Consider the following 71,783-nt stretch of genomic DNA (forward strand, 5'->3'; position numbering starts at 1 on the left):
AAGACAACAGCATTATACTTCAATATCTCGCAAAAGCTCAATTGTAAAGTCATTTCATTTTCAAACAGGATGGTATGAAGAATAGGCCCCCAAAATTGTTTTGGCTAGGCTGACAGCGGGGAAACTTAATTGCTTTCTCCACGGAGGCGGGGCATCAGCAAAACGTGAGGCCACAAGCCCAAGTGGAGGACACAAGGTCACATATTGGAATGCACAAAGAGACTACAAAACAGCTAATATACCTGAGAAGAAGACCATGAGAGTATGGCCAGGAGTACACAGAGTGCCTAGGGCACCAACCTGTGCTTGAGGCATCAGCTACTTTGCCCCCAAAACTGGAGCCTCTTAAATTGAGATTGACCAAAAACATCATGAATATTTGTTTAATTACATAACAAAACATATATTTATTGTTAGTTAGTAGATTAGTGTTAGTGGTATTATATAATTATTATGAGGGCCTCCTGACCAGTTATACTTAGGGCCTCCAAAACCTTTGCAACAGCCCTGATGCTGTGGTAAGGCCTGACACTTAGAGTTATGGTCAGGTAAAACCAGGCTAGTGGTACCTTTCTTTATAGTGGTGTTAGATCCACGTTCTTTGTCCATGGTGCCTATTATATAATAGGGTTTCCCAAACTTGACCACAACAAGGCAGCACGTATACCGGTAGATTCCAGTCAAGGCCCCCCTTACATGGGTCGTGATATACTATTTTTTCTGCGCACCCCCTTTCATCACCATATTCTGTGTGTGTGTGTGTGTGTGTGTGTGTGTGTGTGTGTGTGTGTGTGTGTGTGTGTGTGTGTGTGTGTGTGTGTGTGTGTGTGTGTGTGTCAGTCAAGGACGTGTCAGTGTATCATTGGGATGGAATCATGTTCATAGATGCAGTTAACTAATGGGAATATTGTTTAGCTGATTCTGGTTTGTTTTGGTGCACATTAATTAATCAATTATTTATTTTCATATTTGCGGACCCCTTTGCATCACTTCGCGGCCCCCAGGGGTCCCCGGCCCCCACTTTGAAAACAACTGGCCTAGGAACCTTGCGATCTTGTTCCTGTTCCTGTACGGACGTAACAACAACAGGACAGCCGAAAAGATGGCGTTCAATTTTGGCGGCGCTGCCGCAACAAATCCTGCTAGTAAGATATTTAATTCAAATACTTAAGACATTTTTCTACATGTGAACGTGAGAGAGTTGTATGTTTCTTATTCGCGGTATTTAAACAAATATTTGAAGTTGTCGACTGGATCGGGTCCACCTGCTCCAATATGGGATAGCTAGCATGGGTAGCAGCTACTGTATTCAGAAAGACTGGATAAGACCACAGAGGGGCTGTGATAAGACTCCTAGAATCTCTGGTAGCCTACAGACGCTAGCACATTAGAAGCACCAGACCTGTCTAAGCATAAACATAACCGTTTTGTTGTGTAGGGTACTGCTTTTCTCTAGATTATGATGCTCTATACTTTCTCCAGTGGGCACCATTTCCTGGAACATCGTGTCGGTGGATTCACCATAGCCTGTGACTTTTCAGACGTGATGTTGACTATTCTAAACGGCTAACGTGATTGTCTGCAGTAGCCTAGTTCTTATAATGACATGCCATGCGATACATGTTCTTTGTAAATTAAAGGCAATTATTTCAAGAATTACTCGGGTTACAACAACCGGTAGATATTTACATTATTGGGGTTGCTGTGGGGTTGGCATTATGTGAGTGTAGTTTCAAATTCAAAGAACTCGTGACCAATTCCTGTCAAACTGTGGGAATTGTTGTTTACCCCTTCCACGCACGCTTTTGGCCTTCCATTTGCATCCCATGGTGTTCGTTCATGACTTTAACATTTCACATTTAATTTTATCATCATTCAAGGCACCTCAGGATTTTCATTTGGTTCATTCGCTGCCAAAACAACAGCTCCCACCGCATTTGGTTTCGGTGCTCCCACAACAACCACAGCTTCCACTGGATTTGGTAGTAAGTGCATGTCTCTTTCCATCCCCATCCACGTACAAGAGCTCAATTCCATTTCATTTGCAAGTTTGTTCTCATTCCGTTATTAGATGCGAAACGGTTGCACGTTTATGGTTCGAACCGAGGCAACATGTCAGGCTTGTGTTTACATCATCAAGTCACAATCCAATTACATTTTTAAGATATTGTACCAGCCTTATACACATAGTGTATCTTTCATCTGCCTGCTTAGATAGGCTACATTTTTAGATACTCCAGTGGAGTCACTTTTACCAAATGACTTTAATGACATTTCATCACTTTGACAGAACTGCCTTCCACCCCTTAAAGATCCAATCTTAGACATAAAGTGGCTTGCACTCTGCATGTAGAATTTAAAGTTATTACAGTGCATTACATTTAGCAGACACCTTTGACCAAAGCGATTTACAAGGAGGAAATTCAAGCAAGTACAGAGTAAGGCATCACCGCAGCAGAGTACAGCAGTATACAAGTAATTAGTAGCAAAATGTAGATAATAAACAAAGACATCTAGGCGCAGTGTACAGTCGCAACACTGACAGCATTGTCCAACACCTGGTGATGGACATCATGATTGGTAAACTGGATTTAAAAAAAAACAGATTGCTTTTGGTTCTAGCTGATAGAATGCCTGGTTGAATAGGTTAATTCACGCTCTAACTATATGAATGTATTCGATTATTAATCAGTGGGTACTTTCTGAATTGCAGATTTTGGGACAGGCGGTGGCTTTGGTGGCTTTGGTGGAGCTGCTGCTACTACCACTACTGCGTCATCGGGATTCAGCTTTGGTGCCCCCACCACAGGTGAGGCTCTTTTTCTATTGCATTATGCCTCTAGCCCCACAGTATACCACTTAGATTGCAATAAAGAGATTATATGCAGCACATCACAAAACATCATGATGTCTTTTTAACACCCAATGTGTGTAAACCCATGTTGCCGTTGATGTGAAAGAGTCATTTTTAGGTGTGACACCTTTTTGGATTATCTAGTCTGAAAAGCAGTTAGCAATCTACTATACTAATACTAAATTGTAGCATTGGATTTTGGGAATAACCTTCACGTGTTGCTTGAAGTTCGTGTTTGTTTATTAATTGTTTGCTGGCCCCTTTGCCTTCTGGTTTGCCATATGCTGTTTTTGAACATGTATACAAGGAGAAGCTTGTTCCTTGTAGCCAACTGGTTATGTGTACCATAGAATTTTTGTGAAAGAGATTAGGTGGTTTAAAGTCTGTACTTTTGTCAGCTAGTAATCAATGGCAAATTGGAGCGGGTCAACTATCTACAACATGCAAAAGGAAAAAGCCATCAACACATCCACTGTTTTAGCTCATACAATGTTCCCAAATCTATTTGTTGATATATTGCCCTAAATATTAAAAAAAAAAAATACAATTTCTTCATCATGCACTATAAAAGGTCAAAGACAAACGTGTGAATGCATGTATTTTGGGAACCATAATTGTTAATGTGCTGACAACTTTTTCTCTTTTTAAAACGGTTTAACTTCTTTGATACAGCACCCATTTCAGAAAGGCTTTTCATTTATTAATAATGGTCACTCACGCATCCGGCATGGGGTAGTTTTCGTTGGCTATAATAACATTACACTACACTAACTTTGCTTTTTCTTTGTCTCTCTTTCTGTCTTCCTTTTCTCTCTTTTTTCCGTGCTGGCCTGCGGGGCAGGATTTGGGGGGCTGGGTCCAGTCAGCACCACGGCTGGGGGGTTTAGTTTTGGGGGGTTCGGGATTAATCCCAACCCAGCAGCCATCAACTTTAACGTGGGGGGCTTTGGGGCCCCCGCCACCTCTGCCACCGTTTTCAATTTTGGCAATAGCATTGCTAGTGCAGGTAGAAATTTATATTTCAGATTTTGTCTCTCCCACCAGTCAGTCCACCTGTTCAAATCATTCTGCCTTCATTTGTGTCCTGCACGCAACTGGACTTTTTTTTTTTACTGATTTTTTTTCCCGTAGTGGTGGTCGTCGTGGGCTCATTCCATCCCAATAGTTATATTATCCACAAATCATCGAAGTTACAGTATAATCCAAATCCATCTTGCATCTATTCAATTCCTTGTGTCATTGTGATGCACGATCATTGGCATGTACACTAAAGACTTAGACTTATGCTTTGGGCTTGAGCGCAGATAAAGAATAGGCTACTCTTTTTTCCACGCAGCAGGATATTTTTATGTGTGGATATTTTTTTCTCTTGTTTTTCTCTTGTTTTTAAAGCGTGCTGTTTGATATGTGGGTTTTAAAAATCTGCTTACGTGGAAACTACAGAGGGCCAAAACCAATGTTAGTAGGAGAAAAAAATATCCTCATTTAAAAATGCCCTGCTACGTGGAAACAGCTCCTTAGACTCTTGAAGCAAAAACTTCTCATTGGACCAACTGTAGGATATATTATAGTCAGCCTTATTGATTTATCTTGGTTAGTTAACCCTGAGAAAATGGCAAGCCTAATCGCTACAAGCCCTCTGTGGTTTTCTTTTACGTAGCATTCATGGCCCAAAGACTTAAGATTTAAAAAAAAAAAGTTTGCTTACCTGGTTTGTTATTTAGGTATTTTGTGTGGGTGTGACTGTGAGTGTGTAATGTATTAAATGCTTGCGCGTGATTGTTTTTTGAATCACTATTTTCACAACCCTCCATCTCCATAGTGTTGATACATATAAACACTGCATCCTACCCTTCCAACCACCCACCCACACCGGCCTTCACTGCTTACCGTAGCCCACCCAGCATCACTTACGAATGTATGTTGCGACAGGCACTTTCGGAGCATTCGGGACCACCAACACATCTGCCGCACCTGAGTCAACATTTAGCTTTGCCACACCCTCAAACACTGGAGGTGGGGGTTGCGTGTGTGTGTATGTGTGTGTGTGTGTGTGTGTGTATTTGTGTGTGTGTCTGCATGCAAGACTGTTTGCGAACCTTTCTAATGAAAAAAAAAAAACACATTTAGATGGTACAGTCAGCTGAACATTCCACGAATCCCTGTTGGAAATGATTTAATTCCAACTGTATGATCCTTTTCATATCCCATTTCCTCTGTATTTCTGAGCTGGTGTTGAGTCTCCGCTCAGAACTGATTTTATTTTTGTTTCTCTTGCACTCTCAGCATCTACCACCAGGGGGTGCTATATATATATATGTTTGTATGTTTTAAAATAAGCACTGTTTTTTGCTGTGGTGCTAGGCGGGCTGTTTGGGAATACCCAGAACAAGGGCTTTGGGTTCTCCTCGGGGCTTGGAACTGCGGCTCCCGGCGCCACAGGCTTTGGCACCGGCCTGACAGGAGCTGGAGGGCTGGGCTTTGGAGGCTTCAACCTCCAACCGGCACAGCAGCAACAGCAAGGTGAGAAGTAGTTATAGAAATAACGATACAAGTTCAAACGCGCTTTACTGGGGTCCGTTTCTCGATTCTTGTCGTTGCTAACCATCTTAAGACCGTCTTAAGACCGTCTTACTGTTACCTTAGATTTAGTGGTGAGCGTCGCTGTCGAGAGAGAGAGTTGAGTCGCTCTTACGAAGGACGTTGCCACCGTCGTTAGCGAAGACGCTTTCGAGATACGGACCCCTGGTCAAGTGTACACTCATCTGATTGTTTTGTCTCAGTGAACAATCAAGAACGAGAACGTGAAATGTTAAAAACTATGGATTGATCGATATGCATAAACCTCTAGTGTGTGCGTTTTTTTGTTGTTGTTGTTGTTGTTGTTGTTGTTGTTGTTTAGCTTTTACACCTTTATTTAGAAACTTTTGCGATGGAGTGTGAAATGAGAGTGAAAGCAATATGGAGCAAGAGATGGGGAAGGATTGGTAAATGACCCTGGGTCTTTCGAAATTCGGACTTGCATCCCCGGATATACGGTATGGCGTTAGCCCATGTCGTCCCCTGGTAAACAAACTTCTTTCTGATTGTGTGTGTGTGTGCGCGCGTTTCCTAGGAGGTCTGTTTGGGCAGCCGGCGGCGCAGGCCCAGGCTTCGGCTCAGTCCAGCCAGCTGATCCACACGGCCAGTGCCCTGTCGGCGCCCACCCTGCTGGGGGACGAGCGCGATGCCATCCTGGCCAAGTGGAACCAGCTGCAGGCCTTCTGGGGCACGGGAAAAGGATTCTTCAACAACAACATACCGCCCGTCGACTTCACCCAGGAGAACCCCTTCTGCAGGTTCAAGGTAGAGCTCGATAACTCCTCAAACACACACACACACACACACACCTGTGCTCATGCTCCTGTGACTCCATAGCTCTCTCGCTCTCTCTCCCTCTCTCTCTCTTCCTTATTCTCTCTCTTCTTCATTCTCTCTCTCTCTCTCTCTCTGTCTGTCTGTCTGTCTGTCTGTCTGTCTGTCTCTCTCTCTCTCTCGCTCCTTCTCTCTCTCTCGCTCCTTCTCTCTCTCTCTCTCTCGCTCCTTCTCTCTCGCTCCTCCTCTCATTCTCTCTCTCTTTGGTGTGACTATCAGTCACCAGGGTTGTGTTGGGTGCTCTATGGTTCATGCCAACAAGCGGGGCTCCTTTAGAGTGGCAGTCAAAGCCCTATTGTGGTACCCCAGAGGGCCTGAGTTCAAGCTGTGGTGGGAGCATCTCCACTCCCTTCTTTTGCTAAATCTTATCTTGTCTGCCACACAAACACACAATTTCTGTTTTCCTTATCGTTCTTTTTTTTCCTTTTTCTATCTTTCAGTCGTTTTTTTCTCTCATGTGAGTACACAATTCCAAGCAGTGTTTGTCTCTTACTCACTCCCTCAACCCCTCAAATCTTTCTGTCTCTCACTGGCTGTCTCTCTCCCCCTCTCTCCCTTTCTCCCCCCTGCTCATTTTGAGAGAGTGTCTGGGCTGAGGTGTTTTTTCTGGCATTCACAAGGCTCAGTTGACCCTGAGAAGTCGCATGAGGAGTCTGGAAAGTTTCAAAAATGGCGATGCTAAACTAGGCACGAAATATCTTGGCATTTATGAGAATATTTGTAACTGCCTTTTTATGTGTTGAGGATTGGTTACTGTGGTCCAAGTGAAATAGGCCATCTAAGTGTGTATTGTATACACACAGACATTCTGCAGTGAAGGCTGTGGTCACTTGTAATATAATGATATAATGAACATGGTTTAATGAGCTTGCTGTGGCTTGTCCTTCAGTTTAATTAGTCTTGAACCTGCAGATGGATACGTCATCGTCACGGTTCATTTACTGTAGGAAATAAATAAGTATTTATTAGTATTTGTAATGGCTAACATTACATTATCTTCATCAGTCCTTTTTCACGGACCCCCTTTCAAGGGATCAAGGATCCTCAGGAGGTCCCTGGAGCCCAGTTTGAGAATCGTGTCTGTGTGTGTCTGTGTCTGTGTGTGTCTGTGTGTCTATGTGTGTGTGTGGCTGTGTAATATGTGCGGTGTGTGTGTGTCCTCAGGCCGTGGGCTACAGCTGTACCCCGGGCAGTAAGGACGAGGACGGGCTGCTGGTGCTGGTGGTGAATAAGAAGGAGGCTGATGTCCGGGCGCAGCAGCAGCAGCTGGTGGAGTCGCTGCACAAGGTGCTGGGAGGCAACCAGAACCTCAGTGTCAACGTGGAGGGAGTCAAGACACTGCCGGACGACCAGTGAGTGGCACGCCCCTCTGTCTCTGCTACTGTTTTCAGGACAGCACACCTGCATACCCCACCCACTCTGTCTGTATCTCAAGTGTTTTACAAAATGTAGTAAATGTAGTTCTTTAATTCTTTCTTTCTTCTTTCTGTCTTTCTTTCTTTCCTTCCTCCCTTCCTTCAGGACGGAGGTGATCATCTATCTGCTGGAGCGTTACCCTAACGGCACGTCTAAGCGGGTGCCGGCGAGCACGCTGTTCAGCTTCGTGGAGCAGGCCAATATCAAGCCTCAGCTCCAGCAGCTGGGAATCCTCATGTCCCTCACGCGCACCGCACTCTCCCCCGCACAGCTAAAACAGCTGCTACAGAACCCGCCCGCAGGTCAGACAACGCCACTGCAGTTTTTCCCCCCACAATATCATTTTTCCAGAGTCGATAAAGTTTTTGTAGACTTTTCAAGAGTCTAAGTAGAGTGACTGCATTGGTCATGAAAGGAATGCGTGTAATTTAGTGACATAAGAGAGCGTACAGAATGGCAGCAGAAATCCGGCTTGTAGCCCACTTTATACTTGAAAAAAACGAGTACTTGCAGATCAATTATGTTAAGACTAAACTCTACTGTCTGAATTAACATTACACTGCTCTGCAATAATCATGCGTTTCTATGTTGTAGGTGTGGATCCAATCATATGGGAGCAAGCCAAAGTGGACAATCCTGAGCCAGAGAAGTAAGTGAATGAGATAAACATGCTTTGAAAAACTGTCTTTTACCAGTCCAGTGTAGTTGAGAACAGAGTGAATATTTAGCAACTTCATTAGAGTGTGAAACGGTAAGGTTTAAAATGCTTAGCAGGCCAGAGTTAGGACGGGCCCACACACCAGCACTGTAACAGGTATGAAAAAAACTTTGAAAGTGTATGTAGGCTTGTATGTCAATCACATCAGAAGCCAAAGGGTGCTCACATCGTCTACGCATCACTACGCCGCCATTATGAGTCAATGCATAGCAAAACACATCCTCTCAATTTTTGATACTTGACATCAAAAACACGTTTTCATTGAGTACTTGTGATACTTGTGCTGCTGTGGAGATGCAGTTTTGTTCTTAAAATAAATGCACATTAACGCATGTCAGCTGGTGGTGCTCATGTTGCCTATTTAAGTTCGTAATCGTGCCTCTGTTGGGCCTTTCAGGCCGACCAGAACGGAGCCGGTGCCGGTGCCCGCACCAGTTTCGTTTGGCACTTAAGTGCTTACAGTATCTGCGAACCGCCCTTGTTCATACCGGGCTCTGAACTTTTTCCACGTGTGACTGTGGCATTGCCGCCTAAAGGTCAGATTAGACTTCAGCAACTGCGAGCGTGAAAAGTCGCGTGGGAGTGGCCACGAACCAATTTTGTATTCATGCATCTGCGAGCTCTGCGAGGTCCGAGGTCTCGTTGCCAGCCACATTTGAAATTGCGCGATTAGGCTACTTTCACTACATTGTAAGCACTGCGGTCATTATTAAGCAATGTTGCTTTCTATCCCGGTTAGCTAGGTATTTTCACACAAATTGCAAAGGCAATGCAGTGGTATCATTATTTGACATACCCAGTCTGTTTTCACGAGCAGAAAATGCAAGCATGTAAAGACAGTTGGTTCTGCCGATGTGTGTTTACATTCGGTGGAGGAACGGTAGTAAAACCGCAGGCATTGTGCCACGAGTGTTCAACTGATGCATTGTTTGTTACTTAGCTTAGCTTCGTGTATTTACACACATTTACACACAAGGCATTAATAAAGTTTTTAACAGAATACAGCTCTGCTCTCGCAAATTACTGGCATTGCGCTGCCACAAGAACAGAACAAGGAAGTAGCGAGACGACCAATCATAGTGCCTTTTTGTCTGCGTACTCCGCGTCCGTCCGACGGATAGTTAGAATTTTTTCGAGGCGCTAGACGACGGGCGCAGAGCCTCTGAGAGGGGGGCGTGGACTCGCATAGACAGAAAACGGACGGACGCAGATTCTATGCGAGCGAAGCATAAATCTAGCTTAAGGCACCTGCAAAAAAGGGTGCTGAATGCCTGAACCCCTTTTAAGAAAAGCTGCCCTCAGCCTATAAAATCCTAAATATCTCAGCTTCTGAAGCACATAAAAATATGCACTAAGTTGCATTTAAACGCTAAGACCCTCATCTTTCATTAGAATGTGTTCATTCATCTCAAACAAGCAGAGATTTTTAATGAAGTTGTCTCTAATCTCATGAGCCTGAATGTTGCATAATGCAGCTCCAGGCGCCAGGGCCAATGTTGCGCAACGCAGCATCAGGTATCAATGGGTTAACCGGATCAACCTGCCAACGGCCACGCGGTTCGTATTGTGAACCAACTGTCCGGTTCGCGAACGCTAAAATCTGTGGCGTGAACACGACGGCCGATTCGCGATTAGGTGCGGGAACGGGCAACGGCACGGTTCTCAGTCGCCCTGAATGCGTTATGTGTGTATGTGCAGGTTGATCCCTGTGCCCATGGTGGGCTTCAAGGAGCTGCTCCGACGCCTGAAGATCCAAGATCAGATGACCAAACAGCACCAGACCAGAGTGGACGTAAGTCTACACACCTACAACTTACTCTCAACCTACTCTCTCTCTCTCTCTCTCTCTCTCTCTCTCTCTCTCTCTCTCTCTCTCTCTCTCTCTCTCTCTCTCTCTCTCTCTCTCTCTCTCTCTCTCTCTCTCTCTCTCTCTCTCTCTCTCTCATATCATGAACACTCACACACAGCATGCCCAGAACACAATCCCTTGCTCTTACTGTAGAGCCTGTAACAAAACTATATTGTGTATTAAATCTGTCTGAAAGGATATGAACTATCATGATACCTATGTCATACTTGCTTTGTTTACCAGATAATTGCCAGTGACGTGAGTGAGCTGCAGAAGAACCAAGCTACTACGGTGGCCAAGATCGCTCAGTACAAGAGGAAACTGATGGATTTGTCCCACAGAGTATTACAGGTAAGATGCTTATTTCATTGCCCCCTGCATACGCATGACGAGACCCCCTCCGTCTGTTTGTTGTGTTGTAGCCATTAGGAGTGCATTATGTACTGACTTCCCAGACCTCCTGGCCTCACATGCTTTTAAGTTTGACCATAGATATTGAACACCACATCTCACGGTCAGCATTTTGGCGTGGCCAGCGATGGGTGCCGCCATCTTGGTATGGGGTTACTATGGTTTTCACACCATCAGCTACGATGATGTTCTACCACCACCTGTAGGATGATTTGTGAATCGCTTTATCACCAATTGATGTTCGTGCAAGCAGTGTTACCACTTAACATAGTTCTAGATGGCTGTGATCAACTTGAGACCTTCATGCCAGTAAGACAGGGAATGTGACATCTAGTTTTCTATATCGATGAAATGCGACAGGCATTCGTTGCATTAGCTGATCATAATTGACACGACTCGCACGCACACACACACACACACCTCATATCTGTGTGCATGTGTGGCTAGTTCCATGCAGCACTTCTCACATAGGGCTTTCAGGCCGACCAGATCGGAGCCGGTGCCGGTGCCCACACCAGTTGTGTTCACTAAAGTGCTTATCTGCGAACCGCCCGTGTTCATACCGGGCACTGAACTTTTTCCGTTCGTGACTGTGTTACCCAGCCGGATGAACTTGCTGACGGCCACGCTGTCGTCACGGTTCGCAGAGAAAAACCTAGTATTTTCCGGTTCCCGAACGCTAAAATATGTGGCGTGAACACGACAGCTGGTTCGCGATTAGGTGCGGGAACGGGCACCGGCACTGTTCTCAGTCGGCCTGAATGCGCTAACAGTGAATCCCCAAAGGTTTATTGTGCACGCTCACTCACTCACACTCACACACACTCTGACGTCCGCCTGCCTGCATGTGTGTGTGTCTGATTTCCAGGTGCTGATAAAGCAGGAGATCCAGAGGAAGAGTGGCTATGCCATCCAGGTGGATGAGGAACACCTCCGCGTGCAGCTGGACACCATCCAGTCAGAGCTCAACGCCCCCACGCAGTTCAAGGTCAGTAATGCTCTCTACCCCTTTCTCATGCACCATGGATCCTCATGGCTGAGGCGCGTGTCTCATGTATGGTTCGTTCATAGGGAGATTAACCTGCCTCACCTCACACCTCTAAGGGCGCGATCAGACCGCGATGCGCGTCCAGCTGATTTTTATCAATAGTGATCATACCGAGCGCGGATCCACTGCCCCTTTGAATGCGGTGACCAGGCAACGTAACGGCTGAACTGTCACTCGCAACGTAGCCTAATCGATGGTGTTTGTGTCATTAAATGTTGTGAAAATGTACACAAAATGCTTTGTCCATTCATCTATGTAAAATGGATAGAAGACAAGCTCTTCTCTTGCTCTCCTAACGTTGGATAGTGAATCTGATATGAATGTTGATAACGGTCTCCTATCGAACATCTGGAAATCCGCCGCGGATTTTCCGCCTTGAGTTGAACTTTTTTCAACTCGATCCGCTCAGCGCGCAGAGGCGGAGAATCCGCAATCCGTGTTGCACTGATCTTAGGCGCGGAATCCGCTCATTTTCATTGACAAACAATAGAACACATCTGCGTCCGCAGATTTTACAGTATAAAGCCATTTTTTTTGTTCTATTCTTCTGGCTGATCATCTGTACAAGGTGGAATGTGGATTTTCCACCTGTCCGTCCCAGGCAGATTGACTAGAAAAAAGTTCAACTCAAGGCGGAAAATCCGCTTCACGCCACGGATGAATTTCCAGCTGTTCCGTAATCAATATTGACAACGTTTGAATTTTTGGCTGACTTCTGTTGGGTGAAATCGCAGCCTAAAGCAGGGACCACCCTACCCAGCAGGCCCCCTGCCCTGCCCTGCCCTGCCGTGTGTGTGTTTATGCGTGCATGTGTGTTTGTGCGTGCATGTGTGTGTGTGTGTGTGCGTGCATGTTTGTTTGTGCGTGTGACGTGTGACGTGTGTGTGTGTGTGTGTGCGCATGGACGTCTGTCTGTCTGTCTGTCTGTCTGTTTGTGTCCTCCCTTCTGCACTTCATTAGCCTCCCCCTCCTCCTTCCCATTCCTTTATGCTGCCCTACAAAGTCAAGGTGCAGTAACTACATATATTTGGTCAAAATTGAGTTTAATTGAGTCTTCATTACTCTACATTACTTACTTTATCTTGTGACAAAGCCTTATGGTCCAAATGTGTCCCGTTTAAGAGATGTTGCTATGTCAAATTTGCAGTAACTACAATATACACCCTAATACCAAGACTTTGAAGCAATTTTTCTCATTTTTGGTGTTGGCATAGCTCCTGCACTTTTCTTTTGTAGGGCAGAATCCATCTCTTCCCTCTCTTCCCCTCCCATCTATCTACACCTCCTATCCAAATCAGTCATCAAAACATCCTTGCCAGAGGATGGTCACGGAACCTCACATTATGACCCGGTTATCCCATCTATCTACACCTCCTATCTTCCCCAGCTCCCCATCTCCTCTTGTGCCCTTCCACTCCCCCTCCAGTCCTCCTCTTTCACTGCTGAGCACTGGCACTCTACCCCCAGTAACCCACACACACTTCAAAGTCATCCTTCCAGAGTCAATTCCTGATTCCCATTCCAACAAAGTGACCCATCCAGGGGTGCACTGCATTCCTCTACAGTTCTGTTGCTAATGACTTAGTTAATTAAATTACATGAGGTGTTTTCAATGTTGCTAACTGGTTAGCGAGGATGCTTTTGCGAAATGAGGTCCAGAGTTAGCACTATGATGACCAGTAAATTTGTTCTTTCTTTAAGCTGCCTCTTGGCAGTCCTGGAGTTTGTGGCAAAGAAAAGCTAAAATAAGGCAAAAAATTATTAAATTGTATAGATTTGTTAATAAGTTAGTGTTATTTTGTCTCCAGGGTCGACTGAACGAGCTGATGTCCCAGATCCGAATGCAGAACCACTTTGGTGCGGTGCGATCAGAGGAGCGCTACAGCGTGGACTCGGACCTGCTTCGGGAAATCAAACAGGTACGAGTAGTACGGGAAAGGGGGTACATTTTTTGTGTTTTTGGGGGGCTTTTCAAGCCGGCAAAGGACCCAGGCCAGAGATTGAATCCGAGTCGACCGCATAGCAGACGAGTGCCCTACCAGTAGGGCTGGAATGGGGGTAAATTGGACTCCAACTCTAGCACCTCCCGTCCTCCCCTTCTGCTTGTGGCCTTGTGATGTGAGGCAAGACATTACTGACTATAGACGTTTTTTGTTTAGTGTTTCACAAAAGCACAACTCAAATGTCATTCTCTCATTTGCAATCGGGATGTTGAATGGGTGAAAGCCGGAATGGGGGAAAGCCCCCCTACCCCCCCCCCCCCCCCCCAAAAAAAAAAATTGTCTGCTTAGGCTGACAGTGGGGAGAATTTGTTTTCTTCATGGCGGTGGGTAGCCAGGCAGTGCCCTCCCTCCCTAGTGATGCAACACCCTCAGTGTTGCTTCTAGTCAGGCCAGGAGCAGTACAAATATCGTTTCTGAGCTCCTGGAAATTCGGGAACTCCTCCCACTTTGTCGGGACGCATACAACCTCAACAATGCCGTTTGTTAATTCCCAATGTTAATTGTTATGCTCTTGGTCAGACGGAGTCTCAAAGAAGGTTGATAATCAGGCTAGGCGGTGGGTGCCAGCAAAGCACAGGGCTGGAAACAAAAGGAGAGGACGATAGGTACTATATTGACTTGGAGCCCAAGCAAAAATACTGAATCAAACAAAGATATCGCAAACCACGCCCAGACCACGAGCATGTGCTCAAGTTGGGTCTCCTAAGGGGGCGTTGTCCCCTACTTCTTCTTCTCTTTTTGAGGTGTTTGCGCAAGACGTGCGCTACCGCCATCTACAGCGCTAAGGGGACTTCATTGATTCTCAACCTCAGGACTCCGAAGGTCTCCTAACCGAAGGTCTCCTAAAGGGGCGTTCACCCGACATAAAGTGGATACCGGAAAAGAAACAAAATGACGCTTCTTGTTAGATCCAGCTTCTTTGGCCCAAGTGTGGGAGCAGCAGAGGAAGGGCTAATAAGGACACTGGGGAGAGTCAAGGACACTCTGTGGATGGGAGAACTTAAGGACACATGGGGTGAGGGGAGAAATAGGGAGACACCCAGGGATTAGCTGCCCTCACATGACCTTTGGCCTCTTTCTATGACCTGCTTCAATTTAAGCTCTTCTCTTCACGTCACTCGCGTCACTAATATGCAACAGCGTGTTAACCAGGGCTTGACACTGGCACCAGTCAACTGGCCAAAGGCTGATAAAACTTGGCTGTGGCTAGTAATAATTTCAGTCTCACTAGCCAATTTGGCAGGTAACTTATTCTCTGGTATGACATATGGTATGACTTTATTGTGCATTTTGCCCCTTGTGTATCAATGTTATGGTTAGTATTTACGAAGAAAAAGCACAGTTACTCAGTTTCTATTCTTGTCTTGTTACTTTAGCACCTCATTTTCTGAGGTTAGAAAAAAAAAAAACAATATAAAATATGTGGCTAGTAGAATAGCTGAATGGCTAGTAACTCGGGAAATCCACTAGCCACTGTGGCCGGTAAGTAAAAAAGTAAATGTCAAGCCCTGGAGTAAACTGGTGTGGTGTCAACTTGTGACACGCTGGAAGAGGCATGAAGACGTAGCCTGACTGATTTGAACAGTTCACAGAGATGAATGAATGTAAGTTCCTGTGGAGGATGATGAGGCTTGAAATGAGACTTGGTATAGCAAGGAACATTCAACATCAGCTTCCAGTCATAATAGTCAGAAATGCGGCATGGAAAGCAGTGCATGAACCTTTTGCTTACACGCTGTATGATTTTTGCTTATGAGTCCATTCTACGGAGCACCAAAAGGGATATGAAGAGCGAGAAAAGAAAACACAAGGGTCAAAGACGTCCAAAATGGCATTGTCATTCAGTGTAACGGATACCTTCTGCTCACTGTAAATGTAATAAACATGACTCTTTTTATTTATTTATTTTCTCAGTGAATTCATGAAAGCCTCGGCTGTCATCCACTCACTTGAAACAATTTAAAAATCATGTTTTTTTACAGTTACAGTCAGCAAAAGGTATCCGTTGCACTGAATGTCAGTTCCTTTTTGGACATCTTTGACCCCCAAGCATTTTATGTACACTACAAAACCTTCATCTGCGCATGAGAAACATTTTGTGTGCCCAAGTTTGCCCCATGTCCCCCATTTTTACCAATCTTGCTGGTGTCATGGTAAAATGATTGAGCCTATCCAAGCACAGAAAACTACCTCCTCAGACTTTCAGCAAATTGTTCAACAAGGTTGCAACATTACTTTTTTTTTAGTCGAAAAAAAACACAAGGCCCCGTCAGCCCAAAACCTGCCCGTTTGTGAGAGAGATGAAACAAATCTGTTTGTGTTTGTCTTCTTCGCAGCATCTGAAACAGCAGCAGGATGGTCTGAGTCACCTGATCGGCGTTATCAAAGACGACCTGGAGGACATCAAGCTCATCGAGCATGGCCTCCACGATAGTATGCACATCAGAGGGGGCAAGCTGAGCTGACCGAAACACACACACACACACACACACACACACACACACACACACACACACACACACACACACACACACACACACACACACACTTCTCTCTCTCACTTTCTCCCTCACATACATTCACACATGGACACACAAAATCTTTCTTGCGCGCGCGCGCACACACACACACACACACACACACACACACACACACACACACACACACACACAAGCAGTCATTTCTCTCTCTCATTCATTCTATCTTACTCTCTCTCTCTCTCTCTCTCTCTCCCTCACCCACACACACAGCCTCTCTCTGTGTCTTCTTCTCATTCTGTCTTTTATCTCTCTCTCTCTCTCTCTCTCTCTCTCTCTCTCTCTCTCTCTCTCTCTCTCTCTCTCTCTCTCGTTCACACACACTCCCCTACACCTTGAATATTCAGCTCTTCCACAATCTAATAGAATAAAAACTTTTGCTACTGTCACAAAATGCAGCCGTGTTGGTCAAGTGCCTTTGTGAAGTGTTTAGGTTGGAGCAGTGCTGCTGTCCAAGGATTACATAGCTATCAGATGTCATGTTTGGTCAGGATCAGATCAGTGTGAAGACGATGCATTTATTCTGAAATGGATTCGCCATGTATTGTATTGCATTCCAAAAAAACCCCTCTCTGACTATGAATGCAGCTCCATTTGTATATTAACGGAGGTTTATTTGGCATATACTTTCATACAGAGTTTTTTTTCTTCTTTTTTAAAATAAAGTCACAAGAAAATGCTTATTATGAGGCAGTGGTAACCCAGAGATGAAACATCATAGTTTCGCTATGATTATGCTGTATATACAATGTATTGCATTGGATTGTGTGTTTTTAGATAATGTCATTTTGGTAATGATGTCAATCTTGTTCAATAAAGATCAAAGAAAGCTTAAGATTTTTTTTCTGTTGTAATTATCATTTCATATCATTTATAACATCTCTCAGTAATTCATACAGCCTGGCAAGCCAGACTATACCATGAAAAATATATAGTCGGGCACATCCCGGTTTATAAAGCTGAGGGCCTGTGGGGGTCAGTGGCGGCTCAGTAGGGAAGCCTCTTAGGCAACCAGAAAGTTGCAGGTTCAAGCCCCGCTCTGTCCGACCCTCATCCATGTGTCTTTGAGCTAGATACTTAACCACAAATTGCTCCTGGTGGCAGGGTGGTACCCTGTGTGGAAGCCACAGCCACCAGTGTGTGAGTGTGAGTGTGAATGGGTGAATGTGAGACATGCATGTAAAGCGCTGTGTGTTCGAAGGAGTGGGAAATTGCTTTATAAATGCTTTCCATTCACTAACTGTTGTTCTTCTGCCTCTGCGTGCTATGATCAACCAGAGCAACTGTTACTACCCCACTCCAACGATGGAAGACATCATTTGCCATCCTCTTGTGTCTGACCTCCAACAGTGCAGCACTTCGTGTTCATTCGGCTATAATTGAAGAGTTTATTTGCGAAACGGTGTATCCTCCACCATTTTTGACTTTTGCATTTTATTATTTGAAACGACTGTTCAGAGGTCCCATCACCTATGTGTGATATCTTGCCATTCAAATATTTTGAGAACATTCTTTTTAAACCTATCTAAAATGCTTTTTGCAATCCAATCCAATGGAATGGCCACTACAAACATGTCAATTTCCCAGCATTCTACAAAATGAAGATGCATCGTTTTGCAAATAAACTCTTCAATTCATTTCCATTTATAAATCATTTCCAGTTTTTTCCATGAGAGGCAGTAGTAGTGTTGTGTCTATACACATCTGGAGATGCAGTATGTGTTAATCATTGGCGGCGAGTGTCCTCTGTCCAGACAAGTCCATTGTAGGACTTCTAGTTTCCAGGTCAATAGCTTAAATAACTTATATGTTGTAGAAAAATATAACAAAAAAGTCTAAATGAACATTGTTAGCCTTCTCGGGCCAAGCTTTACGTCTGAATGATGCCACAGTTTTTAGTGTTCCATGGTCCATAAGTCAGCAAAAATATATATACAAAGGTCGTCCTCAAGGGCACTCCAGAGAGTACCCTAGGTTTAGGAGGTTCCTTCGGTCTGTAAACCATGTAATGGAAAAGCCCCACATGGGCTATGGCTTTTTGGTTTTCTAAATGAATAAAGCCACACCATTTCTATTAGTAGCAGATTTAACAATTATGTAACTAAACAAGCTGAACTATTCACAAAACCATCCTCTTGGAATGTGGCGGGTGGTCCACCCAGTTGTCATTTGCGACCAAGTAAGTTGCGAACTTAGTAAGCAACGACGCTGTGGAGAGACGCACTCCTGGTCCGGTCCGGTCAGGGTGGAGCCGTGTCCTGGTGGCTGTTCATGTCGCTGTGTGTGCTGTCCACCAGGCGGAAGGCCTCCATGAACTCGTTGATGTCAATGCTGCCGTCCTTGTTGAAGTCGATGCTGTGGGCCAGGTCCTCTATGGCCGCGTCGCTGATGTCCATCTTCAGGTGGGAGCTCAGCAGCCGCCACGTCTGACGGAACTCGTCCAGGGAGATCAGACCTGTGGAAGCATTGATGGCGTTATATGCAATATAACAATATATAATAAATAGTAGCCTATGTATCAGCGTCCAGGGAGATCAGACCTGTGGAAGCATTGATGGCGTTATATATAATATAATAATATATAATAAATAGTAGCCTATGTATCAGCGTCCAGGGAGATCAGACCTGTGGAAGCATTGATGGCGTTATATGCAATATAGCAATATATAATAAATAGTAGCCTATGTATCAGCGTCCAGGGAGATCAGACCTGTGGAAGCATTGGAGACATTATTTTTGGGAAATTGAAGAAATAAAAAGAGGAAGCTGGATATCTGCTCCCTAGAAAATACCTCCATTATTGGGTGTAGGGCTCTGATTGTTCTGCAGCAAGTATGAGCCCTTGTTTTGTGTACTGTACTGTACTATGTGTCTGTGGGGTCAGACAGCAAGCATATTCCAGCTGTTAGCACATTCAGAAGAGCCTGTAGATATGCACGTAATGTGTAGTGCTTTGATAGACATTCAGTTAGGCTCATAAATATTTGGATATCAGTACAGTCCTCATCATTTTGGGCTCTATACTGCACCACAATTGGTTTGAATAAAACAAAGAAGATGTGCTTTAACTGTAGACTCTCAGCGTTAATTTGAGGATGTTTACACCCAGTCACATTAACAGTAAGAAAATACCCCAAGAATAAGCAGAAACTGAGACTGTTGAAGTAGAGGGTCTACCATAGCATCACCAGAGATAAAACCCAGCGCACAGAACATATAGCACATAAAGAAACTGTTGTAATTCCTGCACAGTTCACCTTAATTTGATGTACAGTATATACCCTCATATTAAAACTGAGAGTCTGCAGTTACTGTACCGTATAATACATACTGTTTGCTTCATTTCAAATCCATTGAGATGGTGTATAGAACCAAAAATGTGCATATGTCCTTATTTATTGGTACATGTCTACTTTTGTACACTTTTACAAGTTGATGAACCAATAAAATGATTCAGACATCCTTTGATTATTTCAAGGTTACTTAGTGTTCCTTTAAAATAATGGCTTTTATTTGTGTTGCATCTTATTTGGCATGGTCAAAGATGCCTTATTCTAGATTTGTTTTTTTTTTAAATATCGGTTTAATTGGAGGTAGCCTATCTATGTGACCGCTCACCCGAGTTGTCTGTGTCTATGATGCGGAAGATGGTCTCCAGGTTGGAATGATGTTTGTACAATGTCTCCAGCACGTTTGTATCTGCAACCTGTTGAATGGAGGCAACCACAGTTAACCACGGCCTCTCGTCACATATTAATTCAGGGTTTATACATAAAAATTCAGACACCCCATTTTCTGAAAATGGCCCATTTTAATTCAGTAACATAATATAGTTGGTATAAATGTCTGGACACTAGTTTATAAACTAGAGGGTATCATGTTGTAAAAAAATATCACCAAAATGCCTGGTACTAAGCAGGGTTGTGTTTCTCAAAAGCGTACTTGTTAACAACTTAACAACTTGGTGTGTGTGGGTGTGGGTGTGGGTGCGCGCATGCGTTTACCTCTTTGTTGGGCTTGGAGACAGCGAGTTCCCGGAACCATTCGTTGTAGTCCAGCATTCCATTCTTGGTGCTGCTGACCAGCTGAGAGCGCAGGACACGCCATGGCAACGCAAGGTGCAGCTTGTTCTCTAAGACCACGGCCCAGTCCTTCAGCGAGATGCAACCTACAATACAATAGAGGTGATTAGACACACCATTGACCCATTTAACCCAAGGCACCTGCAAAAAAGGTTGCTGAACCTTTTTAAGAGCCCTTTTTAAGAAAAGCTGCCCTCAGCCTAGAAAAACCTAACTATCTCAGCTTCTGAAGCACATAAAAATATGCACCAAGTTGCATTTAAAAGCTAAGACCCTGATCTTTCATTAGCATATGAAACAGATTATATAAAAACAGATTTTTAATAAAGTTGTCTCAAATCTTATGAGCCTGAATGTTGCGTAAAGCAGCTCCAGGCGCCAGGGCCAATGTTGCGCAACGCAACATCAGGCATCAATGGGTTAATGAAGGAAAAGAAAATGCACATCTGTCTCAAAAAAGTTTTGGATGCAGGATTAGCCAAGTCAAATGAAAAATGGAAATAAAGTCCCCGTAAAGCTCCCGTTTCTCTTATTTTAATGTGACGTTCGTGTCAAGGGCATGATGCCGAGATGCTACCAGTGGCGTGCGCGGACATTTTGGGGGGCATGAGAAACCTCACCTGCTCTACTAGGCTATAGATGCTATATATTATATCGGGCATTATTGTCACATGCTTTTGATCATTTGTGGATCATGTCAACATGGACCACAGTACATTGTGATAAAACACAAGTTTTTTTAACTTTCAAAAATGGCATTTTTTTTGTCTGGCGGGGCAAAGGGGCAAGTGCTTTAGCACTACCTCATCCCTATCTGTGCACGCCTATGGATATTACCATAACGTGCAACATTCCACCGATGGGATGGAACACCTCTCTATTCGGTGAAAAACATTTGCTACCATACACCTAGAATACTACTGCAACACACAGACACACATACACAGACTTTATTAAGACATAATGACTTTTGGTCATTACCATTCTGGTAACAAACTTATTATAGGGGCCTTGTCAAGGAGGGGATACACTGTTTCTTTATGTGTGTACAGTATATCTATGCATACTTGCCGTTCCTATCAAATACACCACAAACAAATAAATGGCTACGGTTAAACTAAACACTTACAAAACGTTTCACATTCACCGTCATATTTCCTTCACTTCAGTGGTGTAGTCTACGTACAATGCGGGTATACGGAGTATACCCACTTCTAAATTTCAGGGATTTCAGTATACCCACTTAAAATTGATTGATCCATTGTTTTGGATAGCACAAATATATACAGTATACCCACGTCAAAAAATGCTCAAATATACAGTATACCCACCATAGAAAAGTAGACTACAGCACTGCTTCACTTCACATACATTAAATTGCATCCGGCCACAAGGTGGCATGATGCCCTCTTAGCTAAGCATAATAGACCTAATAGACGGCAGGAGCGCGCACTGCCAGACAGAAGAATTGCAGACATTTTGTGTGCCTGATTTATTGTGGCATTTCTACAAGAGGCATGTAGCGTGTGTGTCTGAGTAATGTGGTTATTAAATCTTTAAGTCGGTGCTTCGGATCTACTCTCCACAGCACAGGTACGGTAGCAGCCAGGGCAGTAGGATATGTTGAGGTTACCAGCAGGGGCAATGTTACCTTTGCCCCCCAGGGCCCAGGACAAATCATCTGAAACAACCCCCCCCCACACACACACCAATACATACAATGTCATGAGAACCCAATTCTGCCCCCCCCCCAGCTTCCTTGGTTACCTGTGTTGTCTGGGTCGTGCTCCTGAAAGGCACTGATGAGGTCGGACTTATGGGCGAAGAGCTGCTGCCTCAGGGCACGCATTGCTGAACGCTCCGTCCTTCCCACACTGCACACACACAGACAGACACACACACACACACACACACACACACACACACACACACACACACACACACACACACACACACACACACACACACACACACGCACACACACGCACACAGAAATACAACACAAGAGTGTGCAAATCTATCTGGGCCTTTTTGTCACAAAAAGGAGACAATATTATGTAAGGGTTAACGTTCGGCGAGAAGGTCGCTACCGTGGAATAGCAGCACGACAGAGAGAATCTTTAGACCCCGACGCGGAGCGGAGGGGTCTTGTTCTCTCTGAAGTGCTGCTATTCCACAAAGCGACCGACTCGCCGAAAGTTAACCCGCTTATTATATGGATATACTTAAATGATTCACACATGGCGGGGGACATTTCTTTAGACCTATTTAATGTTAAGATTGTTGCTGCGCAAAACAAAACAGTGCCGTTGTGGAACACCGCTAGGCAACAGCTAGGTAGCCAGGACAACAGGTGTTGTCTATCACAGCAGCTGATTAGAGTGACAAAAGACCGGACCCCCTGCGGAGTGATATGAAACATTCGCTTTAGCCACTGACTTGTATACAAGCCAGTGGCTTTAGCAGTGAACGTCTTGTTTCCATTGACAGCGGTAGCCAGGACAACGGGTGCTGTCTATCACAGCAGCTGATTAGAGTCTTGTTGAAAAGTCGCTTTAGCAGTGAAAAGTCTTGTTGCCATTGACAGCGGTCTGTTATAGACCAACCCGTCCGTTATCGAAAAATAACAGACGTCCGAACGTTGGGGAGCCCCGTTGAAATGAATGGAGCATTCGACAGATGACGTCACAACCATATAATAAAATATTATAATACAATTCTGATATTATAAATGATATAGAGATGAACGTGTATGTAAAAACAATTACTATCAAATGATATATACAGTATACGAATAAATAAATATTGATCTGTAAGAAGAAAATGTTTATGAAAAGTTACCAATTCTAAAATAAATGCATATTAAAAGGTATTTGTTTCGCCCTAAAATATGACTCAAATCTTCACCCTCTGGCAACACCGTCTGGACCCACCATGTGCCCAAGAGAGCTCCACTGCTATGAGCCCGTTACCAGAGAGAGTAGAGAGAGAGAGGTTCCGTTGACCCATTGTTTCCGGGTTCTATTATTGCAAGGGGGAGGGTGGGGAATCCCCCTTTAGGCAGACCTAGGCATACCTAAGGACTGTTCTATTCAATGCTAGGAGTATTATGATACGCCCCTTTAGGCAGACCGGAACCTGGTCATGTTAGGTGCCCATAGCAACCTATTACATTGGCATATCTCTATATACTTAAAGCATCTCTGCCGTTACTGTACCTCTGCCTGAGTGTGAGGTCCAGAGTGGTGCGCGTGGCCTGGTACTGGACCATATGGGGCACCAGGTCGGGCCCCAGTCTGATGTAGGCCCCCCTGTTGCTGCCCTCCTCATAGTAGTTGGAGGCCGAGAAGATGGTCAGGACCTGGAGAAGTCAACAGGTGGAGGAGGAGGGGTGAGATATTAGTTGGGCATGTTACTCTAAAAAATGTAATGCATTGCTGATTACATTTACATTACTGTCTTTTCAATGAAATTCCCAGTGGTGCAGTCTACATAGAACGCAGGTATACGCGGTATACCCACAAAATTTCAGGAATTTCAGTATACCCACTTATAATTGATTGATGCATTATTTACAATAGCACAAATATATACAGTATACCCACCACGAAAAAAGTAGACTACACCACTGGTAATTCCTTACACTACAGTATTAGTATGTTTAAAATGAAAGGCATTGCATTACTTTTGCATCACTTAACTCTCACCAAAATGACTAAACATGGATCTGGCAGTTTACATGACTCGTTCACCTCCCATTCAAGAGGTGTTTCGGCAGCATGCAGACTAAATACAGTTTGTAGTAGCCGGTTCAGGAATAGCTTCTTTCTGACCCACCACACTTACAGTAAAATGTGTGGCAACTTAAGTTACTAGCATTGTAACTAGTACGTAGGCCTATACATTACGGTTTCCCCCCCTGTAATGACTTTCATTACTTAGTTACAACAAAAAGTAATGCAATGCAGTGATTTATTACTTTTGCAATGTGTTACCCCCAACACTGTCTCCCAGTGTTACTCTATGATAGTTTTACATAAAGAGGAGGCAGTAGAAGAGGGTAGAAAAGAAATGCTTTCTTGCGCAGAAAAATTAAGGCCGCACACTCCTGTCTTGCCGATGCAGATATTTTATGTATTGAAAAAACGTTCAGCCATCCAGGTCTGCTGGCTGAAACGTTTCAGTAAAAAAAAACTACAGCAGCAACAGAAGTGTGCGCGGCCTTCATTTTTTTGTACAAAATCAGCACCTCAAAACCCCTCAAAAATGTGATGCATTTGCTACCCTCTTCTACTACTTCCCTCGGCAGTTGTGTGAGATCTCACATGTTTTTCTCTTCTTTATTATCAAGTATGTTTTGTGTATAATTTGGTACTTGAGAGAACACATACCCTTCCTGCACCTTATATTATCTACAAACAGGCTTGTACGAAATTCCGAATGGACAGAATTTCAATTCAAAGTAATCCCATAATACGAACACTAGGTGGTGGTGTTGTATGTACTTTCAATGGGTGGTGTAGATTAAATTCAAAGAAATTCAAGGTAATGACGCCACCTAGTGTTCGTATTATGTCATTACTTTGAATTGAAATTCACTCAATTCGGAATTTCGTACAAGCCTGTCTACAAGGTACCCTAACCCTAACTGTGAAACTAAAAACTTAAACCGGTGCACTCACTCTGTGGTTGTGGCAGAAGTTATCGGAGTGTTTTGATATATAATTTGGTGCTTTTATTATTATCACTTGGCTTTGGAGAAAAAAAAACATCACAAGCAACTACAGCATGCAAAAACTGTTCCAACTGTACTACAGCATGCAAAAAATGACTATTGTTTCAGGTGACTAAAGCTGGTGCACTGTCCAGGCCCAGCACTTCACAATGAAGGTGGCCACTTTGACAACAAACACCTCTCATCTTGAATAGATCCCGTTAGTTTTTTTCAATGTAATATTTATGGTTACTTTATGTACAATTGTTTAAAAGCTATTTACATTGCACTCACTTTTGCGGCACATGTGAAAATGTCTCAATACTCAATATACCAAGTGAAAACCAGGGGTGGTCCTAGGGAAGGGCTGATCGGGCAATTGCCCAGGGTGGCACCCAGGAAGGGAGAGCACCATCACCAAACCTGCCCCCGAAGACATCGCGGAAATGGAAAATTAGTGCTACAGTATTAATGTTATTTCTGTGCTGTTACCACACTATTTATGTGCTATTTCACATTTTTTCACATTATTAATGATACTTATTGTTATCCTTTTTTGTTGTTGTTGTTGTTTTATTTTTGCCTTTCCTTCTGTGATTAAAACTGCTGTTAAAACTATTGCTGAGCTGATAGTCTCTTGGGGGGTTGTGGCAGAATGCGTACTCCTCCTGCTAGCACTCGTGGTGGGAGAGGTTGGATGAGTGTTGATGAGAGATGAGAGGTTGGCAGACTAAGTGTGTTTTATTTTGTAATTTGGTACTTCTAGTATTACTGTTGCTTTGGAGAATAGCGGCATAAACCACACAACAAATGCAAATGCAAATGCGAGACAAAACAAAAGTGGTGCTGAGTTGAGTAGCCCACTCACTCACTCACTCACTCACTCACCCGTCGGTTGTGGCAGAAGGCGTAGCCCTCCTGCTTGCACTCGTGGGAGCGTATGAGCAGCTGCAGCTGGTGCTTGGTGAGCACCGCCTCCGTCACGTCCGGCCCCCAGTAGCAGCCGCCCCCACGCACCTCGTTAGGCATGCAGCCCGCCATGCTCATCGGGTCGCTCCACAGCAGGTCCACGATCTGGAGGAGAGGAGAGCAGAGCAGAGGAGAGCAGGGGATGGATGGATGGAGGATGAGCTTCAGTCCAAATTAATAGAATGTGCATTCACACATAAGAGTACTTCTACTTCTACACCTCTGATGAGGTTCAGTCCAAAATGAAATGTTCATTCACACTGTAAAAAAAAAAACATTTGTTACTGTATCTCAACTTGATGAGTCAAGCTGACTCAAGTCATTTTGTGGATTTGACTGAGATCAATTATTCAATTTCAGGTCCATGATCTGGCAGGTATTTATCAGTATTCTGGGGATGAATGAGGCAGTGTCCAAAATTAAATGTTCACTCATACTATAAAAAAAAATGTTGACTCAACTCAATGAAGTCATCTTGTTGCTTTGACTGAGTTAAGTTGAGTGAACTCAGAAAAGACGTTGAAACTCTTGTACACACCTAAGGCCCGGGCCGAACAGGTGCCAGGAACTGAAGGATTACATGCAATTCATGTGCATTGCCATTGTGACACATATTTCAAATTAAATGATCTGTCAGGTATATCAGCATGTGGAGATGAATGAGTTTGTGAGACTGGAACAAGATGACTTAATTGAGTAAAGCTGTCAACAATTTTTTACCATGGTGTGAACAACTAGGTTAAGTTGAGTCAACTTATAGTATGTATAGTTTATTTTAAATTAATTTAAAGGATCACCTAGTGTTCTTGAAATATTTTTCAAGTGGATGTTGATGTACATTGACTCTGCCCAAATCGATATATCACACATTCACCCACATACATTATATGTAGCCTACGGTACATATACATTAATTCTAACCACATGGTTCTGCATGCTTTCCATTCCCCTTCATTTGCTTCAAGATAAATAGATGTATCTCTAGTAGCTAGCATTATCCATACTCTTCCTCTTCCACCTCTGCTTCTCAGTCACCTGTTTCCACTCCTCCGCATCGGCCTCCACTGCCTCTGTGACGGTGTCCGCATCAATGTCCCCGTCTGCGTCCAAGGATAAAGACTGGTGGCTGGTGCTGTCACCATGGGAGGCCATGGCTATGCTGCGCTGCGGACTGTGATGTCACGTCAGAGTTTATTTAGTCAGGGATAATACAGGGCACATTATATTAAGATTTAGCAGAGGCTTTCATCCAAAGTGACTTACAAAGCGGATACTGCATACAGTACATAGTGAGGGAGCACAGCTAGCTAGGCCACCACATTCTATTGCCTCCTCTTACTATGCCAACTAGATCAGTGTTTCTCAGCCTTTTTTAAGGCGAGGCACCCTTTCAATTCATGAAAAATTTCAAGGCACCCCAAATCAACAAGCCATAACATGGCATCGCATTCGACACCACACAAGCTTAGAAAAGTAACACATTTGGAAACGTCACTCGACCTACATTTTAAGTTGCAGCTGACTGGGGCGACCTATATTTACTTTATTGTGCGTAAATGGCAGATGAAAGATTCCACTGACTAGCATTAACTTATCAATTTAGACAAATATGTATTATATTACATAATTTTATTTATCAGCCACTTTTCCGCGGCACCCCTGTTGAGAAACACTGAACTAGATAATATGGCCGAATGGAAAAAACATGACATTGCATTTGGCAGACGCTTTATAACCAAAGCCACTTACAAACGAGGACATAATCATAGCCAACATCACTAGCAGATACAAAGTGCACATGAAATATGATGACAGAAAAATCACTGGTTTTTGGGGGTCCATATAAGTTCTGGGGGTTCTGGGTTCTGTGGTCCAGTAAGAATACACAAGACTGGGGGTCCAGTAAGACACCACCAGAATACGTTTGTAAATTATTTATTTAATGCAGGGGTCCCCAAACTTTTTTCTCTGGGGGCCACATTATCGTTCCTGACTGTGATGATGAGGGTCCGGGATCAATCATGTGGGCTGTATACTAGGCCACTGCCTGTTATATTACAGTGAGATGAGAAACTATCAAGACAAGAAACTTCTGGTGATTCACGCTAAGTTAGTGAAAATTAAACTGTAGGAAGGCCTGTTGATAAACAAAATAAAATATTTTAAAATATATTTTATCATATATTGTTTTCTATGAGGATTGCTTCTTTGGGCCAGTTTAAATGGTGAGGTGCAGAGAGGTGGAGGGGTGGTCAAAGGGGCCTGGCGGGCTGTCTACGGCCCCCGGGCCTTAGTTTTGGGACCCATGATTGAATGGATCTCACGGCAGTGCAGTACCTGAGACCGGCCTGCCGCCGCCTCTCCTGCAGCTCGTCCTCCACGTTGGTGTGTGACTGCAGGGAGCGGCGCTGCAGCAGGGCCCGGTGGGCGCCCGCCGTAGGGCTGCTGTGGGTGAGGGAGCGCACCCTCCTCCTCTCCGCACCTCCGGGACTCATCAGCACGTTGAGAACGTTGTCCTCACCGGTCAACTCGATGTCCACCTCCTGGGGGTCCCCCACAGCGCGACTTGGGCTCTTGTGCAGAATTCGCCTCTGCTTGGGAGGCTTAAGCGACGACACATACTGAGAGAGAGAGAGAGAGAGAGAGAGAGAGAGAGAGAGAGACATTTATTTCTCCAATATTTGGGGACTACCATTTCATTTTACATTTACAGTCATCAGATTAATAGGTTTTTAACCCCCAAATGTACTATGGTATTTGTGTTTTGGTGGGTCCCAGGTCTTACTTAGGAAGTGCCTTTACCCTTACGCTGTAATTTGAACTACGAAATAACATCACATTTCAACACAATAAGACTAAGTGATGATAAATCTCCATCAAAGCAAATCTATTTGCAGGTATTATAACATGAGGGTATGAAAAAAAGCGTATGAGAAAACGTGTTGCCTTACTCTGTGCCTATCCATTTTGGCAATGATATTGAGGTCGGTTGTGTCTGAGATCCCTCCGTGTACGATGAGGACCTTGTGGTCGATGACGGTAGCGAGAGGCATCCAACTGAAGATCTTCTGGAGCAGTTTGAGGATCTTCTTACCATGGAGCTGGAAGAACCAGAGAACCAATCATTGAACAGCCTCATGTAAAAAAACCCATAATGTTTCATATGAAAAGCAAGCATACAGTTGTTTTTGATCATACACATCACCAACATCCACAAAAGGTCTCCGAAAACTCTGTGCCCTCTCTGTTGCCCCTAGGGATGCAAACGATGAATCGATTAATCGATTAAAAAACATTAATTGCAATTAATCGACAATTCAACTGACAAGAGACCCAGGTGAAATGGGCATGTGAAGAGTGTGTGTGAAGAGGGGTGTGAATAGTGGGAATATTTAAATCACCTTTGGATTAAAGCATTGAAATAGAATAAATTTAAATGTGGTATTTTATCTCAATTTTTAATACAATTTTTAAGATTTAGTAGTTCTTTCCGAGAAACATTGAGATTTCGGGGAGAAAAGATCGCTTATCAATTAATCGTAAGTCGATCGATAAGACTACCAACTAATGATTAATGAATTAATCGATAATTTGCATCCCTAGTTGCCCCTCACCTCCTGTCTCTTCTGTTCTCCAGCATCAACCAGTCCATTCTACTGTACTGCTCACCTTGCTTCTACAACACGCTCTCCATCAGCAACAGAAAGAATCTCACAAAAATCACACACACAGCATCCTAAATCAGGGTTTCCCAAAATGTGGTGCGTGCACCCCTGGGGGTGCGCGGCCTGCCATAAGGGGATGTGCGAGCTAAATAGAGCAATGGTGGATATGTGAGTTTTTATTTGGAAAAGAGGTTTCCCCAAAACAACTGTGCATAATGTGCAGTGAATGCGCAGTGAATCATACTTGCGTGGCCATCAGCACATCAAAATATTTGCTTAGGGGGTGCGCTAACCACTCTGAAATGTACAAGGAGGTGCGCAGGGGGAAAAGTTTGTCCTAAATCATTCACCACGCCACACACAACCTAACAGATTTCAACCTCAAAGCTTTCACACACCTCATTCATTAACCAGACATCACACTCATCCCCTCCATCCACACTTCACCCTGCTTCCATCCAGCCGCAGATACAGGACATTTACATGGCGACGGCACGCTTCAACAAAACCTTTATTCCATCTGCTATCACTGCGCTAAACAACCAATCAAAGTAACCCTTCATTGGACCTTCCTGGAAGTATATTGTATGTACCGGTAGTACTAGTGTCTGACTGTCGTTTATGGTGTGCTTGTGTTGTCTGACATTGTCTGAGTGTGCAGCCAGTGTTGCCAGAAGTGTCTGATCAAATCCCGACCTAAAGGTGCTCAAAAAACGGCTGGAGCTGTTAAATTCCGCCCAATTTCAACAAATTGTATTGGTATCTATGGGCACAAAACGGCAGAAAAAAACGTCAAATGACCGATTTTTCCAGATTTTACCTGCAGACGGCTATCCCGAGCAGCCCAATTATCTGGCAACACTGTGTGCAGCATGTACTGTTGTTCAATGGTGTGATGTCCTCAAGTCTGTCTGAACTACAGTACATTGTGCTTGGGTCGTCTAACAATGTCTGAGTGTACATGTACAGTATTTTGTTTAGTATCTGAATGTTTCGATGACACTGATGTCTTCATGTCTGTCTATATGCTATATGTCTTCATGTTGGCTGTGACAAGTTGTGAAGGTGGTGAAAACAAAATTGTCCTTGGGGACAATAAAGGCTATCTATATAAAATGATAAAAGGCGAAAAAACCTATTACGTTCTCTGCTGCCAACTTGTTTGTTTCCAAGTGTTGTAGCTAAAATAAACAAACCCAAGTGACTTGTGAACCAATCATTGAACCCTCCCATACAAAAATGCACAATGTTTAAGACGAAACCTATGAATCGCATCTTGGGCAACAGCCTCCAAAATGATCTGACAACTTGTTTGTTGCCAAGAATTCAGCTGAGTAAACTAGATAAACCCTAGCAGCTTGCATGGGTGCATTGAACCCTCTCATACAAAAATGCATATGAAAAGGGAGGAAAATGGGATCAAATGCAAATGCCTACTTGTTTGTTTCCAACAATTGTGCTTAAATCAAAGAATGCAACGTCAAACCTCATATAAAATCTCTATAAAGTTTTGAAGCCCTCAAAGAGACACAAATGAAAGTGATTTGCATTTCTCATCAGAAGCACTGTAGTACTCTCACTCACACAATTCAACATGCAGTGAGTCGAATTCAACACTCAATTTGTTGGTTCCACTGTCTAAGTGTTGGATTAGCACTGCTTAAAGGTGCAGTGTAATATTTTTAGTTGTTTATTTCCAGAATGCATGCTGCCCATTCACAAATGTTACCGTTTTCATGAATACTTATCACCACCATCAAATTCTAAGTATTCATTATGACTCATGAAAATATCAAATTCGGCAGTAGACAGCACAGTTTCAATGAGTAGCATAGTCAATCCCTACTCTGGACACCATCTTACACAGTGCACCCTTAACATTTACTCTGTGATGGCATTTGGCAATCAACCATAGATTACGACTGTTTGATCACAAGCTTTCTGCCTATGGGATCTTTGCCAGGCCCAATTACGTGTACATGTACAACAACCAATGGAAATGGCAGCCAGGCTGCTGATGAAAGGCTGAAGGGCTGAGCTTTGTTTGAGTAGGCTATAGCCAAACATCCCAGTAGATGCATGCAGCTTTGCTATTTAACTATCCGGAACACTGGAGTCAAAGACCCCCAGAGGAAATGTACCTTAGTAGCACACCAAACAAACATGTGTGTTGCATCATAAATATAAATATGACTTGACTTGCATCGTATAACACCGTCTGTCTATATATAATATTGTCTGATCTAGTCTTATCTAATCTAATATAATATGATATAATACACAATGATGTAAACTTAAATATAATATAATACAATATAATATAATATACAGTAATCTGAACTAAAAAGGTTCTTTCGATGCCTTCAATTGATTGCTGGATGTCAAACAGTCCAGCATACACCCTCCTTCAGTGTGCACCTTATAAAACGAATGCCTTTTGGTTGTTCATTGGCTGCGTTCACTGTTGGCTTGGGCTAATAAGCCATTTTCTTTTCCACTGACCGAGCCAGGACTGGGCATGATTAGTTTCCCTTTCCTTTTTTTGAACACCCTCAGAATCTACAGCAAAGCATGATGCACGAGAGGCAATTTGCTGAAAGTGCGGATAAAGAGCCATGCTCGTAATCAAGGGCGGCACATTTTATACATTGTTTTAAACGAGGGGTGGGGAACCTATGTCACAAGGGCCGTTAACAGCCCTTGAGGATATTTTATCCGGCCCCTGATATAATTTTAATCTTATGGAGCTTCACATGAAATATGACATCTTTTGTAAAGGAATCTTAGAAATTACATTTGCAATGCAATGAAGTGATATTCAGGGGACATAGAGAAGGTGGGTTCTGTTTTAAGTGGCTGCTGTAGTGGCAGTGCAGGGTAGTACGGCCCTTGAAGGACTTTTGGAGGAATTTGAAATGGCCCCTCGAATGAAAAAGGTTCCCCCCACCCTTGTTTAAAACCCAGTGGTCTCAATGAGTTACCTAATGTGCATACATACATATTACATAAATATGCATACATACGTATCTCTTTATATAAACTCAGTGCAAGAGCGAAGAGCAAGTGCAACACCTCTGAATAGAGGGGTCTTGTGCCTTATTTATTTATATTTTAATGATAGAGCACAGGCATGCACAAGACTGCACGTGGGAGACTCACTACTTACTTTAAGTTAGACTTATGAATCTGTCAACATGCACCTGAGATCTAGAATTCATGAAATGGGTAGCTAGCTTGGGCATGGCAAATGGCCTCCTTTGTGTGTGCTGTGACACAGTGCACTAATACACACACACACACACACACCCAACATTACCCATGGGGACCCAGGTTCGAATGCAGCCTCAGTCATTTCGTTACCCTACCCAATCTCTTTTAAAGGGACACTGTGTGAGATTTTTAGTTGTTTATTTCCAGAATTCATGCTGCCCATTCACTATAATGTTACCTTTTTCATGAATACTTACCACCAGCATCAAATTCTAAGTATTCATTATGACTGGAAAAATTGCACTTTTCATACATGAAAAGGGGGATCTTCTCCATGGTCCGCCATTTTGAATTTCCAAAAATAACCATTTTTAGCTGCAAAAATGACTGTACTTGGACCATACTAGAAAATATTTGTTTATTACTCAGTAAACTTTCATGTAAAGATCAAATTTGGCAATAGGCAGCCCAGTTTCAATGAGCAGCATAGTTGCAGTACCTTTTTTGACCATTTCCTGCACAGTGTCCACACTGTCCAATCAGAATAGAGGCCAAATGCTTTTATAAGGCCTGTTTTCAATCACTGCAATCACTGCAACAATCAATTCACCTCTTAGAGCCCTCTGATTTGGCACACCTGATTGGCTAGGAAATGCCCAGCCAAGTCACCCATGACCCCTTCATCATTTCACTACAAGTAATATGTATGGGGTGAATTCAGGTAAATTGGGCCACTTTTTTCCCATTCCCTTACATGCAAAAAAAGTGGCCCAATTTACCTGAATTCACCCCTATGTGACAAATAATAGCACTTGAACTTCATACATCCATCATGCCTTCAGACATCAATCAATCTTTTGCTAAATCAGTCGTAAGACTGCATAGTGTTATCACTCCATGTTGGTAAAATCTTCAAGTTATGTGGGTTGTACATGTAATATACTGTATGTATGCATGTGTATGTATATAGGCATGTGTCTTCTGTTTTTGTCAGTTGTGCAATAGTCTTGTGATGTGATGTTACGTGTATGTCCTGTCTTAAACAAGACTTGCTCAGGGATGCAAAATCAATTTCAGTGTAAAGTTCAGTTCGTATCATATCGTATCTTGAACTTGAACAAGTTGACAAACCGCTCACCTCCCCCACAGCAGCAGGCAGCGTGCACTAGCAAGGTCTTTGCAAGAACAGAACGCCACGCCAACACAGTACACTTAATTTAACCGGGCCGGGACGGGAGGTCAAAGATTAATCTTCTCATAGCACAGCGGTAAGGAGCAACCCCCACATGCCATGACACACTCCGAAACCCTAAAGCCAGAATTAATCGTCTCGTCACTCACTCACTCACTCACTCACTCACTCACTCACTCACTCACTCACTCACTCACTCACTCACTCATTCAGCCAAGTTGTCCCAGAGAGCCTGAGCACAGTCTTTGCCTGGTCAGCACAGACTCTATTTAAAGCCGTCGTTTACACCATCGGCAGCAGGCAGGCGGCAGGACGACTAGCTAAGCCCCTTTAGTCCATGGAGGGGGGATGAGTGACCCACATCCCATCTCAAACACAGACCTGATATAGCACATAGTGTACGTCATGTCAGAGACTTGGCTGGCTGCCAACAAGTTGACCCCATGCCACAGTTTGTTTTGTAGCTAATGAGAGAAACGAAACGGTGGCTGTGCTCAGCAGCAGTATCCCCTCTCAACACAGGCCTGATATAGCACTGATATGCCAACTACCTGACACCCATAGCCGCTGGCTTTGTTTTGATCTGGGAGAGGCTGTGGGTGTGCTGAGCAGTGTTGAATACAGTATAAGACAGGTCTACACTGAGACAGAGAGAGAGAGAGAGAGAGAGACATAGACAGAGAGAGAGAGAGAGAGAGAGAGAGAGAGAGAGAGAGAGAGAGAGAGAGAGAGAGAGAGAGAGAGAATTATTTAGTAGGCCCTACTCACCCTGTATTTACTCAGGACCTCTCTGGTGAAGCCATACCTGTATGGATGGTGAAACACATTGTAGAATAATTAGTAGAATACAGTCTAAATTCACCAGCCTCAACACAGTGAGAGCTGAAGTGGTAAATAAATATACATTGGCACAGCAATTAGTTAATATTCAGTCAACCAGTCACCACAGAAAATCCACAGTGTGTGTGAGATGCCAAAAATGGTCATCAAAGTTCTACAGATACATGCAACTGAAGAATGTATCTTTATACATTGTATACGTGGGTGATGGTGTGACAGTTTCCATAATTAAAAAAAAAAACTAGAGATGTACAGGATCCAAGATCCGGTTCCGGATCCGGCAGGATAATAGGGTTTTTCAGACTATCCGGATCCGGCAGGATCTTAAGTAGTGGATCCGGTATCCGGCAGTTACCTAAAAATCAGGATCTGGGGCATCTCTACTTTATACGTAGCCTAGGCTTTTCAGTCAGTCTTTCACAACCCCAATCGCTGCATGGAGTGAAAGTCCTTTGGAAGCGGTCGTTGAAGTCAGTGTGACAGTAAGCCAATGAGTCTTAAAAATAGTTTGCGCCAACGTAATAAAAAGGGCCCACGTGTGCGAGTTGGCCATGTGTTTCAACCCTTTCATAGGATCCGGTATCCGGTTCCGGATCCGGCAGGATCTTAAGCAGTGGATCCGGTATCCGGTAGGATCCTAAAAATCAGGATCCGGTGCATCTATAAAAAAAACGCTTATACTGTAATCACTGTAGTTACGCTAGTGCAGTGGTTCTCAACCTTTTTTGAACAAACGCCTCCTTTACCTCATCGTAAACCTGACAATGCCCCCCCCCCCATTAAACAAGACTAATGGCCCAGAAAGGCAACTAAGCTCCACCCCCTTTCAGCTTAATACTTCTCAACGCCCCTTTAGAGCTCCCCAACGCCCCCTGGGGGGGCTGTACCATCCGTTGAGAAACACTACGCTAGTGGGTCGATCTTGTGGATGCTACAGTACCTGAGATTGACAATGTGGTCCTCGTGGTTCCCTCTGTTTAAGTGGACATCGTGGGGGTGCAGGAGGAGGAAGGCGAAGAGGATACAGAGGATCTCAACGGAGTTCTTCCCTCGGTCCACATAGTCTCCATTGAACACGTAGGGAGTTTCCATGGAGGGCAGGCCATTCTGAAAGGAGCGAGGGAGGGCAGAGTAGTGAGGGAGGGTTGGGGGTTGTTTGGGTGACATTACATAATAAAAAACACTTGGTATGTGTGCAATGTGTGCAGTGTGTGTGTGTGTGTGTGTGTGTGTGTGTGTGTGTGTGTGTGTGTGTGTGTGTGTGTGTGTGTGTGTGTGTGTGTGTGTGTGTGTGTGTGTGTGTGTGTATGTGTGTGTGTGTGTGTGAGAGAGAGAGAGAGAGAGAGAGAGAGAGAAAGACTCAGAGCCATAGTAAGATAGAAGACAAAGGCAGACATTGTAACTTCATCGATAAAAAAGCTGCCAACATTCATTATTTGCACATTCCATGGGCGATCCTTTGTATGCTCAGCTCATAGTCATAGCCTCTGTTTACGACCCCTTTTTTGGGCATTTTAGACAGAGATTCTTTAAGTGTATAGAGATATGCCAATGTAATAGGTTGCTATGGGCAACTAACGTGACCAGGTTCCGGTCTGCCTAAAGGGACGTGTCATAATACTCCTAGCATTGAATAGAACAGTCCTTAGGTCTGCCTAGGTCTGCCTAAAGGGGGATTTCCCCCCCCCCCCCCTTGCAATAATAGAACCCGGAAACAATGGGCCAATGGAACCTCTCTCTCTCTACTCTCTCTGTTTTAGACTTTGACAAGAGAGAGGATGGAGATGGAGACACGAAAGCAGTGGGAGAGAGATAGGGGGTGGGGTTGGGATATGACATTGGCAGGATTCGAACCTGGGTCCCCTTGGGCATGCAAGGGGTCTTCAAGTAGTGTAGGTGATGCGCGCACATCCAGTAAAACAGGTGCTGGATCAAACAAGCGTTCTTAAAGGAAGAAAGGAAATCCGCACACTGTTACTGCTCACCGATTTATTGAACACAGTGTTTCGACCTCAGGCGGTCTTCGTCAGGTGTATAGGTGTACATAGGCTACACCTGACGAAGGCCGCCTGAGATCGAAACGTTGTGTTCAATAAATCGGTGAGCAGTAACAGTGTGCGGATTTCCTTTCTTCCTTCATGTAAGGGGTCTTAGCATGCTGCACCATAGCAACCCCGTTCATGAGCCCTTATGCACAGTATGTACAGCTGTACTACTGTAAGCCTGCATTAGTGTGACAGATGAGGCCCACGCACCTTATAAAATATCAGCAGCAGATCCTCAAGGTGGCCATGCAGATCTCCTGTAACAGTTCAGACACAAAAAAATCAAGTCAAGATCAATCAAGATCAAAATTTTTTTTTTTTTTTTGCCAATGTACAAGCCGTCTCCAAAAGTGCTGTCGCCTATCCATCTGTTTGGAATAATAGCTAACAGTGATGCGCGGGCTGACCCGAAAGCAGCGGGCGCTTGCAATTAACTGCGGTCGACCGCAGGCACGGGTTATGAAATATTATTTTTAATGAAATTCGGGTCGGGTGCGGTCGGTCAGGACCTTTGAAATGATGCCGAATTTTAAAGTAGGCTATAGGCTAGCCAACAGGCTATAGTTTACTTTAGCAGACAGGGACATTTTTCGCGAAATAGATCAAAGTTTATATGGCTGAATAACTATGATGGTGCCACGCGCTCTGCAGGAGACTTAATGAGGCTCCTGCGTCGGCCGAATATCTTCTGCGCGCAACTGGTGCAGCAGGTGCAACCATTGAGTGCATTTTGAAGAACACAGAGGGTGCTCTCTAAACAGTGCAGTGATGGATATAGCCTACATATTTTCTTATACAATTGTAATGGTTTCGCGCTCATGGGTTGCTTACAGAGTTTGTTTTCATTTCCTGTGTCGTACCATGACTACGAGGCAATCCACTTGACGGCTGGCTCCGTCTGCTCACCAACCTACAGATTAATTTTCTCCATGTATCCAAACGACGATGTTACCAAAATAAACAGGTGACAGTCGGCAGTCCTCATTGCATGGCCTCGGTTCAAAAATCCAACATGTCCTGTTGAAATGCACAGCTGTCTTGTTCTTGACGCAAATTCCTTTTTTAAGACCTTTATTGACGTGATTGTGCTTTGCCAATGACGCTAGGGTGTTCATAAAGACGCACGGCTACTATTTTCAAAGGCGGGTCGGGAAGCGGGCCGGGTCAATATTTTTCATGAATATTTCTTGCGGGCAGGGCAAGCGGGCGGACTAGGGAAAAAAGCGGTCGGGTGTGTCTTGTTTTTTCGTCGACCCGCGCATCACTGATAGCTAATAACCCGACTTTCAATTCATCACTGTGTTCATTAAAGGGTCAATCTTTCTTTGGTGCATGAAATTTATTTTTGTACATAAAACTTCATTCGGGAGGGTTGTAGCTTTCATATGAGTGACTTCTGAAGCCAAGTGATTAATTGAAAGTCAGGTTATTAGCCAATTAGTTATTCCAAACAGATGGATAGGCGACAACACTTTAGGAGACAGCTGTATCTTTATTAACTGTATTGAAAATGATATCACCAACCACAGAGGTAACATACGGTTTGTGATATTCCCTATGATTATAAAGCCACACATACCCAGACAAGAGGCAAGAGGAAGGCATCTATTAATCTGGTGTCTGGGTAGCATTTGGGGGCTTAGGGGCTTTGCTCAAGGGCACTTTATCTGTTGCTCCTGTATGTATGTATGTATGTACCAGGGCTTGACACTAACTTTTTTCTTTTGCTTGCCTGCCATGTGGCTAGTGGTTTTCCTTAGTCACTAGCCATCCAGCTATTCTACTAGCCACAAATGTGAAATTATTATTTTTTCTTAATCATGACGCTGTTCATCTGACCTCAGAAGCTGAGATGTTAAAGCAATCAGATGAGTGCAAATCAAACAAATAGAAACTGTAACTGAGCCTTTTCTTGAACTTAAATAGAAACAATTAATGCACAAGGTGTAAAATGCAGAATATAGCTATTCTGATATGTCATACCATTGAATAAGCTGCCTGCCAAATTGGCTAGTGTCACTGTAATTGTTACTAGCCACAGCCAAGCCACAGCATTTGGCCGGTTTGCAGGTGCCAGTGTCAAGCCCTGGTATGTACGTATGTATGTATGTTTGTGGAGGGAGCTGTTCACACCCACCACGCACTCACAGAGTTTAAGCACTAACTCTAAGCCGAACTCTATCCAACCCCTCACTGGTAAGTAGCCCTATTCCCCTAGTTATAACCACTAATCGCCTAATTCAGGATTTAGCATTTGATTGGTAGTATCCTAATCATATTAATATTCATGTATTACAATACATCCTCCTTAATGTTCCTATAAATCAGTGGTTCTCAAACTTTCCCCATCAATCCCCCCTTCGGAGGTATGTATGTAATGTATGTAATGGCTCATTCTTTTGAAACTCGGCTGTCGGTAGACCCGAGGTTGTTCTCCCGACAACCGTTGTAAATGCGTTCTATTGCAACAGCTGGGGACAATACAAACGTCTGAAAACACTAATGTTAAACGAACTCGGAGTACACCGAAGTGCTCCGAGTTTGTGTTTCGGAACCCCGATTTGAGTACCCATTCTATTGCACTTTTCCGAGGTGGAAGCCGGAGTTTCCGATAATTGAGTTTCAAAAGAATGCACCATAAGTAGGCCTACGGTAATGTACACATGTCATTGCTGCCCACCACAGATGGTGATCTCCTTGGTGTGGCAGGTGGACACGTGGTTGATGTTTGGCAGGAGGCGCAGCAGTCTCCAGGTCTCCCCGAGCAGCTGCAGCACGTAGCGCGAGTGGAGCTGCTATACTAGGAGAAGGACACAGGACAGAGGACGGGCCATGAGGCACATCACATACAGGCACTACACTTAGTGGTGTGGATCGGCACTGCCCTCACGATCCAATTCGATCACGATTCGGGAGGTAGCGATTCGATTCGATTCTATGCGATCCGATCCGATCCGATTCAATTCTACAATGCATTGCAATACATACCATTTCTACTGAAAGCAAAGCAAATGTTTAATCAGTCATGATGAGGCAGTACAAGTAGTCAGATACTGAGCAACAATTTATTGGCTGTTTTCTGTATCAGTCTGTATCAGTCTTGCAATGTTTTGAAGTGCTTTTATTTAATTTAACATTCATTTGCTCCCGAAATATCCATGGAAGTAATTGAAACTTAAAAAAATTGCTGGATCGATTCAGGAACTTGCCGGATCGATTCTGGATCGTCCATGCCCCGCATTGGATTGCATCGCCGAATCGATCATTGTTGACACCACTACTACACATACTGTACAGTCAGGGCTCTAATTTAGCTGTTTTCATCACCGTCCAAAATGGCTAGTAGATGTTAATCTTACAAGCCAAACACACACTCACTAATCAAAGTGGCTAGTAAGTTGGTATTTTCTACCAACCAAACTGAAATTTCACCAGCCGGTTGGCTGGTGTTGGCTGGCCCTGTAAACAGTATACTCGTAAATGTCATCCAGTATGCATTACCGTATATAACCAAAAGTATTCGCTAGTCTGCCTTGACTTACATATTAACTTAACTGCCATCCCACTCCTAACCCTCATGGTTCTATATGACACTGGTCCACTTTTTTTGCAGCTGTTACAGCTTCAACTCTGTACTCTGAAGACTGTCCACAAGGAATTTAATACGAATTTTTGACTATTCTTCCAAATGTGCATTGGTGAGGTCACCCACTGATGTTGGTCGAGAAGGCCTGGCTCTCAGTCTCCACTCTTATTCATCCCAGAGGTGTTCTGTTGTGTTCAGGCCAGTAAAGTTCATCTATGCCGTACCTCTGTCATTTATGTCTCTATAGACCTTGATTGTGCACTGGGGCAAGTATTTTAGCATAAGGGCCGCATTGGGTTTAGAAAGTTGACCAAAGGGCCGGATATCGTAGGCAACTTGGCCATGTCAATAATAAGAAATGGTGTACGCCAACATAATTACACCATTGTCAGTTATGCAATTCCTGCTAATTGTATCTAGATGTAGACTTCAGTAATCTAAGGTTTCCAAGACCCTTGTTTTAGGTAGACAATTTAAAAATGAGTGACCATTATGAATCTGCATTTTTTTTCTTGGAAAGGCTCTGAGGGCCGCATGAAATGGCAGAGCGGGCAGCAAGTGGCCCCTGGGCCAGAGTTTGCCCACGTCTGGTGCACAGTCATGCCAAACTGTCCATGCATGTTCGACAGCGATGGAACCATGGAACTGTCCAAAATGTTTAGGTATCCTGACGCTCCTCAACACATACAGCAAATGCCATTCAAATCAGAGCGTGAAGCTGCTGCTACTAGGAGGGGGTCAGGAGACAGAGGATGGGCCGTGAGATCAGGTGTAACCAAGCAGTCTAGCCTGATTATCATCGACTTTCAAATCTCTTCGAGACTTGGTCTGACCAAGAGCATAACAATTAACATTTCCCAAACAGCATTTCCCAAATGGCCTCCCTTGGTTTGCTAATGATTGTTTGCTTCCCGACAAAGTGGGAGGAGTTCCCGTATTTGCGGGAACTCAGAAAGTTACTAGCATTGACTCTTGACCTGACTGGTAGCAACGCTGAAGCTGTTGCGTCAGCGGCACTGCCTGGCTGACCAAGGTCATCCTGCACAGCCCACCATTCGGAGTCGGGGCTCAAACTCACAACCTCTGTTGACGATCCGGCATTGGGGGCACAGGTGCAAAAAACACTGAACTAAAGGTCTAGGCCGATGGCTCAGCTGATATCACATTTGCATAGTACACAGACTTGCTTTCTATTTCATTATACAGCACACGTGCGCTTCATATTACGTCTTTTACAGTGCATATTCGTGGCAATAACATGTGCCAGGTTTGTGTGGCTGGCTTTTTGGTGTATAGTAGAAAGGGATTGGTACTGAGTTTACATACAGTAAGAGCTAAGTATGCGGTAAATCTCCTAAGAGAGGTGCCCTTTAGATTCATTCTATTATCAAATCAAAGGCGTGGGCCTGTCTTAGAAGGAGGTTTACCCCTTCCTTGCTCGGTGCTAACCTTCTCAGTTAATTAACTAAGCTCTCTTTATACAGTAACCCCCAGATTAGGACCCAGTGTTAAATGTCAGTCACAGCAATGATCAAGTTTAGGTTTTGTTTGCCTTGAAATGCCTGATGCTTTTCCTATTCCCATAGTGAAAAGATAAAACTTACAAAATCATTAAAATATGTACTATACAATACACAGACTAGGCTACTATAAAAGAGGCCTTCTCTTTATTTTCCTCATATAAGTAAGGGGTACATGCACATTCCATGTATGATGTAGTGTAGGGGAAAAAACTGTAAAAGTGACTTGTGTCTTGTCTTTTTTGCCATAAAATTTGTATAGCCATCTAAGTTTTTAACATATCAATAATATAGGGTGTGTATTTTCTCCCCGTGGAATTGTATCTCAGCTGCATTGGACAGTAAGGCTGCCGTATGTCCTCCATTAAGAGAACGAATGGGTCTCAATCACAGTTGTATAGAAGTAGAAGTAGAAGTACTCTTACAGATGTAATGACAACACTAGTGGTACATTACATGGTTCCAACTTTGTAATAGCATACTACTAGTGTTGTAATTACATTTGTAAGAGTACTTCCACTTTATACAACTCAATCAACCAAGCTTCAGGTTTGTGGCAGACTCACTTGTTTGTTTCTGAAAGCCTCCACCAGCTCGGTGACGTTGGAGACGGTGAGAGGGAAAGTCAGGTGAGGTCCACAGTAATCCTCTGGCACCTCGATGTTCTTGTAGTTGAAGTAGCGTTCCCACTCGATGTCCTTCAGCATGTCATTCTCCCTGAAGATGTGCGAGATGAGGTTTCCTATACCCACAGGGGAAAGCAAAAAGGTTGGCGTCTGTGCTTTTACTTTGAGCCGTGTATTGCTCGGTGTGACTGCTCACCAAAAGTACCAATACTAAAAATGAGAAAAAAAAAATAGCCAAACACAAGGCTTGTGTTGAGAAATATATCGCCTCATTTTTTTTTTGTTGTTGCCATTTTTAGCATCTATATCCCCAGGGAAAATATTTATACAGTATGAAGCTTGCAAACTGATATATTCACAGTGGACTATACAATTATTGTATGGCATGTACAATGAAAGTGGCTCATTTCTCTTTTTCCTCATATTCAAGTAGGGGCATACACATAAACATTCTATGCAGATACTGCAATGTACTACCCAGGCTGTGCCCTCCTAGTGGTGCAACACTTTCAGCGTTACTTCTAGTCAGGCCAAGAGCAATACAAATATAGTTTCTGAGCTCCCCAAAAAACAGGAACACCTCCCACTTTGTCGGGAAGCCATGCCGTTTGGTAAACGTTAATTGTTATGCTCGAAGTCTCGAAGAGATTTGAAAGTAGATGATAATCAGGCTAGCAATGTACAAACAATGTACATGGCAGTGACGTGCAGTGAAGGGTATGGTAGGGTAGGCAGTAAATATAGATTATATATATATATATTTTTTTTTAACGGTGGGTTCGGTCCTCCCCCAGAAAAAAATGTATTTCTTAGATGCAATTTCCTGCATTTTATCAAATCTGGAGAGTCACTATCAGCTAAAAACTTTTACAAAAGACTAAAAACTTTGAACAAATAGTTCCCTTTCATGCAGATCTGAAATGTAACGCGTGTGTGTGTGTGTGTGTGTGTGTGTGTGTGTGTGTGTGTGTGTGTGTGTGTGTGTGTGTGTGTGTGTGTGTGTGTGTGTGTGTGTGTGTGTGTGTGTGTGTGAGAGAGAGAGAGAGGGGCCTTATGCCACAAGGTATGGCTTGAATAGGCAAATAGGCCTATTCACATAAACATGCTGATATGGTCTTTAATGTGCAACAAATTAGTATGTTTCTCTAAATACTGTAAATATAAAGTAGGCCATAAGATGCCACCAGTGCTTAACCACCACAGCTCTAATAACTAAATAAGTAAATAGGCTACACTATTTAGACATTTGGACATTGTCAGTAGACCTAAATCTGAAACAATAAGTGAAAACATAATTTCAATTTCTTGAAAAGGCCAGCTACACTTAGGCCTATGTGTTTTGCCAAATTGCCAAATTAGCTCCAGGACCCATACTTTGTACACCTTTAAGGACCTGTAGGCCTACATTTTACAATAATAATTTAGAAAGCTACAACATCACAACATTTTGGGGGGAAAACTTTAACTTTTGGCTTTAGCAGTTGACTTTGCTGCTCTTTTGCTGCGTTTATTCTGTTGCAAATGCCAGGGTGTTTCACATGGATGGGTGGCACAGTGTAGCCTACTTTTGAAGATAAAATGTCTAGTCAACTGTGAATCACACCATAGCATGTGAGGGGGAAACGATTTACATTTAGCAATAAACCAACCTAGGTAACAGCTCCTGCTTCACTGCCGCGTTTTCTGCTGCTAATCAAACACTCACAGACAAGAAGGAAAGTAGGCAAGGGGGCGGGTTGCTTGCAAACATGACCCCTGCATTCAGACAGTAGCCTATCGAGTAAACCAACGAAACCACTTCTGAGACTCATTCTTGTGCGTGATAGTATTCTCAAACACTTCAGCTACGGTTGTGCAATGTGTTTCAAACACTCCGAGAAACCATCCCCAGTCAATCGTCCTGTTCCACGTTGATCTCGCGTACCGCGCACTTCAAAAGAACGCAGCTGCACTTGCTAACAGGCTCCACACAACTCACGCATCGCGTAGTCATCATCATAATAAATTAGGGAAATGGAGTCATGTCGTAGCTCAAAAAACAATCTCGCGTCCATAATAACACACACACACGGTCTATTCATGTCCACCACCGCACAACCAATCTTCAATGTCAACACCCTGACAAACAAGTGACAACAAAAGGCACCACGACAAACTTGAGCATGTTCATGTTAAAAGACTACCCACAGCATAATAATTAGATGAATCTTACCTTAAAGCAGAATCACAAGTAGGCTGTGTTTTTCATGCAAGCTAGTTCCATTAAAAGCCCGGGGTGGATGATGAAGACATTTTGTCCCAGTGTATTCAAACTACTTGAAGCTGCTACCCATCTGATGTTGAATATTTCCACAATGCAGCGATTGCAAACGGCTCAGCTGTCTGTCACTTGAACCGTCTTTCTGCTACTTCTCGGCATTTTTTAAAATAATAAAGACAAAAAGCCAAAGACTGCCATGTTTTCTTTCCGATACGGCTAGAGATTTGAACAAGCCTTGCCTTGCTAGTTGTTGCTATCATAGCTGCCTGTAGGGCAGAAATTGGCTACTACCTGAATTGTAACAATTTTTCATTTTGGGCGCTGTGATTGGCTCACATACTCCCGCCAGAGACCAAAGGCTCTGCTTTTAGTCCCATTGACAAGCTATGTGACAACTTAATACGCATGCGCAAACTTTTACATTGACAGCATAGAGCTCTTCAGCGTTGACGTCAACTTGTATGCTGCGTTTGGACTACCGGTTCCCTGGCGATTTTTTACATTGCAAAACGCCATAGAGATTCAGGTTTGGCAAAAATATAAGTTGCACGGCAACAACGAACATTAGCGTGTCCCCGCATCCCTTTCTCATTAGTGGAACGGATCGTATCATCATGTTGGTGTATTCACATGTTAAATCATGACGATTATAATTCAATATTGCTAACCCCTTTCTGATCATTAAAACTTCCGAACTACATACTTTCCTTTGGTTGCCATGGGTACAACCTTCCGCACGTACATGCCGTTAGATACTGGCGCCGTTTCTGTAGTCGCCAAAAGCTTCCGGGTTTAGCATATGGACGCAACATCGTATTTATGTCGAAGTTTGACACAAAATGATCAACCATGTCATACCTACAGCCTATTTTTAACACCCTCGACAGTTTGCGGGGGTTCGCTAAGCGCGTGCTTGCACTCGGAGCTTATTTGAAATTTACCCCTATTCATTCCCAATGGAGGCCGGAAGCTGATAGGAACCAGGACGTCCTTAAATGCTAACATGAAAGACTACAATCTACTACATGCTTCCGCTTCCGCTGAAGAACTCTATTGAAGGCAGGCTAGGCAGAGGAAAAGCGAGCCTTACCGGGCTGCCTGGCTGGCATTTGAAAGCTCTGCTTTCACTACCAGCAGCCTGTCTCTGCTACCAGCCGGGACTGCGCGTTGCCACGGCAACCTGCCCAAGCCTGAGCGCTTTGCTTCGTGCGATTACTTAGGTTTTTGATCGTTGTCCTGCGTAAACTGTACTTTAAACAGCTCATAATTTATGCTGAATCAATGTTATTGTTGTGTATGTGAACTCTGAAGAATTTTTTTTAAAACACGTGTTTTTATTTTTAAGACATTTATCCCAGGGTAGGCACTGCCTACCCTGCCTACCCTGACCGCACGTCTCTGGTACATGGCATGTGTATGACTGCGTACTACTTACACGGCATATAGTGTAATATAAAAGTGATCCATTTCATAAGATTTGTACAGCCATGAGAGTTTTTTATATCTGTTTTTCTTATTGAAGATGAGGTAAGAGAGTGGAGCACTTTGAGTGTTTTTGCACAATGTCTAGCAAGGTTAATGAAGCATCTGCAGACCAGGGCTTAACACTAACACACGCCAGGTAGCCAAATGCGGGTGAAAGTCGGCGTTGGCTAGTAGATACCGAAGGTTCACTAGCCATTCTGGCGGGTCCGTCACTATTCTAAATGATGAGGCACCGCATTTTGTAGTTTTTTCCCTCGGACCGTCTTTGCTACAAACGCAATGCAATGCGATTTCGCGAGCCTACAATACCCATGAAGCACCTGTGTCACGTGTCACCTGTGTCTCACGCAGGAGAGGAATCTGCAGATAGAGCTAGTCTTGCGAATATGAGTGGCAGCAGCGAGCTACCGGCACATCAGCGCGCGTTTGGAAATGCCACTGAAAACCTTCACGTGAAAATAAAGTAGCGAAGTTCATCTCAACTGACCTGTTTTGGAATCTGTCATTAGTACAATGCATAGTAGTAGTGGACATTAAATGACCAAGGCGAGAGGAGAACACCTCAGTCTTGAGAAAGTCTTGAGACTAATTAGCGCAGTGATAAGACAAGGACACATGCGGCATTAATAATGTTCGGTTTAAATCATTTTCTGATTTGCCTGTATGTCTTCATACCTTAATATTCCTCCATGTTTCTTGTGCCGTTGTTCCCGACTGTCAAACGGGGCTTAAACAACGCGCAGTAGTAGCCTTCCAGACAGTACAAAATCATGTCCCATGTCCCTTCGCATCTTGCTTTGCGTCCGTTTATATTTTTTAAACAACTCAATATTAAACGGAATGAAAGGAAGTCGTAGCTCCTTCTGTAGTTACCGGCCGCATATGTGTGTGCCTTCTAGTAGGCCTAGATAGCCTACTTTTATGAGAAAATATTCCAGAAGAGGTATTATTCTACATCCATGACCGAGGACATGCGAAGCTTGGCAATGACTTTGAACCATCTACTTTGCGCATCGAAAGTGCCCTTCAGATCAAAGACGGAAATATTTTGCTCTCATTCTCATTCATTTTTGCACACATTCTCATTCATTTTTGCACACATTTGTGCCCTTCCACAACACTGTGCTTGGTGTTTCTGCACGGCTATGCAATTCCTCAGATGAGTTAATCTGTTCTTATAGCATGCATGCATGGACCAATTAACAACAATTCTAGTTATTAGACCCTATATTATATTATAATATAATATAATATAATATAATATAATATAATATAATATATTATATTATATTATATTATGTTATATTATGTTATATTATCCTACATTACATTATTACAGCCTATTATATAATTCATTAAAGCTGCTATGATGGTTAAGAAAATTATGGCTAGTGAAAAGGCCCAATGGCTAGTGAGTCACGAAAACCACTAGCCAAAATGGCTGGTAAGCGAAAAAGTTAGTGTAAAGCACTGCTGCAGACCCACTCTTTTACTGGACTGCATTCAAACAGCACTTTTCAGCCAAATGCTAAAAGCACTTAACTGCTTCCACAGCCTCATATTCAGTCTATAAAGCGGCCACAAACTGCATGAAAAAACATTTCATGGATTAGATGTTTTAGATGACTTTGAATGTCATCGGTGCTCTTCTCGACAAGTATATATAGGTCTGTTCAATTACAATTTCATTTGAGCCACATTTTCAAAAACAAGAACTGAAATTGGGCCGCACATTTTCAGCTATTAATAGTAATTACTAAAATGTGATAATGACACTTTTCAAACAAGTACAAACACTTTTTAAACATGTTCTTCTAACCATAAATGTAGCAACATAGAATGCTCAATGTACAAAACAAGCAAGAGATTCACAAGGAAAGCATGTGTTGTACTGCAATGTACAATGCTACAGCTGGGCCACATGTGGCCCATGTCTGGGCCGCATGTGGGCCATGTGTGTCTGGGCGTGTCAGGACGCCAATTAAATAGGCCTGGGATATTGACTCACTTTCACTGCTGGCAGGCGTGAAGTGCTCCATGAGGTAGGTGAAGAAATTGTACAGCTGTATTATTTAAAAACAAACAAACAAACAAACAAACAAACAAACAAACAAAAGACCAGTTGAAAACAGTGATTATCACTTCTAAGATCGAAAAATCCATGCATTGTATGTCATAATCATATTTCTATTGTTAACGACTCAGATATCCATGCAACAGACCTAGATAATCTATGTGTTGTTCATGTATCTATTCAAGTAGGCCTATGCATTTTTATCATCATGGAACAGGTGTCTGTGCAGTTGCCTGCCTGCCTGCCGACATTATGAAAGTGCCGAGAACAGAAGGGACTACATTACAATGTTTACATGGGCATAACGCACCACAATGGAAAAAATGGCCTTGTGTAAAATAATAATTTAAGGACTGTACGCACAGGCTGTGAATAGGCCTACGTGTATCGCGTTTAAATCGCTTTTAGGCCTACTGTATGAAGTTTTACATTAACAGCAGGACATGAAGCAAGCAGCCGAGTATCTGTGCTGGGACAGTTATGATGGCGGCAAAAAAAACCGCACCTTGATTTGGTCTTGCTCTCCCTGGTACTCGATGGACTGGAAGATGTTCCAAGTGCAGCGGCGTCTCATCTCCAGGCGGGCCTGGTACTGTCGGTACCAGCGCTGGATCAACAGGGCGGCCCGCATGGCTACGGTGGGAAGGAGAGAGAGAAAGAGAGAAATATGTTTTTTTGTGAAGGGAAAAATGAGTGTGTGTGGCTGGGCTGGTGTGTGTGGGGATGTGTACACATGTGCGCGCGCGGGCATAACGTGCTCAATGCAGACACATAGCATCATTGCCACTGTATGTGAGCGCGCGTGCACAATAGCTGCAGGTAGGTCTAATCTTTCTTTCCATGTGTGTTGATGAAAGTACCAATACTGTGGATCTACTAGTCTATATCCAAAGATGGATCTACAGTCCCAGGAAAAAGTTTGTACACCCTTTGAAATTTCTTACATTTCTGTCAAAATTGATCATAAAACATCCCGGAAATCTCAAGAAGGAACAATCAGGGTCTGCTTTAATGAATTCCACCCAAACATTTACATGTTATCATATTTTTATTGGTCATAAGGCAATAACATGTACAGGAGAGCAGGGCATAAGTAAGTACACCCTTGCATTAAGTAGGGTTTAACCCTCAGTTAGTTGCAATATCATCAACCAGACTTGTCCTGTAGTTGCAGATCAGATTAACAAAACAATCTGTTTGTATCTCGTCTCCCTCTTCTTTAGAGAACTGCCTCTCGTCAGCAAGGTTTGTGGGATGTCTGGAGTGCATAGCTTTCTTGACTTCATGCCATATAATCTCAATTGTTTTTTTGTCAGGGCTTTGACTGGGCTATTTCAGAATGTGTATTTCATTATTATGAAGCCATTCCAAAGTCGATTTGCTTCTAAAGTATGGGTTGTGACAGACTTACTCACATTTTCTTCTGTAAAATATCACAATAAACTTGAGTTCATTGTTCCACTGATAATAGCAAACTATCAAGGGCCTGAGGCAGCAAGGTAGCCGCATATAATGATGCTCCCGACACCATACTCAGAAGAGGAGATGTAACCAAGAATAGCTAAAAATGGGATTCATTCTGACAATCTAAAATGAATGGGGTTTCTGTCCAAAAAAATATTGCTGCACCTTTGAGGTTTGCGAAAAAGCATTTATATGCTTCATAGAATTACTGCAAAATATTCTGTAGACCAACGTTGAAACCAAAGTTAAAATTGTTCAGGGGAACACACAATGTCATGTTTGGAGGAGAACTGGAGAACCACACCTTCACCAAAACATCATCTCCACCTTTGAGTATGGTGGCGGGAGCATCATTATATACGGCTACCTTGCTGCCTCAGGCCCTTGACAGTTTGCTATTATCAGTGGAACAATGAACTCAGAAGTTTAGCGATATTTTACAGAAAAAAGGGAGGTAGTCTGTCACACAGTTGAAGCACACAAGAGGATGGGTGCTGAAATGTGACAACAACCCATACTTAAGAAGCAAATCGACTTTAGAATAGCTTCATAACAATGAAATACACATTCTGGAATAGCCCTGACAAAAACAATTGAGATGACATGGCATGAACTCAAGAAAGCTATTCACTCCAGACATCCCACAAACCTTGCTGACGAGAGGCGGTTTTCTAAAGAAGAGGGAGACAAGATACAAACAGATTGTTTTGTTAATCTGATCTGCAACTACAGGAAACATCTGGTTGAGGTTATTGCGACTAACTTGGGGTTAAAACCTATTGAATGCAAGGGTGTACTTACTTATGCCTTGCTGTCCTGTGAATGTTTACATCTTATGGCCAATGAAAATATGAAAACTTGTAAATCTTTGGGTTGAATTAGTTAAAGCAGACTCTGGTTGTTCCTTCTTGTGATTTCCGGGAAGATCAGACCATGTTTTATTACCAATTTAGAGGTAAGAAATTTCCAAGGGTGTACAAACTTTTTCCTGGGACTGTATATGGGTCTAGTCCGTCTACATTTACCAGTATCACAAGTTGGACCTTTGGAGAACTAGGCTACGAACAGGCTACCTACTTGGGGTGGCTGGCTGCTCTAAACCTAGTAGGCTAAATCTAGTAGGCCTAATATGAACCCTATGCAAATCTCAGCACTCACCCGTTGCAGCTTCACAACAGGTTGCATGAAGTACAGACATAATAAGTTACAGTACAATTTAATAATAATATAACAACAACAACAACAACAACAATACTAATGCTGCTAATGATAATATCAACAACAACGATGATGATGATGATGATGATGATGATGACGATAAATAGGCCTAATTAAAATAATAATTGAAGCATCTAATAGGGCAGGCTATATGCTTACCTGGAACTGCAATTTGTGCTGTATGTTTCAGACCAGGAGATGAAAAGAAAGTAGAAGTTAGAGGAATTGAGAATTGAAAAATAGGATGTGGCCACAATGTTACGGAATGTTTGAAATGTTATGTTGTGTATCTCTATAAATAGACTCATTTGTAGAAATGTTACCTTTGTCGCATTTTTGCAGTTGAAGCGAGTTTGTTTTGGACTTGCCACATCCCATCGCCCTTTGCACTGTTATAGAAAGCAAAAAAACAATAGGCCTGAAGTAAATGTGTTAAAATAACTCGCACAACTATTTTAACATTCTCTTATTTGGCAGGACATACTGTATGTCTTTTAGTTAACCCCTTTGCGCAGAGCCTTAGTTACCTTAAAATTGTATGGCTATGTCTTAATCATGTCATATCAATGTTGTTATAGTTGAGTATTTTCAGCAAATAGTGAATAGGCCTGCCGGCGACCCCATCTGCACTAAGAGGCTACTATGGCTGGGTGTCCCCCAACACTTTATTGTCATGGCACCTTGACAACAAACACATACCACCTTGATTAGGTTCCCTGAAAAGAGAAAGATTGCGTTTTGTATAGTTTATACTGTTGTAAACCGTATAGCCTACTTGTCAGGGTTTTCACATCACACTTATGAAACTGAAAAGCATAGTCTTCCCAATATTAATAGTGATGTCTCTCTGATATTGACTAATCTCCCAGTGTATGATCACATTTAATTGCATTGTGGTGCTCTGAATAGCCTAAAACAGAAGTCTCTTGTTGGTACACTAAGTGAATTAAACATACTGAATTTCTGGTGACAGGGCCATTTATGATCACGCACCATATAGTGTCCGTATAATGTAACAGGCCTTAAATAATGGATGTAGAATTAACTAGAAAAAAATGTCCAAACTATTTTTTAAAACATACTCAAAAATATCATACCAAAGGTTAGTGCTGTGTTGTAAGGTTAAGGCCTTTGGAATGATGTAAACAAATCCTTGCCCCCATTAGCTGGCCAGAATCTCAGAAAGGGCAAAAAAAAGAGATTTGTCTTCGGGTACTGACAAGTCAAGGGTAGTATGAGCAAGTCAGCTGCGTGTTGAAATTGGCCAGATTTCTCCTCTAACACACCAAAATAAACAGAGGGCAGGAGAGGACAGGAGAAGGCCATGACAAATTTTAGGCAGTGATAAGAGAGCGTGTCCACTCCCACCGCTTTTTGCAGCTGTCAGTCCCACATTCCCACGATCTGCTTATTACTGGGCAACAGGGGTGGCGCTATAGGGGGAGTAAGCAGGGCATTTGCCCCTGAGCCTAGCACCCTCACGCTTTTGAAGTGGGGGCCCTATTATGACCTTGGCAGGCTGTATTGGGGGCCCTATGAGTGCTCGTGCCCTGAGGCTTTGTGTAACATTGCTCCGCTAGTGCTGTGCATGTTAAAAAAAGAGTTAATTCAAGCATCCCTGTTTACCCATTGTGGAGAATGAGGATATTTGTGAGGGCAGTCAAACGCACACACACCCACGCACGCGCGCACACACACACACACACACACACACACACTCACACACACACACACACACACACACCCGGGCCAAGACATCTTGTGCTTCTTCTACAAGAACACTAATTGTAATTTCCAAGGCATCTGGAGTATACAAAAAGTCTTGTGATGCATTCACCAAAAAACCCCAATAATATTCATTTGAAGAAAAGCTGAATAATGTGAGGTTCAACAACATGCACCTTAATCATTTGTCTAGAGTAAGCTTAATATTAATGGTTTGCTTACTGTGTGGATGTTGTTATAAAGGCATTATTACTTAATACTAAAGTACGTACAGGACCAAATTAGTCCAATGCTTTTGAACCTAAATTCTTCTATTGCACTAATCATATGCCCTCACACTATATTTAAAGTAATTCTGTGTAACTCATAGTGGTGTGGATCGGCACTGCCCTCACGATCAGATTCGATCACGATTCGGGAGGTAGCGATTCGATTCGATTCGATTCTATGCGATTCGATCCGATCCGACTCAATTCTACAATGCATTGCAATGCATTACATTTCTACTGAAAGCAAAGCAAATGTTTAATCAGTCATGATGAGGCAGTACAAGTAGTCAGATACTGAGCAACAATTAATTGGCTGTTTTCTGTATCAATCTGTCTCAGTCTGTATCAGTCTTGCAATGTTTTGAAGTGCTTTTATTTAACATTCATTTGCTACCGAAATATCCATGGAAGTGATTGAAACTTTTCAAAATTGCCGGATCGATTCTGGAACTTGCCGGATCGATTCTGGATCGTCCATGCCCCGCATCGATTTGGATGGCCGAATCGATCATTGTTGACACCCCTAGTAACTCAGAAGAGATGGCAAAACGTAGATTCTGATGCCTTAGCGGCCATTTTGAAAGTTAATGAGTTAATTTGCCTTCACTGACACACAAGATATCGTCAAAATCTGCCCACCCGTTCAAAAAGTTAATTGCACACCCACAAAAAAGGGACACACACATAGATGGAAGACCACAGAAAGGTACAGTAGGCCTACAGTGCTGTAGCCTATATCTCCACCACATTTGGCAGGCATAGGCATACAGAAGTAAGCTAGTTACAGACTGGTTCTGGCACAGTGGTGTAGTCTACTTTTTATGGTTTGCTGTATATTTGAGCATTTTTTGAAGTGGGTATATGTATACATTTGTGCTATCCTAAATAATGGATCAATCAATTTTAAGTGGGTAGGCCTATACTGAAATCCCTGAAATTTAGAAGTGGGTATACTCCGTATACCCGCGTTCTACGTAGACTACACCACTGGTTCTGGCATGCTCAACAGTTAACAGTTAATGCAGATAACAGCTACAACAATTGTAAATATGGGAAAGAAAGTGTTTAAACTCACCTCTGCCTTGCCTCGCTTTTTTATTTAGATCCCTCCTTATTTAGACCGCATCTGTCATTGTGTCACACAGATTCAGGAGCCTTGTAGAGAGAAAGAAGCTCCAATGGATTGCTTTGCTGGATTTCATCCCGGATGCACTTTGTACGCTAATCCCTAAAATGCTGTTTTACCAGGCCTCGTGAGAAGCACTAACGGCATAACTTCTTGTCAGGCGTTGTCAACCCTGAGGCCAGACCATAGACTCACACCGCTATGGCTCACTGTTTTCAAACGTAACCGCTGACTGGGAGCATAGTTTGTCTCGTTGGTTGACAGCCTTCTTCTGGTCAGCTAATCAAAACAAGTTGCAAGTGGATTAGGATTAGACTAAATCTCACGTGGGCGTGTGCAGCAGCATCTGCGAATAGATGGATAAAGATATCAGTAAAAGGGCACCAAATGGCGTCTTCTGTTTGGCATATGGATTGGAAATATGGATGGCTTGTGTTGTGTAACACCTGCCATGGAGTTGTTGACAGTGTGTTGGTTTGGTCAACAGACCCTCTCAAATGAATAATACCTTTCCTAGTTTGTTCATTAGTGAGACAATGTATCGGTATGTTGGCTGCTCTGGCCAAATAGTTAGGGAGTAAGTCTTAGTCAGAGGGTTTGCAGGTTTGAATCCTATAGCCATCCATGGCTGAAGTACCCTTGGGCACAGAAGGCACCTAGAGACTGCAACCAATAACCTGCACCTAACCTGCTGTACATTGTCTATCTGCTTTTTTAACCTGTGTGTGTGTGTGTGTGTGTGTGTGTGTGTGTGTGTGTGTGTGTGTGTGTGTGCGTGTGTGTGTGTGTGTGTGTGTGTGTGTGTGTGTGTGTGTGTTTGCGTGTGTGTGTGTGTGTGTGTGTGTGTGTGTGTGTGTGTGTGTGTGTGTGTGCGTGCGTGCGTGCGTGCGTGCGTGAGTGTGTGTGTGTGTGTTTCCCAAGACCGCCCTTGTGTCCATGTGTTCACCTTTTAGTTCACTTTAGCCGCCACTCAGTGTGTGCGCGCACGATTACATTATGTGTTTTTTTCCCTGTAAAGCTGCTTTGAGTACCAAGAAAAGCGCTATATAAAACTGATCTACTATTATTATTATTTCTATTTTTTTTAAAAAAAAATTTATTATTATTATTATTAAATAATTGAAAGTGGCTTAAAGCCGTATAGCTTCCTGTGACACAGGGGATGTCACTAATTAGCTGGTCTATCTTCTGTAGGATCAGCTTGTTCGTAGCCCCTTAATGCACGGCGTACCTCCAGTGGCACGCTGTAATAGTCATTGAAACATTAACTACCATAGCACTACTTGTGACATAACAGAGGGCCTTTAGTAATGCACTACGACTTGGTCATTGCCATTCAGGTAGCAGCCAATTTATAACGCTGTGTCTTAACAGGATATAGTGATATGATCATATGACACTTTTTGATGCTTTGCTCGGCTCTAAGCCTCTTTACTTGTTTGCTTTAGTTTAGCCTGCTTTTTAGACCGGAAGAGCTATTTCTCTTTCAAACTACTCAATACACCTCCTGAGTTACTTGTTATGGTTACTTACAGCCATTGGTGCTGTATAGGGGGTTCAGAAGTGCCTTTGAATATGTTACAGGGTGATAGTATCATGCCCAGTTTTCCTCAGTTACAGTGGAGAATGGAGGAGCGCACCCTTTGCTCAACTGTCTGTGTTTGGACTTGAACTTGTTGTGACCCTTTGCCAGCAGGTCCAACTCCTTAACCCCTCTTAAATGTGCACTGTGTAATATTTTTAGCAGTTGCTTTCCTGAGTTCATGCTGCTCATTCACAAATGTTGCCTTTTTCACGAATACTTACCACCACCATCAAATTCAAAGTATTCATTATGACTGGGAAAATTGCATTTTTCATATATGAAAAGGTGGATCTTCTCCATTGTCTGCCATTTTGAATTTCCAGAAATAGACATTTTTAGCTGCAAAACTTACTGTACTTTGGTCCTAGTTGTAAATATTAATTTATTATTTAGATAGTAATCTTAAGGCAGCATAGTTGATAGTTGCAATACCTACTCTGGCCACAATCCTACACAGTACACCTTTAAGACATGAAAAAATATAGCACTAAGAAGTTACGGCTAGGCATTGTAGGCTGATAAACTTTCAGTAAATCATATATATTACATTACATTGCATTTAGCAGACACTTTTGATCAAAGTCAACTTTCAAGGAGGACATTCAAGCAAGTACAGAGTCAGGGGTCAGTACAGAGTAGTCCTACATCAGACATGTAATGTAGAACAGACAGAGAGCAGAAAATTAGTGGAGGACCTATGAAATGTAGTGTAGGTTTGTACCCATGATCAGAGGTGAGTAGTAATGTTATGCAGGAAAGCTCTCTTGGAAGAGATGAGTCTTCTCTAGCTTCTTGAAGCTGCTCTTGTAGCAACTGGTAGATTATCCCACCATTGAGGGACAATGATAGAAAATCATAGTAAACGATCATGGAGTGGCCTGAGATGCATCTGAGGCAGGGGTCCCCAACCTTTATGGGTCTGAGGGCTTGGGACTTGGGGCTACCGGAGGGCTACTTGGGGTTACCCGAGGGCTACTTTATTCAAAATCCTCTACCAATATCTTGATATCTTTCTCAAGTCACATTATGATTGAATGATAGTTTGCTTATTAGGTTATAAAAAAATCTTTATAGGTTATAAATAAATAATATCATATTTAGATGAAGAAAAGTATTAACTATTAACTTAAATCTTGTTGTGCAATATCTATTAACATCCTTGGTGGGCACCTCAGAAGCTCATGGAGGGCTACTTGGCGCTGGTGTTGCCTGGCGTTGGTGACGCCTGATCTGAGTTATGCTGAAGGCCTGAGAGCCACTCATGTCGGACAACACAGATGAAACACACTGCAAGGGAATGTTTAACCAGACAGACATTTATAAAATTTAGTCTTGTCTTGATTAGCTGGAGTTGCCAAATTGAGGTTGAACAAGATACATAGGATAGCTACGTGCGTTGGCCCCGAAGCTGAGAAAAGTAGCCTGAGAGAAGTCTGGGCCCTAGGGAGTGATATGGTCTTGTTTGACTGACCATTCTCTCTCAGCCATGGATACGGCGGACCAACTCAAAAAGTTCTGTATTGTGACGTTTATTATTTGTTTTATTTGTTTATTTGTCTTTAGGGTTGGCTTAGCACATCGAGAGCTGACAAACACAGCAGTGATTTGAATCTGCCCATAGTGTTGAGAAGCAGTTTGAACAACGACCGCGGGTTGCACCCACAGGCCTCAGCTCTAGGTAATGGACTTATGAACTGTCTACAGCAGTCGTTCCCAAACTTTGTTCTGCTGAGACCCCCTTTTGATTCTGCAAATATTTTTTTGTGACCCCCCTCCCACATCATATTCCAAACACAAAGCATTTTTTGTCCACTAATGTTGCTAAAAGTTGCCATCATAGACATGTAGTATGTAATTGTGTAGGATTTATGAATATTATCTTCTCTCCACAACCCCACTGTAGGATTTCCACAACCCCCCTCCGTAGGGGTCCCGACCGACCGCCTGCCAGTTTGGGAGCCACAGGCCTCCAGTATACCTCTCATATCATGTCACAGTCTGGCTTGTCAGGTTTTTGGCCTCATGCATTAGCAAGTCTGTCAGCGCCCTTGAGATGAATTGGGGGGGGGGGAGTCTTCAAGCAGCTGCCCCCTCAAACACCCTTCCTATGAGGGGGTTGGAGACTTCAAATGGTTTTGTTATCCAACACCTGATATGATAGCATGCAGTGCAGGTGGTGAATGCATATGGACGACAATATTCCCTGAATGGAGTGTCAGAAAGTCAATGCCATGGGCTATTTACAGACTCCGAGACTGTGTTTTGTATCACAGAGGAGGTGCCTTTCTGACGAAAGTGTCTATTTTTAACATGAAGATCATTTTAGAGGGGGGAAAAGAATGCCATGTGGATGGATGGTTTTCTCTCAGAAGGCAAAATGAGGACCCTGCCCTGGCCTAGGGCACTGGGTTGCGGCGCTGGCGACCAAGGTTCGATTCTGGCCCGGGTTATTTGCCGATCCTTCCCCGGCTCTCTCTCCCCACTCATTTCCTGTCTCGCCTCCACTGTCCTGTCAGGAAAAAAGGCTGAAAAAAAGAGCCCTAAAAATACTTTTAAAAGAAGGCAAAATAAGGATGAAGAGTCTATATGCACTATTTTTATAATTGAAAATATTTTTTAGAATTAATCAAGCAGTGATTTGTCAGGACCTTTTTTGTACAATTTACGTTTTGTTTTAATTAGAGATGCACCGGATCCTGATTTTTAGGATCCTGCCGGATACCGGATCCACTGCTTAAGATCCTGCCGGATCCGGAACCGGATACCGGATCCTACGAAAGGGTTGAAACACATAGCCAACTCGCACACGTGGGCCCTTTTATTTACGTTGGCGCAAACTATTTTTAAAGACTCATTGGCTTACTGCCACACTGCCTTCAACGGCCGCTTCCGAAGGGCTTTCACTCCATGCAGCGATTGAGGTTGTGAGTAGTGAGGTTACGTAAAAAGTAGAGATGCCCCAGATCCTGATTTTTAGGTAACTGCCGGATACCGGATCCACTGCTTAAGATCCTGCCGGATCCGGATAGTCTGAAAAACCCTATTATCCTGCCGGATCCGGAACCGGATCTTGGATCCTGTACATCTCTAGTTTTAATCTAGAATTATTTATTTGCACAAACATTTATCTTAACTTAAATAGTACAATGTGATGAAAGTGAAAGAAAAATGATTTGATTTGGTGGTGATTCTTTTTATGGTAGGTGGTAGTTTTTCCTTCAAGCCTCTCCCTGGAGTTGGAGTATGTCTTAAGTATTTGTGTCATGGAAAACATATTATACATCGCACAACTTACTGCAGATGGGCCCGTCGACGAGCATATTCACTCTTTGCTGAAAACACTCAAATACATAATGACAACAATGCTATGGCAATGCAAGAAGTCCTAGATAACCAATTAAGACTTTGGTCATTACTATTTTGGTGTCAGTAAGGTTAAAACAGAGGCTCTGTGTTAAGGGTTTAAGCCTACCTTAGGGCAGTCATGGGTAAGCGGTTAGGGCGTCAGACTTGTATACCAAAGGTTGCTGGTTCAACTCCCGACCCTCCAGGTTGGTGGGGGAAGTAATTAACCAGTGCTCTCCCCCATCCTTCTCCATGACTGAGGTACCCTGAGCATGGTACTGTCCCCCCGCACTGCTCCCTTGGGGCGCCATTGGGGGGTGCCCCCTGGCACGGGTGAGGCATAAATGCAATTTTGTTGTGTGCAGTGTGCAGTGTGCAGTGAACACTTGTGTGCTGTGGAGTGCTGTGTCACAATGACAATGGGAGTTTGAGTTTCCCAGTTGGGCTTTCACTTCACTTCACATACCTAATGGAACTTTTCTTGTTGAACCAAACCAAGTCAGGGCAAATGCTGTTTTCAAACAAAGCTTATCAAAAATAATAGTTCAAATTCTTCCAGATCCGAACAGACACTCTTTGACTGTTCATAGTTAATATTAAGTATTACTTTAACATTGAGCATTGAGATACAGTGATAGGCAGTTTTATATGATGCAATAAGTAGTACTTGAAAGAGTAATCATTTAAAAAAGAAATCCATCCTCATTTGGAGCTTCTCTGGAATCTTTGTCCTTGAGGATGCAGGTGCAATGCACAAATATTATTTTGTGTCCTATCAGTGGGAGATTTTGAGACTTTCAAGTGAGGCCAGAGCAGCGGGGAGTCAATGGAAGTGGCCAGGCAGCTCTCACCCCCCTCATCTCCCTGTCTCCCCTTACAAAAGCTGCTTCATAGACACTTGGGCACAAGTCAAGGAGCTTTCATTGACTGACCTTGTCCTAGTGCAAGACCTCCAGTGTGTAGCATAATACTTGTGTGTGTATCTGTATATCTGTGTCATTGATAGTTATGATAAAAAAAACTCCTAAACGTGATTTATTATTACTAACTGATGGAACGACAGTCCAAAGGGTTCCATTATTATCCAGACATGCTGTCCTAGTCCGCTGTCTGAAAATACAACTGATCTGTCCACTGTTTTCAGACAAAGCTCATCAAAAATAATAGTTCAAATTCTTCCAGATCCGAACTGGCACCCTTTGACTGTTAGGTGTCTGATGCACCTGAATTTAATACATAGTTAATATTGCATTAACATTGAGATACAGTGATAGACTGTTGCAGATTTTCCTTATTGCCTACTATTATTTTATACATTTTACGTAGCTGATGCTTTCATTTATTCAAAGCGATTTTTTCAGGGTATTGGTTACAGTACCTGGAGCAATGTGGGGTTAGGTGCCTTGTTCAAGGGCACTTCAGCCATGGATGGAGATGTAGGGAGAGGTCAAGGGGGATTTGAACCGGCAACCCCTAGACTGAAAGACCAACTCTCTAACCACTAGGCCACGGCTGCCCTACTAGGCCACAGCTGCCCTTTTATACATTTGTATGCCTCTGTCCATTGAAGGTACTGCACTGGAGCCATACTGTTCTCAGGTTGTCTGGCCATGCATGAGCACATGTGTCCGTCACAGATTTTCTTGTTTGCCTGTTAACTTTTGAAAGGATAGGCAGATTTGCATCCAATCTCGTGTACTAACACTCTATGGAAGGCACATGAATTTATTCGATTTTGCAGGCCAATGCTTTCGCGATTACTGACTTTTTTGTTTGCATTATAACTTTTGAATGAGTGGAGGGACTTGCACCAAATCTTGTGTGCTTACAGTCCATAATAGCCTAGATACATGAATTCATTACATTTTGAAAGCCAAGGCTTTCAAGATGGCTGACATTGCAGGCAATTTTGTGTGATAACTTGCCAATATGAATTGTAACACATCTATGGGTAAAGTTAGGTTTAGGGAGTATGAAAGGGCACAGTTGTATGAAAATATTGCAGGTAGAGGCATGAGAACCAATGCTCTGGAGCTTTCATAATGTTTCTAAATCAAGTGCAGAGTGTTCCAGTCCAGACATGATAGATGTATTCTCTTGTTTATTTTTTTTTAGCGCTCACAGTAAATCTCTGCTGGATATCTGACAACTTTTTGGCTGCAGTACCATTCCGATTTTTGCAGTTCTGGACAAGCATGTTACCCTTTATGCCTCTGCCATGAATGTCAACAGGGCCTGTTGTCTCTTGCCAGGGAGCTTTGGGACCTTTGTTGCCAAGCATCGGATATTGCAACTTCATTCATTTCCAGTTGTGTAGGTGCAGCAGCAACAGTGTATATAGCAACAGTGGTACAGTAATATAGATTCATTGTTACTAATTAATAAATTAATCCTTGCTATTAAAAAAATATAGGCTATAGGGCCTACCTTTCTTGAATATTTTTGTCATCATTTGCTGCTATGTTGTAGTTTAATATGTGGGAGTTCTGACAGAATTATCACAGCTGAAATCATGTGATTTTTTTTTTTTTATTCATTTGGTTCAGTTTTAGAAAGTGCGTAACCTTGCTTGTAGGAAACAGGATGTCGATACATCTGTGTGTCTTCATTATGAAAAAAAGTGCATGTCTTTTCCCCTCCATGAGTATCCAATGGAACACCTGCCTGCATAGTAGTGTGGCCTTATCATCTCGGGAGGTTACAGCCCTGCATGATATGTTGCGAATGTCCCCAAAGTACTTTCTGCCTGTCTTTCGCCTCTTTGTCTAGTTACACCCTCCCGTGTTCCATCTCACAGTTGTGAGACATGAAAACAATGTAGAGTATTTCAAGGACGACCTGGTGAATGCTCAGATAAAACGATTCCCAGGCTTTAACCCGCAACATTCCCCCATCTGCCTCTCATTTTGCCCAGTTCATCAGGCCTCGCTTGCAGCATCTCCTGACGAAAGCGCAAGTCTGCTGTAAGTCACAGAGTTAACGGTTGCAAACCAAACTGACGCACGTCCATCACGTTCAGAGGCACCTTTTTTGTGTAGTAGAGGCGACAGGTTGAAACAACAACATTGTAACTGGAGTTTAACCGGACGAGGCAACAGCATAATTTTGAGACATGTCTGTGGCGTTAACCTTGCTGGTCGTGCTCCTGGCCTCCTGCCCCCTGGGCAGAACGTTCCTGCTGCATCTGTCGGAGAAGGAGGCTGCAGATCCGGGTGCGCCATCCTCGCCTACCCAACAACCCAACAGGTGAGTCACTGTGAAAACATGTCGGAATTATTCAAACTTGTGACTATTGCTCTGTTGGTATTTCATATCACCAAGCCTTGAGTGTATTGGGTTAGTTATCGGAGCTCTCTGGTTGGGCATAAAGTATGTTGATCAATTAGACTCTTCTTGTTACTTAAAAGATGAATTCTCTTGTTCAGTTTAAAACTTTCCATGATAATAATCATGCAACATCCTTCTGTATTTCAGAGGGATATTCAGTTTTGAACATCCTTCCTTAACAGGACTCAGTATTTTTTTGTATGTTATGACATTATTCATAACATGAAACATGACTTTAAACTTTCAAACTTTCAACAATTTTTTTTAAGCGGAACAAAATTCGGTTGTTGATTTTAACTAGGAGAGAACTGAGTTGGGAAGTATGAAGTTAGGAGGGGAAGAGTTCCATTTTAGGTCGGCCTAGTCTTACGCAACCTCCCCTAATTTATGCTACATGGAAGATAAGGAGGGAACTTGGCTGCGCTCTAAGAAAGCAATTTATAAAACTCATATTTCACACCATGACAGGTGTGTGTGTGTGTGTGTTGGTGCATACATTTTGAGGCGTGTGTGCGTTCCTACATGCTGTCTTTTTTTATTACTGTCTAGAAACAGAAAATTATGTATCACATTTTGTAAAATGTTTTGTAACATTTTTAACTTTGTTTTTAAATTTCATTGTCCTTTCATAACAGGGGAATTATTTCACGTCTAATGCACAAACATTGGTTTGTAGGCCTATTACAAACAGTAAAGGCTTGGAAGCTTGCCATTTTCAAAGGGATTATATCTGCATGTCCTCTGATAGTACTCTGTCCTGACTGAGGACCCATATAAGTCTGCACCGCTATGATGTACTCTGTGACCTGTGCTGTAGGTGCCAAGGGGACATGCAGCAGGCCATCCGCAACAGCCTCCTGCGGGGCCTGAACCTCCAGCACGAGCCCCTGCACCAGAGCACCAAGATGGCCGAGCTCAGGGACAAGTGGAAGGCGGCGCTGAGGGCCAGCGGCTACACCGGCCAAGCTGTCCATTCCCCCGCGTCCACCACAGGTAGGCCTGCATCAGTGATTCTCAAAGTGTGGTCCGGGGACCACTAGTGGTCCGCGACAGAGCTCAGGTGGTCCGCAAGGGGATTTCTACTTTTCCAAGACAAGCTAGGAGTAGGCTATATTTGTGACATTATTTCAAAGGCATGTATAGCTGTCATATTTTCGCCACAACAAGACAGGCATGTAATGTGAATTAATGTGAATTACCGGTAAGTAATCTGCATCGAAATCAGCAGTGTCAAATTAGCACCCGTTAACTGTCAATTCAGTTGACAGGTGGTCCCTGAACATTTTTGGATTGTTAAAATTCACTTCTATTATGTTTATTGTTCAGCAGTTTGCACCGTAATCAAAACCAAACCCCTATCACATGTAACCCGATACAAACTGTGACTTAATTATATTCCTGTTTCCATCCAATAATGAGGGTGTGTGCCATCTCAATCTCAATGGTGATAATGAATGTTGGCTGGATGACAGTTTAAAAGAACATTGGGGTCAATGTCTGTAGTGCTGCTGTGATTGTTTCGCGCCCACTTTGTGGAACACTTGTTTTCAAGCTCTAAGAAGTTCAGCTTACTGTACATGAATCTCCAAAGATGCTCACCAATGTTAAATGTTCACACTGCAGGTAACGAGCAAGATCCTGAGGCTGCTGCTATGGGACAACCCTGTTGCCAGATGTCCTCACAGGTTTTCATCACAGGTGGGGCATGCACTGACACTTAAAGGGATACTCGACCATTTCTGGACATAAGCTCATTTTACGTCTTCCCTTGAGTTACTGTAAATGATTTTACACCACAGTATCCCTTTAATGGCTGTTTGCTTATTTGATTGACAGCTTGATTAATCAGTTGATTCAGCTGACAGACAACTGACTGAATTCTGCTCGTCAGTGGCTTATCCACTTGTCAGTTGAAGACAATGACCGAACATGTTTACCACCTGCACGCATGTGCGCGCGCGCACACACACACACACACGCACACACATTTATTTATCCTCTGACTGAGTACAAAAAAACACAAAGATTGTAGGCCTACTCTCTTATAATACACTATAATGACATGTAATAAAAGAAATCTTAAATCTTTATAATAATTATATTACTACAACTACCACTTCTACTGCTACTACTACTACTACTCATAATAATAATAATAATAATAATAATAATAATTGGGTTTCATGACACTGAAAGATGCTTAATTATCTCCTGTTGTTCTTAGACTTGTGCTGGGAGAACTGGGTCATCTATCCAGAGAGCTTCACCTTTACCCAGTGTAGTGCATGCAGCCCACAGCCAAAGCCAGCTGACGTCCCCAGCCCTGAAGACTCCGGAACAGGGATCTCCCCACAGGTGCTGCACTATACACCTCTTCTCCAACACAGTATTTTAGCACCAAATGCAGTCTAGATGTTAAACTACCTCTCCAAGTGTTGAATTAACACTGCAAAATGCATTGTTTATAAGTTAAGTGAGCACAAAAGTGTTTATTGAAATTTAAGGAAATTCGAAAATGCTGAAATGTAATCTTTGGTAGCAAAAATCACCTCCCAAGTGTTGAACCAAAGGATTTTAGGATCTGTTTTTGCATAGATTGATTAAGTTGTGAATCCTCCTCACATAGGCAGAGGGAAAATATGGTAGGTGTGTCCCTGCTGGAATTGCCCATGTGTATTTCCAAATGTAGGAACAAGAGATTGTGAACGGTGTGAAAAGTTTGGTTCAGAGAAGTCATTGCTTTGTCTATTGAGTCTCGTCTCTCTGTGATCCCTGCCTTCAAGGTCTACTGTGTGAAAAAGACACTTTACTTAACATTGTAGGTCATGAATTAAATAATGATTAATTCACGAGTAAATAGTGCTACTACGTTCAGCTTAATAGCCAGTTCAGTTCTCCTTGACACTGGACTGCTGCCACAGGCACTCTTTGACATTGTCAGAGCATGGAGTTAAAACAAACTGAACTGAACTTTATCACTTGATTGCCTAATACTTAGGTTCATGTTACTTAAGGGTATTTGCATGTGCAGTGGTGATACAAGTTTTTGGGAGGTTTCCTTGATTATTCTTGCACTTATATGACCTCGCTGCAGGTGCAGTCATTTCCTTCGTGGTAAGGAGACATCTGAAAGACCAGAAGAGAATGTTGAATTCACAATTGCATGTAAATAATAACAGAAAATTATAAAATGATGACCATGAACTAATGTACGTATTTATAGTTCTAACAATGTGCTGGTTCAAAATATTTCACTTTTTTTAAAACTTTGGCCATACATTGTTAAAGTCAAAGCTAATTCAGAAGGTTGATTCATTCAAGGTGACGGTTGAAACAAACTACGTTTTAACCTCCCCTTGGTGTTTATGTAATTTAGTATGTTTTTTTTTTACCTATTCCTTGGCGTTCATGTAATATTAATGTGTTTTAACCACCCCTTGTCGTTCATGTCATTTAACTTGTTTTAACCACGCTTGGGTGTTGTTGATGCATTTGATTGATAGATGTTTTTCATCTATTCCTTGCCCAGGTGTCCTGCTGCCAGGTCGTTGATGCATTTGATTGATAGATGTATTTTCATCTATTCCTTGCCCAGGTGTCCTGCTGCCAGCCGGTTGCCTATGACCTGGTTCCTTTCTTCTACCTGGATGGCAGTGGCTCCCTGGTGATCTCGTCCGTGCCAATGGCCCACCAGTGTGGCTGCGTGGGCCAACCGCTGCTCAGCGTCCATGAATCAGCTTCACGTTTCAGTAACACGCCACCACCCCTCCACCACAAATAGCTCAGTGTGATCTGTTTGGGAGAGGTATACCCTCATCCATCCCTAATGCACAGAAGTTTTTTTTTTTTAGATTGGTTCAAGTTGTGACTTTCAAGACATAGCCTGGAAGAAGATAGCATTTGATACAGGTTATGGACACATATATTTCACTGGAGTCAAAACAGTTATTGTGTATCTGTGTAGCTATATGAGGTTGTGAAGTTTATTTGTTTAAATTGCTGCTGGCTGCTGTGTTGCTTCTGAGACCTCAGAATCGTTTTTAGTTTGGACTTCCCCCCGGTTCTGAGAACAAGTCTTTCGGGGGAAATCAGCTCTCATATTTCATCCCTCCCTGGCATGATTTTGGCGCAGTACGAGAGAGGATAGCTACTTGGTGTTCCCTGCAAAAATGTGAGCACTCATAAAGAGTGTTCTTGCCAGACATTCCCACAGTTAACCCTGTAACGTCAGCAGTGGACCCTTTTCACGTGGATACTCTCAGTTGTGGCCTTGAAACTGGGTTGTGAACTACTTTCATGAGTTGTTTTTATTGTGTGTGTGTTTTTTTTTTTTTTTTTGATTGGCCACCCTTGTTCAGTGTCGTTTGCTTGAACTCATTGTGTCAACAACAAAAGTAGCAGTCCACTGGGGAAAAAAAATCAATATACCCTTTCTTTGAATAGCACTTGGAATCCCTTAAACTTTCCACGATTGTTCGATATATTCTAGGCATTAGAGTGTTGAATAGCACTCCCAACTATTTTTCAACACTGCTCACTTTGGGAACAAGTGGTTCTTCCCACAGGCAGTCGAAAACACATTTTATTTAGAACATATCGGCTACTTTGTAATCCACTCCTGACTTTTCTGCAACATGACTGCATGTATACGTGTAAGGTTCTCATGGGTTGAGGTGGCTTGTGTGTGTGACTGGCTTGTTTTAGTCATGCCTATCCAAGCTATATTATGTCTGCAAGTTCTGTACTGGAACATTCCAGGTCACGTCACCTGAACATTCTACCTTATGAAAAAAACATCTTGTTTACTTTTTGAGAACATGGCTCTCTTGTTTCTTCACTTGTCAAACATCACAGTATTTTTTTCACTCATGTGTTTATGGTGTGTATTACTCTTTTTATATATAAAAACTTGCTTTTGTGTATTTTATGTAGCCTTTATTTGAATCAACCCTGTAGATAAGACTTGATTCCTTACCAACACTAACAGTTTGTCATTAGATAATATAGCTCCTACAATTAAACACACAACAAATATGTTCACTTTGTACCAAAAGTATTTATGTTACTTGCATGCATTTTAATGAATAAAAATGGTATATAAAAAACAAAACAACCCTTGTTCGTTTTTCTTCATTGCTAACTAAGATTTATTTAGAAGACCTCAGTTGTGAAAAAGACTGGAATGCATGAAACAAAAAAATCCACTGTGTGAATTATGTATAGCAGAGATAAGGAGTGAGTTATCTGTTGATCGTGCCTTTGTGGGCTTTACTTTGGACCGCTGGAGTGATCTCTGGCATAGTTCCCTGGCATTTCTCATGCCTTGCTGCGCACTTGTGAACGAGGCTTCGACACTCCAGAGCTGCACTGCTCTTGCCTCCCGTAAGGGTTTCCTTGTATTTTCCTTTATCCCCTCTCTTGGAAAAAAGGGGAAAATATGTGCAGAGAAAAAGAATTGGGAGCCTTTAAGGTGTTTTATATGACATTATTCTAGGAGGGAAAAAAATATCAAGCCAGTCAAGGGAAGGAAAGAAGAAGAAGAGATTCTGTGGCGCAGTTCCCCTCCTAACTCTGTGTCACTTGTACTCTTGTGGATAACCTGACGCCACATGGCGGTCCAATTTTCTCTCCGGAGACACAGGGGCAGGCTGTCCACCCTCTTCTTGGCGATGGTGCTGGCCGGGGTTGGGGCTTGGGCAGCACCTGTGGATGGGACTATAGCACCTGTGGATGGGGCTATAGTCTGTGAGGATACTGCCAGTGTGCTGAAGGAGAGGGACGGGAGTGACAAGCTGCCTCCGGACTTCATGGTAAAATGCACAGCGTGGACCTTTTTCAGAATGAAGATGATGGGCGACGTGCGGACAGTGCGCTTCAAACCATCCTACAAAGGTGAGAGGGTGAACACAGTGGTTTTCATAGGACTCAGGAAGAGGTCAAACAAAACCAATGAAACAGGTCTTAGGCAAGGAGGGACTATGTTTAACAACTGTGAATAACAACCTGGTTTGGGTCTTTTATGAGAAAGCCTTTTTTTACTGCAGTGCTGCAATACTGTCCTGAATATTGCATTACATGCATTGTAGTTAATTGCAATATTTTTGTAGTTTGCACAGTAAATAAATCACATTTATTCCCATTATACTGTATAATACTGAAGTAGAGGCATATCAAAGAAAGTGGATCTAACAAGAAGCGTAATTTTGTTTCCTTTCCGGTATCCACTTTATGTCGGGTGAACGCCCCTTTAGGAGACCTTCGGAGTCCTTAGGTTGAGAATCAATGAAGTCCCCCTTAGCACTGTAGACGGCGGTAGCGCACGTCTTGCGCAAACACCTCAAAAAGAGAAGAAGTGGGGGACAACGCCCCCTTAGGAGACCCAACTTGAGCACACGCTTTTGCGTTGAGTGGGCGTGTTTTGCAATATCTTGGTCTTATTCAGTATTTTTGGGCATATTATAACCAATGCTATTTAATTGAGGGGCCCTGATTCCATTGAGGGGGGGGAGGGGGGTTATGGCTATGACATATAAAACAATGCTGTTTCATAGTGGGTCCCCTTTCACATACCACAACTGGTATATAATTTATTGATAATTAAGTGCAGAATTCCAATTTAGTGCCTTTGATGATCTATCTACATGTCCATCCGTCCATTCATCCACCCAGTGCACTTAAACCAACAACACCAAAAAGGTCAAAGTTGAACATGTGACGAGAACAGAAGTCATTTTGCATTAACTCCGTAATGTGACTGTAGATTTTGCTTCAATAATGCACAATTAGACTTAACTGCAGCATGTAAGCCCAAACAAATCCGCTCTACTCCTCCAGATATATCCACAATGGGAATGCAAGTGCAATTAATTAATTAATTAATTAATTAATTAAAGGTGGGGTTGCAGGTTAACCATTTTAAGAAAATGTACTATTATGACATTACGTTGGGGGTTCCGCAGGCTCTATAGGAGTCTATGTAGAACCTTAGAATCCTGGGGGAGTTCCCCCAACGTGATGTCATACCTGCAACCCCACCTTTAATTATATTTATTTGCGTACTTACCTACTGTGCATACAGTACTTGCATAACAACTAAATGTGATTTCTCCATAACTTCACCATTGTTCACCATTGTTCACCAGCGAGGCCCTCAGCCTCATTTGCGCTACATAATGTGGCCCTTGAGGAAAGCTAAGTGGAGAGGACTGGCTTACAGCAGTGTTTCCCAACCGTTTTTGTCTTGTGTAACCCCAAGCCTTTTCGTTGTGCCATGAGTATCCCCTATCCCCTCAAGTTCTATATCACGTTCTCTATCCCAATGTAACTAAGCTCCATATATTTGTTAAAATTGCATTTTTCCAAGTACCCCCTGCAGTGTGCTCGCGTACCCCTAGTGGTACACGTACCCCTGGTTGGGAAACACTGGCTTACAGTATAGCTTGTCTTTGTTTTCTGGCAGGAGAGATGGGCGAATACTGCTGGTCAAGGCACATCAGCTGCAGCACAGGAGAGAGCCTGACGCACGTCTACGTCGTCATGCCAACACACGCATCAGTTCTGAGCGGCACAGAAGGGCCCACACTCAGCGTTGTCTCAGCCTCACACAGAGACATACTGAAGCCGAGCCGAGGAGAGGCGCTGCTCCCAGACAAATGCGGCCTACGCTATGATGTCCTGGAATATTTCAACAAAGGCGGGCAGGAGGCCACGCTCTGCCTCAAGATGGATGCCCCAGCAGACATCCTGGAGGAAGACCTAAGATGCCCACCTTTCCTCGTGTCCATCTGGCTCCCTGCGGTCAGCCTCAGCGACGGGGATTCTGGGTCTTAAAAGCCATTTAGTCAACACTTATACGGTGTATATGTTAGCTAAATCTTGTCTATAAGGACATCATCTTCAGGTCAAAGTGGCTTGCTGTCATTCTTTGTGTAGCCTAAGACAGGGGTTCTCAAACTATTTTGGGCTGGGGACCCCTAATGGAGGAGAGCATTTGGCAAGGTCCCCCTCATAATCACACCACAATTTATACTTACACATTTTTTTTCTAATTTTAATTTCAATGCAAATTGTTTGAAATAATCATTAAAGCAAATTAAAGCAAAAGTGCCTATGCAGGAACAGGTTAATTTTGTTTAAATGTAATGTGGGCAACTGTGTTTCCCTTACAGTAGTACTACATGGTGCTTTCACATTTTCGTGTATTGCAATGGAACAAAGTTTTTTCACGCACTCCTTGACAATGTATCACAGACCCCTAGGGGTTCTTGGACCCCTACTTTGAGAACCACTGGCCTAAGAAAGAATTTGGAGATCTACTGCATGGCTGCAGAATACACCTGATAAACAGCTTTTATAATCAGAACTAATATGTAAATAGAATATACAGCATTTTTCTTTACAAGGACCTGTCAAGACCACGGACTGTCATGAGAAGACTTTTTTTTTTTTAAGTGCAAGTGGTTCTCAGATACAGGTCTGAAAGGTTTTGGCAGAAACTGTTTTTACTACATGGACTGCACACCTAGACGAATCCAAATTATTATATGGAGCAGTATATGGAGCGCGCATTTCTGCCTTGTAGCTTATTCGATGAAAACGAGGAAGGGGCCACTGTTATTGCATGCAGGGGCGTAGCTAAACCTATTTTACTGGGTCACGTGCCTGGGTATTGATTTGCTGTGTCCCGGTATGAGTTTCAAAAAACAACCTAGCTACCTTGGAATTTCGCTCAAATACAAAATAGTGCACATGCACTTCTTGCCATTATATAATTAATTTACAAGCTTTTAAGATAAATAACTGCAAAAATGTTTTGCTTGCGCGCTCACATTATCTCTTGGTGCCCTACTGTGCCCTTGTATAGCATTGGGGCAGCTGACGACCCTGACTGCATGTGCCATATAAGAATAGCATAGCCCACATATGAACCATTTTGAAAGACTTATGTAGCAGTGTATCTTTTACGTATTGATAATACGGTTAGAAAAGTCATCAGTGAGGCTGCTAGGAACTTATTTCGCTGATGAATCAACATGACATGCTTGTAAAAGCAACACAAACTTTTAAACACGTTTCCAAAATATTTTCAGTGGTTTATCATTTCAGGATAAATGATAATATATATCTACATGGACTATATATATAGGCCTATATATTGTATGTAGCCACACAAGAGTGAATGGGAGTAGTAGGCCTTCTCTTTGTAT

At 43.0% G+C, this 71,783-nt stretch overlaps 4 protein-coding genes across 4 annotated transcripts in view; 3 read left to right on the forward strand and 1 right to left on the reverse strand.

The window, feature by feature from the left end:
- The first annotated feature begins 1,078 nt into the window (after positions 1-1,078).
- On the forward strand, positions 1,079-17,085 carry nup54 (nucleoporin 54). Its single transcript, XM_063210692.1, has 13 exons — positions 1,079-1,145; positions 1,881-1,985; positions 2,714-2,809; positions 5,219-5,377; positions 5,970-6,199; positions 7,433-7,620; positions 7,790-7,986; positions 8,279-8,333; positions 10,101-10,194; positions 10,495-10,602; positions 11,531-11,650; positions 13,519-13,629; positions 16,050-17,085. The coding sequence occupies exons 1-13, from the start codon at positions 1,103-1,105 to the stop codon at positions 16,176-16,178; spliced, it is 1,635 nt and encodes a 544-aa protein (XP_063066762.1). The 5' UTR covers positions 1,079-1,102; the 3' UTR covers positions 16,179-17,085.
- LOC134457760 (serine/threonine-protein phosphatase with EF-hands 2-like) lies at positions 16,834-49,149 on the reverse strand. Its single transcript, XM_063209733.1, has 16 exons — positions 49,024-49,149; positions 48,453-48,507; positions 42,640-42,815; positions 39,648-39,762; positions 37,178-37,224; positions 35,863-36,029; positions 34,851-34,887; positions 28,967-29,116; positions 28,353-28,636; positions 27,051-27,186; positions 25,935-26,120; positions 23,551-23,693; positions 22,100-22,206; positions 20,255-20,418; positions 19,869-19,956; positions 16,834-18,705 (listed from the first exon to the last, which is right to left on the reverse strand). The coding sequence occupies exons 1-16, from the start codon at positions 49,147-49,149 to the stop codon at positions 18,491-18,493; spliced, it is 2,196 nt and encodes a 731-aa protein (XP_063065803.1). The 3' UTR covers positions 16,834-18,490.
- Positions 49,150-61,967: 12,818 nt separating this feature from the next.
- Positions 61,968-67,684, forward strand: gsdf (gonadal somatic cell derived factor). Its single transcript, XM_063211370.1, has 5 exons — positions 61,968-62,496; positions 63,395-63,570; positions 64,201-64,275; positions 64,802-64,932; positions 66,173-67,684. The coding sequence occupies exons 1-5, from the start codon at positions 62,363-62,365 to the stop codon at positions 66,356-66,358; spliced, it is 702 nt and encodes a 233-aa protein (XP_063067440.1). The 5' UTR covers positions 61,968-62,362; the 3' UTR covers positions 66,359-67,684.
- Positions 67,685-67,796: 112 nt separating this feature from the next.
- LOC134458395 (uncharacterized) overlaps positions 67,797-71,783 on the forward strand; it is a 4,221-nt gene continuing 234 nt past the window's right edge. The window contains exons 1-2 of the mRNA XM_063210693.1: positions 67,797-68,469; positions 70,037-71,783. The exon at positions 70,037-71,783 is cut by the window's right edge and continues 234 nt beyond it. Of these exons, the coding sequence (XP_063066763.1) occupies positions 68,187-68,469; positions 70,037-70,407 (654 nt within the window). The 5' untranslated portion in view covers positions 67,797-68,186 and the 3' untranslated portion in view covers positions 70,408-71,783. The remainder of the gene's footprint in view (positions 68,470-70,036) is intronic.

Source organism: Engraulis encrasicolus, chromosome 11 (assembly GCF_034702125.1).
Source record: "Engraulis encrasicolus isolate BLACKSEA-1 chromosome 11, IST_EnEncr_1.0, whole genome shotgun sequence".
NCBI lineage: Eukaryota > Metazoa > Chordata > Actinopteri > Clupeiformes > Engraulidae > Engraulis > Engraulis encrasicolus.

Excerpts from the sequence above, each read along its gene's own strand:
- nup54 (XM_063210692.1), top strand. The coding sequence starts at position 1,103 with ATGGCGTTCAATTTTGGCGGCGCTGCCGCAACAAATCCTGCTA. Across the intron at positions 11,651-13,518 it reads ACGCCCCCACGCAGTTCAAG|GGTCGACTGAACGAGCTGAT; the intron begins GTCAGTAATGCT and ends TTTTGTCTCCAG. Across the intron at positions 13,630-16,049 it reads TGCTTCGGGAAATCAAACAG|CATCTGAAACAGCAGCAGGA; the intron begins GTACGAGTAGTA and ends TCTTCTTCGCAG.
- LOC134457760 (XM_063209733.1), bottom strand. The coding sequence starts at position 49,149 with ATGCGGGCCGCCCTGTTGATCCAGCGCTGGTACCGACAGTACCAGGCC. Across the intron at positions 28,637-28,966 it reads CCAAAATGGATAGGCACAGA|TATGTGTCGTCGCTTAAGCC; the intron begins GTAAGGCAACAC and ends TCTCTCTCTCAG. Across the intron at positions 20,419-22,099 it reads GCACGACCCAGACAACACAG|GTTGCATCTCGCTGAAGGAC; the intron begins GTAACCAAGGAA and ends ATTGTATTGTAG.
- gsdf (XM_063211370.1), top strand. The coding sequence starts at position 62,363 with ATGTCTGTGGCGTTAACCTTGCTGGTCGTGCTCCTGGCCTCCTGCCCC. Across the intron at positions 63,571-64,200 it reads TTCCCCCGCGTCCACCACAG|GTAACGAGCAAGATCCTGAG; the intron begins GTAGGCCTGCAT and ends TTCACACTGCAG. Across the intron at positions 64,933-66,172 it reads GAACAGGGATCTCCCCACAG|GTGTCCTGCTGCCAGCCGGT; the intron begins GTGCTGCACTAT and ends TTCCTTGCCCAG.